At 40.3% G+C, this 72,089-nt stretch overlaps 1 protein-coding gene and 1 long non-coding RNA gene across 4 annotated transcripts; one reads left to right on the plus strand and one right to left on the minus strand.

Annotated features, from left to right (window-relative positions):
* Positions 1 to 8,032: 8,032 nt before the first annotated feature.
* Positions 8,033 to 23,308, minus strand: LOC136159961 (uncharacterized). Its single transcript, XR_010661544.1, has 6 exons — positions 23,162 to 23,308; positions 17,224 to 17,278; positions 16,146 to 16,208; positions 14,845 to 14,866; positions 10,565 to 10,622; positions 8,033 to 8,474 (listed from the first exon to the last, which is right to left on the minus strand). It is a non-coding gene; the product is annotated as an uncharacterized lncRNA (long non-coding RNA).
* Positions 23,309 to 23,480: 172 nt separating this feature from the next.
* On the plus strand, positions 23,481 to 55,645 carry FAS (Fas cell surface death receptor). 3 transcript variants are annotated; one of them, XM_065922861.1, is made up of 9 exons: positions 23,485 to 23,653; positions 37,715 to 37,877; positions 45,308 to 45,445; positions 46,707 to 46,815; positions 49,668 to 49,723; positions 49,878 to 49,967; positions 51,737 to 51,798; positions 52,941 to 52,965; positions 53,681 to 55,645. In XM_065922861.1, exons 1-9 carry the CDS (start codon positions 23,624 to 23,626, stop codon positions 53,998 to 54,000), a joined length of 993 nt encoding a protein of 330 aa, XP_065778933.1. In that variant the 5' UTR covers positions 23,485 to 23,623; the 3' UTR covers positions 54,001 to 55,645. The 3 variants fall into 3 exon arrangements, with proteins under 3 accessions (XP_065778934.1, XP_065778933.1, XP_065778935.1); XM_065922863.1 differs by having other exon boundaries at positions 49,893 to 49,967; XM_065922862.1 differs by lacking the exon at positions 52,941 to 52,965 and having other exon boundaries at positions 23,481 to 23,653; positions 51,737 to 51,802; positions 53,660 to 55,645.
* Positions 55,646 to 72,089: the final 16,444 nt, after the last annotated feature.

The following is a 72,089-nucleotide window of genomic DNA, read 5'->3' on the forward strand; positions in this document are numbered from 1 at the left end:
TAATTTCAGGCAGATGAACTCCCGCTTCTTTAAAACCTGATTGGAATTTGAGATAGCTGGATCAGACTGAAATTCTCACTGTTATGAAAAGTTTCACAAAGCAGGAGAAAACATATGGGCTTTGAAATCAAGTTGGATTCAAAGGCTAGTTTTTTTCCAACAACCTAATTTGAGTCATTGGGCAAATCATCTAACATCTGAGCATCTCAGTTTTCTCATGTGTAAAATGGGAATGTTGTAATATTGTTATAAGGACTGACGGGAGAACACAGTGGAATACTGAATTCTGGCGATTTTCAATAGAATGTTCCTCAGCAGTGTTCCATTCATGCATGCATTTGATTACAAGCTACGTTGCCTGAACCCAAACTGCAAAGACAGCACATCCTCCTACCCTTCAAACAAACAAAAAGAAGCCTAAGAACCCTTGCTTCTTAAACTTTCCAAGATGAAAGATGAATATATAATGTAGAACAAACGGTTTCATAACTTTCTTGCCATGGGCAGTGTCTTGTTAAGGCCGGTAAAAGACAAGCAGGATGAATCTCTGTGAATTACTTCAACTAGTCCAGAAGCCATGAGGCTTCACATCCCTGAACCCAGTTTTTTCTCTTTTTCTGGTAATATATCTGATTGCCTTATGCATTTATCCTTTTTCTCTTATTGAAGTATAGTTGATGTACAATATTATATAAGTTACAGGTGTACAACACAGTGGTTCACAATTTTTAAAGATTATACCCTTAACCCATCTTATTCATCACTAAATTAAAAATAGGATGATGGTTGATAAGCCTTCCCTCAAACGCCTACCTTGGGTCTCTACTAGGAATAAATATAAATATAAATTTGAGCTTTTTGAATGAATATCAAGATTTTGTTGGTATTATTATCATCCTGCAAGCTTACATTTCCTCCAGAATTTAAGCTATAGCATCCAAATAACAACTGCTTTTTTGCTATAGCTTATAACAATAATTGAGATTTTTCCAGTTGTGACCTGCAAGTGTGGCATGATTTTAGCATTCCTTTAGAAGTAAAGCATTCAATTCAGTGGGGTTGTATATATAATTATTTATGTACAATTTATATGTTGTATGTGAAATCTGTATGTCTTTGCAAACTTCTAACTCAGATTTGTTAGATTTAGCAACTCTCATTCATCCAGAATATCTGACTAATCACAATATTTAATTATGTTTCCATGTGATCACATCTATGCATTAATAAACTTCCTTATTATGCAGCAATTTTCTTACATGTAATAGAGATGGTTACATATATAATCATCCTGACAGGCAGAGGAACCCAGGGAGTCTACATGCAGGGTCTTTGGTCACCTTGGGTTTAAAATTCATCAAGAACAATCAAACATGTTTGTTTTGCTGAACCCATGACAACGAGGACTTTATCCAAAAACCAGCTGTAGATGCTGGTAACACGGGCACTCCACTGACCTGAAAGAATGCGAGCAGGGTTTGTGTCTTGCGCACATATTTGTCGACAGAGTACTTTTTTGGTAGAGAGGAACAGAAAATTCTGGCTTCTTCAGAGAGCTGGATGCAAGCAACCCTTCCTCCAAAAGTAGTCAAAATACCACTGGGGAGAACCTTGACTTTATAAGGGAAGGCAGCTTCTGAGTCACAGAAAGTCTTTTCCTGCTTAATTCTCTCTCACTGGCTGGCCTGGAATGAGGCTCTGCTAAAAATGTTTCAGGCAACTGTTGATTTAGGAATTTCTGTCCTCTTTTCTAGTAACAGACTGTGTATGTGTTGTGGAAATTCTACAGATCCCTACACCTCACTCACCCCTTTTAAAGTCTTGATCTTGGAAAGTAGACATGGATGGAAGATTTCTCAGGCTTAAAGAAGGATAAGTTTCTGTCTGTCAGAACTTTATATAGGTCTGGCATTTGGGGGTAAAACACTACATTAAAAAAGCTTTTTTCTCAGATGACATACAGATGGAAAATGTGTCTGGGTAGAAGATTCTTCTGAATAAGAAGAAACATTCCAGAAAATGGAAAGATTTAGGGGTTTGGAACATTATCATCTGTGTTGCATTGGGGGTTTTTTCCCTCACATTGAATGGTACTCAAGACAATTTCATACATAGAGTCTTGATTATTGAACCAATAAGTATAATCTTAAGTGATGGGAGTAGGGGAAGTTGGAGCACATTGTCTCCATAAAATTAAAATGAATTTTCCAATACCCTGTTTGTTTTGCCACTTCTCTTATCTCCCAAAAAACTTTCTTGACTTTAGTGTCAATATTCCATCTTAAAAAAAAAAAAAACTGCTTTATAAGATACAAACATTTCCACATTCTGGTGTGTTTGGGGCATCGACTGTGCCTAAGCCTATGCTGTAACCTGAGCTGTCACTCTGCCTCGGTATGCCTTTGATATCTCTATCTGAAAGGAAACAACCCACCCAGAATGGCAGATTGTCTGTCACACAAAGGAGACTTTCAGAGCCTTCAGCTTCATCTCTCGTCATCCTTTTATGGATGCTTTATTTCCATTCAGATTTTTCAGATCTGAGATGGTCAACTTCTTGGAAGCCTTCCCTGACCACCACACTCCCTCCCAATTAGATATTATGTTCTTTGAGAACACCCAACCTTCTTCTCATAGTACTTATCGGTGTCTGTGATAGCGTATGATTATTTTGTGATACCCACCTTTCTCATTGGACCTGGGTAGGGACCTGACTCTTCACACAGTATGTCTGGTGTCTTTTAAAAGACATGGGCAAAGCAAGTGCTCAGTAAGGGTCTCTCATGTGGATGTGTGCAAAGGACCAACTCCACCTGGGCCTTGATGATGGACGGTCGTCGTTGTTCAGTTTCTGTGTTGGGTCTGACTCTTTGAGACCCCATGGACTGCACAGTAGGCTTCCCTGTCCTTCACTGTCTCCTGGAGTTTGCTCACATTCATGTCCATTGAGTTGGTGATGCTATCTAACCAGTGACGATGAGGGAATGCCTCTAATCCTTCAAGAAGCAGGCACTCCTTGCAAAATATGCTGATAGCGAACTATACTGGTAATGAAAGGAAGATGAATTTAGATGCAATTTTAGTGAGAGAAAAGTGTTTTCAATATTCAGGCAATCCATAAATCCCTTACATTTAGTGTTAGAATGCAGGATATGCCGCTTAAGAAAAAATTTTTACCTTTGTGTACGTGGAGCTCACCAGTTCTTCCTCCACTCACAGGCAAAGTCATCACTCCATTCAAGCAGATCTATTTGTCCAAGAAGCATTTCTCCAACCTCCACCTCTTAACTCCACTCTCCAGAAACATGCTGGAATCCTAGCAAAGTCACGTTGACCAGACTCTCCTCTCCTCTGAGTTCCCTTCTAACCCAGCAAATTGCCAAGTGTTCTCCAACTTCCATCACCACTTAAAAAAAAAAAAAAGTTTAAAAATAATCTTTTGGCTCTGCCACAAGGCATGTGGGATCTTAGTTCCCTGACTAGGGGTTGAACCTGTGTCCCCTGCTTTGGCAGTGAAGAATCTTAACCATTAGCCTACCTGACAAGTCCTCCATCACCACTTTTATTCCAAAGTTTCCTTGGAGCTCAGGTCCCTGCTCCTGAGAAAGGGAACTTAGTTAGGAATTCAGGGACCATCTGAATAGAGCTGGTTCTAACTAAAAACAACTCAGCCCAGCAGTGAGTCCTAGAGGGTAGAAAGGACACACACTAGAATATTAATATTGCGTTGGATAGTCCTAAAATTAGTTTGCACAGCTCTAGAATTTTCCACTTGATATTTATGAATCCAAAAATCAGACAAATAGATATGTCTGAATGTGTCTGACATTGGGATTTTACCATCAAAAGACAATAAAATGTAATGACAAACTTTGTCCTTGGCTTACTCTTATCCATTAAAGGGATAAATAGTAGACATCTTCCTAAGTGATTAAGCCTGATCTTTAAGCACTTCTCATACAATTAGGAATGGGGCAGGAAAAGGTTTTTAGAACACCTAGGCTGTCACCCTGCTTATTTAACTTATATGCAGAGTACATCATGTAAAATGCTGGGCTGGATGAAGCACAAGCTGGAATCAAGATTACCAGGAGAAATATCAATAACCTCAGATATGCAGATGACACCACCTTTATTGCAGAAAGTGAAGAGAAACTGAAGAGCCTTTTGATGAAAGTGAAAGAGGAGAGTGAAAAAGCTGGCTTAAAACTCAACATTCAAAAAATGACGATCATGGCATCTGGCCCCATCACTTAATGGCAAATAGATGGGGAAACAATGGAAACGATGACAGACTTTATTTTGGGGGGCTCCAAAATCACTGTAGATGGTGACTGCAGCCATGAAATTAAAAGATGCTTGCTCCTTGGAAGAAAAGTTATGACCAACCTAGGCAGCTTATTAAAAAGCAGAGACATTACCTTGCCAACAAAGGTCTGTCTAGTCAAAGCTATGGTTTTTCCTGTAGTCACGTATGGATGTGAGAGTTGGATTGTAAAGAAAGCGGAGTGCCGAAGAATTGATGCTTTCTAACTATGGTGTTGGAGAAGACTCTTGAGAGTCCCTTGAATTGCAAGGAAATCAAACCAGTCAATCCTAAAGGAAATCAGTCCTGAATATTCACTGGAAGGACTGAGGCTAAAGCTGAAGCTCCTATACTTTGGCCACCTGATGTGAAGCGCTGACTCAGAAAAGACACTGATGCTGGGAAAGGTTGAAGGCAGGAGGAGAAGGGAACAACAGAGGATGAGATGGTTGGATGGCGGCAATAACCTGATGGACATGAGTTTGAGCAAGCTCCGGGCGTTGGTGATGGACAGGAAAGCCTGGCGTGCTGCACTCCATGGGGTCACAAAGATTCGGACATGACTGAGCGACCGAACAACAACAAAGTTGGAGAAGGCAGGTGTTTTTCCTATTTTCACTTTACCTAGAGTTTAAAACTTCAACTGCTTAAATGAATATCTCACTTCCAAGTGTATAAAATAACAGATGATACATTTGTTTTTTATCCTCAATTGTTAATATGATGAAACAAGTACAGTTAAGGACAACTACAAACACAAAATGGGCAAACCCCATGTAGTATGTTTTGTAAAAGGTATCAACGTCATGGAGACACAGGATTCTGTCTCAATCATTGTCAACATGGCCCCTGAATTTTTTTGTTAGTATGTGAGTGTTTGGGTAAATAGAATAAGTAAGAATGAATGGAAGTTATATTTCCTTAAATCACATCTGCTAAATGGTAAGACCCAAATTTCATTACTTGACTCTTTCATTTCAGACCATTGGGTTTTGTTTATTTATTTTCTGATGGGTTTATCAGAATTAGAAGCAATAGTGCTAATAGGACCTTTGTATAATGAAGATAGGATCTTCAGCATGTAGTGGCTTAACAATTTGTGCAATACTGCTCTTGTTAACCTTGCTGCATATTTTTTCCCTAGAAATAGCCAAGAATAAGTGTTTGGAGGGTAGTACTCTGATGATGAGATCTGTCGCTTAAATAGTTCCTTATTTATTCTAGCCAGATTTACAGTTCCTGGAGAACTAGGAGGCTGTTGTTCAGTGGAACTACTTATTGATTATACATTTCTAGTGAAATGAAACAAAGTCATCAACTGCTAACAAGAGGAGAGGAGCTTAAATTCAGTCATTGGCTGACCTTCAGGCAGCAGGAAAATAAGGGACTATTATTATTTTTAGTAGTGATTGATATTTTTCTCTTTCTCCTTTCCTGACTTCTTTTGTGCTATGTAAATATTTTCTAAGCATCATTTTAATGTATCTATTTTCTTTTTGGGCCTCCGTGGTGACTCAGATGGTAAAGAATCTGCCCACAATGCAGGAGACCTGGGTTAAATCCCTGGGTCAGGAAGATCCCCTGGAGACGGGAATGGCTACCCACTCCAGTAATCTTGCCTGGAGAATTCCATGGACAGAGGCGCCTAACAGGCTACAGTCCATGGCACCACAGATTTGGACACGACTGAGTGACTAAGACTTCACTTCATTTCTTTTCAGTTATATCTTCTTGTACTATTTTTAAGCAGTTGCTCTAGAGACTACAATGTGCCTCCTTAAATAGTCACAATCCACATAGAGTTAATACTGTTTCACTTCATGGAAAGAGTTGAAACCTTATAAGTGCATAAGTACTTTTATTCTCTCTTCCTGTTACAAGGCCTATTATAAATCCCATACAATCATATAATTTTTGCTTTAATATACTCTGCTTTATTTCTATTTGAGCATATGCACTGTCAAAGTGAGCACCTCATTTAACTTTTGATCTATTTCTAGACTGTCTCCAATATGTATTTGAACTGAGAGTCCTAAAAGCAATTTTGTAGTGTTTCATGTGTTTTAGATGACTGATCCAAAGATTGTGTTTCTCTGTACATGTGTTTGTAAGGGCTGAACTTTTGAAAAGAGCCATTGCAGGAGACTAAAGAAGAATGAACCCATATGGTGTTTGTTGTTGTTTTATTTTAAAATCCAACTTAGTAAGTCCTTGGTCTTTCCAAAAATAAATTTTAACTTCTAAATTTCATTTTTCTATTTTTGCTTTGCTTCTCTTCCACTGACCATCCCCCTTCTTTCCTCTGTGTGACCCATGGAGTCAGAAACTCCTTATTTGGATAATTTCAGGTACAACTTTGGAGACAAACTCCAGGAAGTGGACCCTGGAAATGTGGTCTGACCTTTATGGGGTCCCACCCTTAGGGACCTCGAGGTTATCATCCCCATATGAACTGCAGCTTTAAGACAGACAGGAAGTGAAATGTCTTGATGGAGAGAGGGAGGTGCAGTCCCAGAGATTACCCCTTTCTAAAGAAAAATGTGCTTCATCCTGATTCATCATCCATCAAGTATTCATGGATGTAAGACGATGTGCCTGCAGGCCCCGTTTAGAGTGCAGAGTACCCCCAAAGCTCTTTAACGGGCCACTCTTTCTTCAGATACAAAGTGCTTAAAATGAACTGACCTCCAGTGGCTCTCATTCAATTATAGATATTCAGATAAAACCTCTATTCATTTTTGCAACTGAACCAAAGTCACCAGGCAATCTGGTGTTTGTCAGGCCAAATTCAAACAAGTATATATACATGTACCTGCATAATTACCTGTGTGTTTTGCATAATTACATAAGCATGTACCTTCAGAGCTACAAAGTTTATTAAATTTTACAGCTGGGCCTAAGACAGGCATTAAGGTGAATTGTAAATGTAACCTGATTTAAGCCATATTTAACTTGGCTTGAATCTTCAGCAAAGAAACGAGGCTTTTAAGACACTGATTTAAGAAACCAACAGCAAACAGAAAACTCTTCTTGGTGTTTTTCACCTAATAGGTGTCCAAAGAATTTGTACTTGAAATTGGATGATTCATGTATTAAAAGAGAGATTGAGGCTAAAGCTCCACTCAATTAATTTGAAAATATGGAAAAAGCAATTGCCAAAGCATGTAATTTATTAATTGTTGGTGGTCTCCAAACTTCATCTTTAAAGTGGGGGGGGAATGATACAGTTATTCTTACAGTGAATGAAATAATGCACATTGCTTAGTGCAGTGTCTAGCATGTAATAGGTGCTCAGGGCCTTTCACTATTATCATGGATTGTATTAGCATCACATTAAATTGCCAACTGAAGTCAAAGTGAAACAGTGTTTTAAGTCATTGATTAAAAAGAAAAGAAGACTTTCAAGCAGGAGCAATGATACTGCTTCTATGTTTTCTAAATCTCTGAACATGTGGGTATTTTAAGGCTCCTGAAGACTGCCGAATTTATAAAAAGAAAGATGATAAACTGGAGACAGAGAGGACCCCCGCAGGTCAGCATCTGCGCTTCAGTGAGGCACTAGCCCCGTGGGTATTTTGTGCATGCTTAGTCACATCCAGCTCCTTGTGACCCCATGGACTGCAGCCCACCAGGCTCCTCTGTCCATGGGTTCTCCAGGCAAGAATACTGGAGTTGGTTGCTGTTTCCTACTCTAAGAGATCTTCCTGACCCAGGGATCAAACCCTCATCTCCTGTGTCTCCTGCATTGCAGGCAAGGCAGATTCTTTAACCCACTGAGCCATCAGGGAAGTCTAACCCCATGGAGGGAAAACAATTGAAAAAAAGATAAATTTGGGATTTTTTTTTTAAGGAAACGGAAAACACCGAAAGTGTTTTGTTTGTTCCAGAGTAGACATAACAAAAGTTTTCCTGTCATTCCTAGTTTCCCAAAGCTCTAAGGCAAGAATCTCAGGTGGAAAGGCAAGAAAAATATGGAAAGCAGATGCAAAGGGCGAGAACAGGGCCTTAGGAAAATAAATCCGTGGGTTCTGGGCTCACTTAAGTGGGGTCACACGTGCTTTCCACCTGAACTGTAAACTCCAAAGGGTAGGAAAGTTTCTTCAATTTTGTTCACTGCTGCATCTCCAGGACACAACCAGTGCCGACCACACAGTGCGCTCTGAATATTCTGGAACAAAAGCAAGGAGAGAAAGTGAAAGATACTACAGAGTTAAGGTAGTAAAAACCTGTCTTCTCTCCTTAGATTTGGGGAACGTAGCAGTATTAGTGTATATGTATAGTGTGTATGTGGGCTGCCCAGGAGGCACTAGTAGTAAAGATCCCTCCTGCCAATGGAGGCTAGACATAAGAGATGTGAGTTCGATCCCTGGGTCAGGAAAATCCCTTGAAGGAGGGCATGGCAACCCACTCCAGTATTCTCATCTGGAGAATCCCATGGACAGAAAAGCCTGGCAGGTGATGGTCCATAGGGTCGCAAAGAGTAGGACACGACCAAAGCAACTTAGTACACATGCACAGATAATGTGTAGTTAGTAGTAGTTGTAGAGTACTCACATGTAGTACTAATACATGTGACTACTACACAATAATACAAAGTATGTAGTACAATACTATAGTGTGATGCCAGAGCACTACACAGTTGTAATTCAGGGAATTTAATTTAGAACCAGCATTTGTGACATCATTTGATTCTTCTTTAAATTCTCAAATTAATTGCTGCCAAAATCTGAGATCCTTCTCAAGCTTGATTCTTATGACCTTTGTAGATTAGGACTCTATTATAGATTATTGATATTGTCATGGATTATTATTATTAATTTTATGATGTTAATAGATGGTATATAATTGATATATTAATTAACTGTATTAATATTATCACAAAAGCAGAGTAAAGATGATAGGAAAGTATTTATTCTCAAACAGGTTGATAGGGTTGACAATATACTGGTTTATTTTGATAGTCATGCAAAAGACAAGTACATTGATTACTTTCAAGTAACCGTTCCATTGTACTGATCGTGAAGGAGGAAACAGATAGAGCTGGACTCCATCTTAGGCCAGGCTACGAACATTAGGCTACCCACATGGTCACCCTCCCAATGGACTCTTAACTTTGTGCCTGGTGTCTATAGACGTGGCATACCAATGGAAAACCAGACCCCCCGGATAAAAGAGCCTCAGGACTTGTACTTGGACTCTCTGTTGCCTAAAAGAATATGCTAATTATCTCTGTAACAGAACAAAGTGGTAGATTCCATTATGTTTATTGGGACATGACCACAGGCCTATTGATAAATACCCACTGTTTATCTAATCCTGTGACACATGAATCATGGGTTAACTTTGATCGAATCTTTTATCTTGTCCAGACTAGTTTCAAGGAATTTGGGGAAGTGGGTTTGAGCAAGTACACTTAGGGTATATAAGGTTTTCACAAAAACTGGTCGGGGTCCTTGTCTAAGAGGAGACTCTGCCTTGGGCCCACCGGTGTAATAAACTGCACTCCACTATCTGCATTGTCCTTCTGAGTGAGTTTGTTTCCCAGAATGCGTGGCTACAACAATCTAATTAAAGATTTCGGTTCTCAAAGTCTGTAATTTTATAGCTAAAAAACACTTCCTCTTCAGTGATTTGAAAACAACTAGCTGTAACAAATGCTGAATTCATTACAATTCAGTGACAATTAAAATATTCTTATTTTAAAATGTATGTAATTTTAAATTAATATAATTGTGTTCTCTTGACACTTTAAAATGTATATCTATAATTAAGGAATTATGTTCAGAAGAAAATGTTGAATAGAATTCTTTGAAAATGTTTCATTAAATAATGCAAAACATAAATGCTCAGGCACTTGGGAAGAGTTGAGGTTTGAAAATTAAATAATCATTTATTTTATCAAACATTATTAGTCCCTCTTAAAGGCTTAAATCAATACCAATGTTTGTAGAAGATGTTGACATTGTTTGAGATGCTTGACTCTGGTTTAGAGAGTTTTGCCTACACCCCCCAGTTTCCTTTGAAGAAGCAGCAAAATATTTTACTCTGGATCCCAAGGGAGAAACTTATTCCTGGCCCCTTCAGCATTAAGTGAATTAATATTTTTGAGGACTGAATTATTAAGAGGCTAAAAGAAGTCTCTATCTCCATTTCATAGAAATAGGTGAAGCTGAGAAAACATAACTGTCAGTACACTTGCCAGAACTCTACAAATCTGCACAAGCCTGTTTTCTGCATACACTGAGAACTTCTGCATACCTTCTCTGACCTGTCAGCAAGTGGAAGGAGAGGGAAAAGACCGTTCTAATGGAATCAACTGCAACAGAAGGAAGAAATGAAAGCCATGAGGCGTGTGCTGACAGCTGATCTAGTCATCAGTCCTTTCACACTAAGGCTCCAGCTCACCCTACTGCCAAGGAACGAGAAGTCTCAAGGTGTTCGGGGACCACTCTGGGAAGGGACTTTTATTAAAGTGGATCTTCTCTCCCACTAGGGCATCCTTGGTGGCTTGGATGGTAAAGAATCTGCCTACAGTGCAGGACACCAGGGCTTGATCTTCGGGTTGGGAAGATCCCCTGGAGGAGGAAATGGCAACCCACTCGAGTATTCTTGCCTGGAGAATTCCATGGACAGAGGAGCCTGGTGAGCTACAGTTCATGGGGTCACAAAGAGCCGGACATGACTGAGTGACTAACACTTCCACTTTTTCTCTCCCACTAACACATGGTAAATTGGGCCACCCCTGGCAGCAGCAGCTTCTCCATAGTCTTCTATGCTCCCTGAAACTAGAAGCAACCTTTCCTCCATTTGGATCTCTTGGTAATTTTGCCTTTCTTACACTAATAATAACACTATTAGGAACTAACACTCATCAGGAAATGACTATGTATCAGATTCTGTGTAACACATCCTTTCCATGAATTACCTATACCTTCATAAGAAGCATAGAAGGTACATTCTGTTAACAGTTTTTTACAGATCAAACTAAAAGTTCAGAGAAACTAAGTAACTGCTTCATGCCCACCTACTTAATGGTTGTGGAGCCACAATTGGACTCCCGGAATCCATGCTATGACCCCATAGATTATACTGACTGCCTAGGTCCTCTAGGGGACAGGACCCATACGCTATCCATCTCTACATCCTAAGTCTTCCTTTTCTCCTGCTGCTGCAAAGATAGAGACTTGCCCAAATGTCAATACATAGTTTTGGAATTAAAACCCAGAAGTGAATTGGTCTTTGGTTTCACTCTGGGCAGGAGAACAGGCTGGCTTGTTGTGATTTCCTCATTAAGGGACATGAAGAGGTCACATAGCAATGTGAGTTAATTGAGAACAGAATTGAAGGTAGAAAGGTTTTCTCCCTATACCTTCAGAATTATAAACCACGTGAAGGGCAAACCATGGTTGATTGTCAGGGTAACCTAGAAAGTTCCTCTTCTCCCTCACCCTGTTTAATAAACCAAATCTATTTTCACTTGGCCACCCCATTGAATACACCCAGAATTCTACCATCTTCCATAAGACAACAGTAGAGAAAGATCTTTAATACAAGTCAGCCTTTGAAAGTAGTTAGCATGGGAAAATGTGGTTTCTATGGACAAAAGGCTCAGCCCTGAGAACGTGATGGCACGTGACTATCTCCCAGAACAGAACTGAGGACACAGTATTTTCCCTGTCCTAATGTACATCTACACTACTCCAGTGGTCCTTATGTCTCCTCTGCTTAATGGAGAAAAAGTAGGATGACCAGAGGTGGAGTAAAGAGGAGGATAAAATGTGCATCCAAAAAATGGGCACTGGTGAGGGGGAAAAAAAAATGCTATTTTATGTTTAGGAACATGGTCCACTGTCTAAACCCCTGGAAAACAGAGAAAAACAAACACAATTCAAGTGATAGATTCTTTAGCTGTTATTAAGTCAGTTCTAATGGGCTGCACTGGTGTGTGTGCAGGGGGAGGGGTGCAGAGAGAGGGAGATGAGAGCTGAGAATAAAGGGAAGAAAAAAAAATGGGGTCAGTGAGTTTCCAGGCTCTGCAGCAGGGAGGTTTGGCAGCTCTGGCTCCTAAGGAAGCCAGGCCTTGTGATTCATCACAGACCAGATTCCTGCTGACTTCAAAGAGAGATGTCCAGGAGGAGAAGATGCCAGCATCCAGGAGGGAGGCAAATCTGGCCAAGTAATTGTCATGACCCCTGAAAACGTACGCTACTCAGCTAGAGATGATACTAAACTCTGGTTTGTGTAGTAGTCATCACCCTAGCAAAGAATGGGAAAGAGAACTTAATGGTCTCAAGCTGAGGCATCTCTCTTCCTCTCTGTCCCTCTGCTTTTCTTTTGTGGATGATGACATTGTTGTTTATCTTAACATGTCTCAAAGTCCTGAACTGTGGGGAAGGACAGCATGGATATAATTCTTTTGAATTATATCCCAGTCCCTGGGATTCTCCAGGCAAGAACACTGGAGTGGGTTGCCATTGCCTTCTCCAATGCATGAAAGTGAAAAGTGAAAGTGAAGTCGCTCAGTTGTGTCCGACTCTTAGCGACCACATGGACTGCAGCCTACCAGGCTCCTCCGTCCATGGGATTTTCCAGGCAAGAGGACTGGAGTGGGGTGCCATTGCCTTTTCCGGTGAATCTGTAGAGAAACAGCTAAAGCCATTTCCAGTGTCTGCATCTTCACCACATACCTCCTCAAATGGTAGAAAGTGCCTAGGAGACTTTGAGGGTAGACCCTGACAATATGGAATAGTAAAAGTTACACTTCCTGCTTTTAAGGAGCTTCCAGTCTAATTACGGACATTAACAGACAGAAGAAGCAAAACACAGCTGCAGTCTGCGGGTTCTGAGCACGGCCAGATGGGCCCAAAGACTAATTGTGGGCTTGTTTCCACTTGAAATTTGACTTTTTTTTTTTGTTCACTGCTTTCAATTTCCTCACCTTTGTGGTCTGGATGAAAATCAAAGAGTTCAATTTTAGACAAATGAACAGTTTGAGGTGATAAGTAGAAAATGAGAAGGAATTAAAATAGTGCAGTGGGAAGGTAAACCTTAGTGGGAGAAAGAGGGGGAGATCTGAAAGTCATCTGGAAAGAGGGGATGGTCAAAGCTTTAGGGCATCTTTGAGAAAGTGAGGGGAAGAAATGCTGAGGAGAGTAGCAGGAGGTCAAGCATAACCAGGGTGAAGATGGCAGGGAAGGAGGACCAGAAGAAAGGTGTCTGGTGAACCGAAGGAGATAAGTGTTTCTCAGGCAAGGGGAGTCAGGGTTGACAATTACAATCATTCTGTAAAATCTGTTAAGGTAGGGACCACACCTGTTCAACTCACTGTTATTCCCAGGACTTAGTACAAGCCCATGCCACAAAGCAGATACTCATAGATAGTCATCTAATTAAGGAGATTGTTGGGATCCAGACTTAAGTTCAAAGCCTCCATTCAAACACAGGAGTAAAGGATGCCCTTCTCTCAAGTAACTTGTTTTCTGATTTAGTAATGAATCTGGTGCTAAATGAAGTCAAGTCCATTTTTAAGGCAAAGGTGAATCAGGGTGGGGGAGAGTTCCATGTTGATATAGATTTATCCGAAATGTGGTTTTGTTTTGTTTTGTTTTTTAAAGATGATTTTCACAGATTCCAAATATGAAACTCAGTATCATTCACTCTTCAAAAGTGGTGAGAAAGTTCTATGTTCTGAAAGGTCACAGTGGGTAAAGAAAGTCAGGGAAGGCTAGAGTTTTAAATTCTGCCTTCTGTGAGAAGCAGGATTTGGTGGGTCAAAGTGGAGAAACTTTCACTTTCACAGTGCAGTTAACTCTTGACTAAAGGTTAGTAATGTGTCAATCATTGGGCTGAGAGAGGAAACACTTTTTCTGAAGAAATTGGCCAATGCTTTATCCTTTGTCATTGTGGTCTATGAACTTTCGCTATATTCACAACATGAAAAGTAGATAGGAAACTGTTTTGAACGAGGGTTAGATTGGTATCTAAAGAAAAGAAAGAAAAATGAAGAGATGCAATCCTAGGGCGTGGGAAAGCCCCAAGGGAGGTAAGGAAGGGACATTTCCCAATTCCCATCCAATGTCACCATTGTTAGTAAGACCACAAAGAAGGAGACGGATGGGTGTGGCAGACATGAGGTTACAGGAGAAGGGGACTATGAGAAAGGTCAGGTGAGGTGGGGAAAAGACTAGGGAAAAGTTATGCCAGGTATTTCAGACTCTTCCAGAAAGAGCTCTGGAGCCAGAGAATATACATCCTAGTCTATGCTCTGGTATATGAAAAGGCTTCAGATTGGTGCTGTATCAAAAGAAAGCAAAAGACAAACTCTCATTCACTAAAAAAGGTAGGAAACATCAAGGTATTGGGCAAAGACAGAGCACAGACTTTAGAGTCAGACAAACCTGAGTTCAGTGGACATGAATTTGAGCAAACTCCAGGAGATAGTGGAGGACAGGGAAGCTTAGCATGTTGCAATCCAAGTGATCACAGAGTCAGACATGACTTAGCAATTGAACAACAACAGACTTGAGTTCCTTACTTACCTCAGGAACTTGATCAAGGTACCTGTTTATGTGAATAAGAGAAGTTAGTCTTTCCTCATAGATGGTAGGAGAATTAAATGAGATAATATATGTAAAAGGATCTAATGCATAGTGAATGCTCAACCTAGTAATCTATGCTGGTTCAGGAAGAAGGCAGCACATGGTTAAATAAAAGAAACAATTGTTTGGTTCACATCCCAGCCCTATAATTTACTTCCTGTGTGACTACAGCAAGATTTTTAACCACTTGGGGCCTCACATTATTGCATCTATATAATGGGTATAAGAAGATCTATCTCTCAGGATTTTCATGGGCATTAAATGACATGATATTTATAGCCATTAGCATAGTACCTGGCTTATATTAAATGCTCTAAATAAATGTGTTAGATACTATCATTGAAAGATAATCAAAAGCTGTACATGCACTAAGTCTAACATAAAAAAATTTCTACATGAGAGATCCACTGTGGGTTATTTATTTATTTATTTATTTATTTTGGAGAAGGGGAAAGTAAGACATAAAAGGCAGAGTATGTGCACAGAACTGTAAGATACATGTCCCCACGACAGAAATAAAGGAGGCAGAGATTCACTGAGGGGGGAATTCATGGACATTTATGGTCACGTTATTCTGATTGGCTGAGGGGATCAGCAGGCTTCTGGCCAGTTTTCTTTCCGTTCACGGAAATAAAAGTTCAGTGTGTTTGAAAATGAACTAAGTTTATTCCCCCTTATTTTTCTTGATAGGAAGGATTTATTTATGTAGTCAGAGAAGGCTTGTTTCTGCTAAGTGAAAATTTGGTCTAGGGAGTATAATAATAAGCTAAATGGAAACTGGATAAAAATATGTTTATTATGACATTATTTAATTTGTTGATATCCCTACATTCCCTACCTAATACCATGAAAGAAATTCTCAAATAATAATACAGTTGGTCAAACTGTTAAAAGTGGGGTCAGCTTGTCTGTATCTGTCTGAGCTGGATCAATGGCTAGTTTCTCTGAGCTGGTTACCTTGACAACCCAACAACTCCTCTCTAGATGTGCCATCCACATCAGGGGTGTGCATAAGAGAAATGCAGAATCTCATGCTTCTCTTCAGACCTACTGCATCAAACTCTGAATTTCAATAAAATCACCAGGCGATTTATCTCTAATATTAAGATTTGGAAAGCACTGAGAGTGTGGAGTTATGTCCACATAATCTTAATCATTACAGTCAACACTTCAATCCAATTAACATGGACAAGAGTTATGATAATTAGGAGTGAGTGGATATAAACAGCAACATTTCTTACTTGATAGATTTCGCTCAGTGCAATGAAGAGTTCCCTTAGCTCATGAAATCTTAGGAAATAAACCTGAAATTTAAGAAAATAAAATGATGAAAGTATGACAGTAATCAACCAGAAACCATGTGCTCAACAGAACAACAAAACAATCAGGTTCTGTACTTCCTTAGAGTAGATTCAGCCTGGACTTTAGAACTTCACCTTAGCCACTTTATAACCAGATGACTTTGGGTAAGTTGCTGCAACAAGTTTCTTATATCTGAAACAAGATGCTAACGGAACCTACTTCATGGACCTACAGGGTCTACTTTAAGTTACGAGGCTTAAATGAGTTAGTATGAATGCAAAGAACACACAAATGTCTGTGTCAAGATTAGTTATTATTAAGCATTAGACGTTTTAATATTATTAGATATTATTATGAATAATGCCTTAGTTTTGTTGGATTTCACAGTTCCCTTCTCTTTAAACAATTTTTCCCAACATATTTCCATGGTTTAAATAAAAATAAATTGGAAGAACAATCTTAGAGTATTGATAAGCCCCTTGGATGACTTGGAATTTCCAAGGCTTCACAGCCAGGTGAGTGGAAGATGCCTGCTTTGGGTCTGTGCTCAGTCCCAGCCTCTCCGAACCCCAGCAGACTCATAACCACTACAACACAGGAGTCTTCTAAAGAACCATCCTTCCCAGAGGGGAGTGTGTGTATAGGAGGAGAGGATGCTTAGAAATTTAAAACTATTTTAAATAGTTTATCTATGACATCCTCCCTTTTTGCGCATGTCTCATTACCGGTTTGAACAACTTGATCATAATCATCGAGGCACACACAGAGCAAGTTACTAAGATCTTTGTTCTTCGTCAATACCCATCTGATAGACTTGAACCAGCACATGAACTATGGATATGGCACAAACTGGGCATGTAATTTGCATTTGGTTCTTAATGAAACCTTTGGGCCAGTCTAAGTAGTCAAGTCACATATGAAGAGATCTGATCAGACCCAACAACAGATGATCATGGGATCAAAAAATCTGAGCCAATGATTTCTTTTTAGTTCTTTTCCAGAAGGTTTAAAATATACCTTCCTTTGTGGAGAAGCCAAGATGAGGGGCTGCAGGCCACGCTTATGCTCCAACCTAGTGAAGAAGGAAAAGCAGTACAGGTAAGTAAAAGGACGCTGATGGTAATAACTGTGGGACCAGTCTGTATATGTTGTCATCCATTAAAAGGTGCTAGCAATCCAAGAGGTTTTGAGAGGACATTTGCACACCGCGAAAGTTAAAATAAAGTTGCAAAATTCAAGACTGGCTCCCAAGTAAAGCATTATGCTGAAAGTGCTTAGGTTTACCAGATGAGAAAACCGAGGCTGAAAGAGGTTAAAACTTCTCACAGCTGGTGAAGGAACTCATTTAAATCCATGGGCCTATCGTCCTCACTCTTCTGTATTAGTTGACGAAGGCCATCTTCTACAGAAAACCATCTACGTCCTTCTCTTCCTGTGCTCTGTGCTCTAAATTAGTCTACAGTTCCCCTACTGTCTCTTTTCTAATACCTTACTCCGCATTCTATCTCTAGCTTTACAAGACTCTCTGTAACCCTCCTTTATCTCTCATCCGTCATCTCCCTTGAGCTCTCACTTAGCCTGTTCTAATGGGAAAGGCTTGGGCCTTTCCCAGGGTTTCCCCCAAATCTCATCCCTCCAGCATTAGGTGGGGCTTAAGAGGCAACAACTGCCCTGGACTCCATACTGCTCTGACATCTCTTGATGTTGATATTATTACCCAGGTTTGCTGGTCTTTTTTCTGGTGGTCATTTTAGAGGCAGAGAGGAAGGCTAAAACAGAAAGACTTTCATGCCTTATGTCAGCCTTTTCAGTACCCTTACCACTGGTGGTTTGGGAAACATTTTTAGTGGTATGAGGGCAACTATTTTGTTTCAATAGTTATTTTTACAGATACCTTCTATCTTTGGTAATGAATGCTGACTTTCCATTTACGGTTATAATGTAATGCTCTTTTTTTTTCTATTTCTATAACACCTATTTTTTAATTTATTTTTTAATTGGAGTATAATTGCTCTACAATTTTGTGTTAGTTTCTTCTGTACAACAGCGTGAATCAGTTCTGTGTACACATAAACCCCACTTTCTTGAGAGTTCCTCCCACCCACCCCCATCCCACCCCTCTTGGGAGTGCCCAACTAAGCTCCATGTGCTATACAGTAACTTCCCAGTAGCTATTTTACACATGGTAGTATATATATGTCAATTCCCATCTCCTAATTCATTACACACACATACACACCCTCGCTGTGTCCAGAAGTTCATTCTCTACATCGTCCTTGTACAGAGAGACGTAAGTCAGAAAGAGAAAAACAAATACCATGTATTGACACATACATATGGAAGGTAGAAAAATTGGTACTGATGAATCTATCTGCAGGGCAGGAATACAATGTAACATGTTATTTTAAAAATAAATTGCTTAAGAAACAATGCAAGTTGACTTTATATATATATATTCGTTAAATGAAAGTACAAGTGGACCACAGAAATAGCAAAAGGTAGACTGAGGTTGAAGAAATATTGCCTCAAGATAAGCCTTAAATCTCATATGCCCCAGATTAGCTCTTCTTGAAAAGTGGCCCCTATCTTTGCATGTGTGGTGCAAAGAACACCTTGGGTGGGCCCACTTCTGGTGTGCGGATTCATAGAAAATCTGTGCCTTCAGGGCACTCAGGGAAGGAGTGTTCAATTGGATTACAAAACCAGGACCTACAGAAGAACTGTTTTCTGCAACCACTTGCTGCTCAGAGCGCACTCTGCATCTTACCCACTACCGTCTTTAGGTCGTCCCTGTTGGCTCAGTGATGAAGAATCCATCTGCCAATGCAGGAGATGAGAGTTAAATCCCTGGGTCGGGAAGGTCCCCTGGAGAAAGAAATGGCATCCCACTCCAGTATTCCTGCCTAGGAAATCCCATGGACAGAGGAACCTGGTGGACTCTAGTTCATGGGGTCACCAAGAGTCAGATACAACTTAGCAACTGAGCATGCACACCGGGAACTAAGATCCCACATGCTTTAGGTTCACTGAGCCTGCATGCCGCAACTACTAAGCGTTCTCTGCAGTCCGTGTGCCACAACTGGAGAAGCCTGCGTGCCGCAACAAAGATCCTGTGGGCTGCAACTGAAGACCTGACTCTATCAAATCAGTCAATAAATATTAAACAAATAAATGCTCTTTAATCCATTGTCTTTTTCAAGTTCTTGCTCAAGAGGTAGGCTGATATGTCAGGTTTCAAGGCAGAAGACATTGGGAGATTGAGGGACTTGCTCCATATCCCAGTGGCCAAGCTTTCCAGCCTCTGCCGGTCAGGCTCCAAGTATTTGCCTCGGGCTGGACCTTCAGGCCACGATCACACTAATACCGGAAGTAGCACAGGAAAGCAGTTGTAAACTACTAAACTTGTCTTTCTTTCCACCTGAACTGTGACCCCAATTAGCAACCCGTCCTGTGAACACACCTCATTTAGGAAGAGCAATGATAAAGTAGTATTTATTGAAAGTGCTAGGTACTTTGTATACATCGTGTCTTTAATCCTGGAAGAGTGTTCTCATATAGATGAAAATGCCTAGATAATCAGTTCACAGATTCTCTCTCTTCTTTCCTCTATTTCCCAAGAACCCAAATATATTTTTATTTGAATGAATCGAAACCTTGTTCAAGTTGCTTCATCGTTTGGCTGATGTGGTATCTGGCACCCTCTAGTGACAGAAAGATTCTTTGGTAGAAGTGATGTTCCTAGATCTTCAGCCATCTCTACAGGCTTGTTTAAGACCATGTCCTTACTGAAACTGTAACAGTCTATTTGTAACAACTAATTTTGATAACAGAGAATTTCTTATACCAATTATAAGCTCCGATGACCTACTTGTTAAGGCTCTTTTTAGCTGTAAGACTGTGGCTTAAACAAATGTTGAGACTATTGAGAAGGGTAACTGTGGGTAGTCTAACTTTCGATTTCAGGACTAAGTCGATTCCGGACTCAGGCGACACTATCAGGCTTGGGCCTTCGGTGTGGTTTGTTCTCATCATGGGTTGACTCTGCCTTCAGCTCTGGCAGGAGCAACCTCATCAGTTCTGTACCGCAAATATTTCCACTTCAAATACAGTGGAAAAAAGACAAAGAAGAGCGTGTGTCCCACTGTTTCCTGGAAAGCTCACAACAGAATGTGATGTGCTGGTTGCATTAACCAAGTAGGGCTCTTTGTCCTCCTCTCCTTTACGTACACACACAGATGCTAGGATCGGTGTCACTGCTGCTCTAATGATTAATCTTATGTGTCACCTTGACTAGGCCACAGGATCCAAAGACTTGGTACTTCTCTAGGTGTTTCTAGGTGTGTTTCTTAGATGGGATTGATATTTAAACCAGGAGACTTTGAGTAAAACAGTTGCCCTTCATAGTATGGGTGGGCCTTGTCCTATCAGTTGAAGGCCCTAAGAAAAGAACTGACCTCTCTTAAAAGACAGGGAATTATGCCAGCAGATGGCCTTTGCAATTCTCCCTTGGGTCTCCAGCCTGCTAACCTATCTGGCACATTTTGGAGTTGTCAGCCTACATAATCACATAAAACAATCCCTTACAACACATCTTTCTCTCTCTCTCTGTTTATATATAGGTCTATGTAAAAATAGATAGATAGATATAGTTATATAAATCTTGGTATCTATGGCTAATCTGTATGTATCCTACTGGCTTTGTTTTTCTAGAGAACCCTGACTAATGCAACCACTTCAATAGCTAAGAAGACAGAAGAGGAACAAAGGCAACTTGGAAGATGTTGTTACCAGGAAGAAGGGGAGAAGATGCAGAATAAACAATCATGAATGTGCACTACAGATGGGGGCTATTAAAATCAATTTGCTGCCATTTAGTAAGAGAAATTTTGTTGACAAAAATTTTAAAACATTAGGGGATAAGAAACAAAAAGTCTTGGTGGTAAAAGGGTATTGGGGGTTTTCTTCCTCTCAGCTTTTTAAAATAAGTAGACATATGTTTAAATGTTATTCAGAATGAAAAGTTCAACGGCAAGGATTTCTTTAGAGTAAAGCAGCAGGCTTTAACTTACACGGTATGGATTGAGTAAAATCAGGATGGTTGTCCAAAGTGTCTCCCACATCTGGTGGAGTGCCCGAAACTCTATTAATAAAATTGTATTTCTTTGCCCTTGAAGGCCTGTAAAAATGTGTTATTAAAATAAACTATTAAAGATGTCTGAACTGTTTCTTCCAGAACACCAGCATTCATCAGGTGTTCATTCAGTAGGCATTCTTCAAAGAACTCCATAAAGAAGACAAAGAAGGCCGGGGAGCAGTATAGATCACAGTTCCATCTTAGACAATCAGAATGCATATTAGCATATTGAGGGCTCAGAGAACTCTTAGATTAGGAGACCTGTTTAAATTAACCCAGAATTTTCTAAAATCATTTGATCATGTAACACGTCTCTTCCCACAAAGTACCTATTACTATTTCATTAAACTTGATGGTTAGGTGTGTGTGTGGAGTGGGGGAGATTTGAGGGGAGTTAGAAAGAGCAATGACTCAGGAGCAAGAATATTTAAGTTTAATTCCTGGATCTACTATTTACTAATTAAACTGTCAATGTTGTTTAAACTTTTATGGTTACAATTCTTTATAAAGCAAATATAATAATTAGCCACCTCACTGGGCTAAAGTGGCAAATATTAGGTATGGAAGAACCATTTGTGAAATGGTTGTTTCACAACCATTTGTGAAAGTTGTTGACTTATGATTCACTCTCAAGAGATGTTGATTTTGTCAACTGTCTCGCTCTCCTCCGTTCCTTCCTCCCTCCTTTCTTGCCTTTCTTCTTATGATTTTTTTATTTCAATAAACTTCTAATTTCAGAATAGTTTTAAACTTACAGAAAAGTTGCAAAGATAATACAGAGTCTCCATGTGCCAGCCCCTCTACACCCCTCCCCCAACCTCCACCATTCACTTCTTTTTGTGTCTGTTTTGGGTTGGGAACTGTAGGAGCAGGACTGGTCAGCTAGGATCTTCTTCACGGCACTAACAATCTGCTGGGCAGTGAAGCAGGAGGCAGATAAATCCACACCTGTAAGACAGGGCCATGAGTGCAGAGCAGAAAACAAGCAGAGTGAAAGCAGTTAGGAGGAAAGCATTCAGCTCCTAACCTTGAGTTGGGAGCCAGGAAGATCTCCCAGACGAAAATGTCTCGAAAATGTCTTCAGAGAGGGATCCGGATGGATGAGGGATGAGCCAGGCAAAGGGGGAGAAAGGAGAGTGTTCCTAACGGGATACAGCCAAAGGGCACATGGACAACACAGCGCAGGTGCAGAGCTTAGTGGAGGATGCCAGAGGAATACTGACCCTTTCACCGGTTCCCAGCTTACCACCTAATTCAGAATCACGCTCATGAAGGATGTCATTATACAAACCTTCTGTAAAACTGTTGCAAAACTGGCTAACCGGAATGATCAACTTTTCCAAAACAATAGTGACTTCGAGCTGTTAACCAAAGCACTAAAGTATACTTTTTTTTTTTTTACTATAAAGAAAATTGGCCAGGAAATAATGAGTAACAAAGGAGGGGAAGTAATTGTAAGCTTTTAATCATATAGCAGGAGTTGTGTGATTTGTCTTAGGAGTTAGCTTTGTACTCCTCGTGAGAATAAAATATAAAGGGTCCTCCCTCTTCGGAATCCCCACAGCACAACATCTGAACCTCTGCCTTGGAGAACTGCCACTTACAGACACTCGTCCGGGGTTCCTGTGAGCCTCTAACGTCGACACCACGGCACACGGAGCCGAGCCAAGGCTGGGTCTGCTCTGCGAATCCCAGCAGTCAGCCGAGGCTCCTGCTCCGAGCAAGACGTGTGCGCTCCGCACTTCAGTCCTCCCCAGCCTCCCCAGCTGAAACTGCAGAAGAGTTTAGAAAGGTCATGGGGCCCATTCTCAGGATCCTCACCTGAACCCGAGCCTGCCAGTCGATCGCGGAAACGCTCCCAACGGGGAATGCCCGCTTGTGCAACAAACGCTGGCTCTTTCCCCGCTCCCCGTTCAACACCCCGGCCCTCACCCCACCCCCCACTCCAGGCTCCGGGTTGCAGAATCAAAGGCGCCCTCCCCTACCCGGGCGTTCCCCAGCTAAGCTTCCTCCTCCAACCCCCACCCCCTGGCTCCGGGGACGTTTCTTTTGGTCTCTTCAAATGAGCCACCAACAGGTGTTCAGACACGCTGCTGGAGAAAGAGGAAAGCGTCCCGAGAGTAACAGTGCGTGAGCCCCCGAGGCGGGCCCGGGAGGGGCGCACTCTTCCAGGCCGGCTGGAGCGCGGGGTGGGGCCAGTCGGGGCTCACTTCTCACCGGGTGCGTAACTCGCCCTGGTGCCGGTTGGAAAGGCTCCTTCACTTCGGCGATTGCTCCACAGCCATGTCCGGGATCTGGGTTCTCTTGTCACTGGTGAGTCGCCTCTGCTCGGCCACTGGGCTGGCGCGGGACGCGCTGTGGGGGCGGCCGGGGGGGTGCGCGCGTGGGCGGCGGACTTGGCCGGCTACCTCCGCATGACTGCGAGGATTTCTCTTGAGGGCGAGGTCTCAGCAAACCAGGCTACTCGTTTTTCCTGGGGCTGGATGCGAAGCTGCGAGCCCGCGAGGCAGGCGGAACATCCCTGGGAACGCGGTTTGCGGCGCCGAGGGGGCCGGCGCCGGGGGGTTTGGGGGTCGCTGCAGGGAGAGCCCCGTCTGAGGCCGGAAAGGGTCTTTTGGACAAGCCCTTGCAAGTCTCGCTAAGGCTGTGCTGTGAACATACGCGCCCCGGGGCGGCGAGAACTTGCACTCTCGAAATTGATAATAAGTTTTTCCAACACTTCCCAACTTTAGGGAATAAATCAGCCTCGAAGCAGTGGTTACACCAGAGGCTTTGGACCGCACCGATTCTTTCTTGAAAACGTTATCTTGGGGCTGAATGCGCCTTAAAGAGACTTGTTTACCTTTTTACCGCTACACAGAAAAAGAAACTGTTTTGTTTCCCTTCCGGGAATCCCTCTCCTTGAGAGTGTGAGTCACTATCTCAGGTTTGCCCTCCCCCCCCCCCCTTCCGTTTTTTTTTATTTTTATTTTTAAATCTTTCATTGTTTGCTGGACGGGAGGCAACCCTGGCCCCGTCGCTCAGGCGGTGGTACCTGCTGCCACCGCGCACGCGCTGAGCAGCCTGTACTTGGCCTGGAAGCCTAAGCCGCATCCACCTCTTTTGGAGAGTCCCTACCTCAGATATCCTGGCTGGGTGATGGCTGATCGAAGACCCTGGCCTCAAGGGGTTCGTGTGGGTTCCGAACTCTCTGAACACCAGCGGATTCTTATTTGCTGTGCCTCATCGATGTGCCAGGCAGTGTGATAGGAATGTTTATGAGTATGATCTCAGTCATTTCTCGCAGCAGCTGCGCAGTATCTCCATCTTACATATGGCAAAATGGGGTTCAGACAGCTTACGTAAGTCGAGTCCAAACAGTAAGAGGCAGGACTGAATTTAAATCCAATTTAGATCCCATTCCAAAGCCTGGGGGGTGGGGATGGGGGTATCGACCACACCTATGTCCAGAGGACACCAAGAGTTAAAAAAAAAAAGTCGATGTCTGGAACCGTCTTATGGTTGGAAAAAAAATTCTTCCTGGTCCTTTTGGAAGTAATGTACAATATTTGGGCTCCTTTAGAAATTTTCTTTGAGAAAATTTGAGATTCAAAGTTGGGAAACTATTTATACAACCTCAGATCACATTCTTCCTTACCATGAACCACTGCCTTATTGCAGTCTTGGTTGCTTTGACAATCTTGGAACAACAATTCTAACAAGTATAGCAAAATTATCAAAGCCCAGAGCTACACTTTACTTTTATAGTAATACTATAGCGTCTCTACCAGGGGTACCTGTTTAAAGCACCAAGGAAACTGCTTTTCTGAAAGAATGCACACGTATTCATACACACATATGTGCAAATACAGACTTACATTTATTTGTATATGCATATTATAATATCTATGATATATATTAAGCATTCATTTATTATTGTTATATGATATAGAGCCTCAGAAGTGAATGTTTATTGAATAAAATGTGTTAATACAGATGTGTAGAAAGAAAAAAATCAGATATAACTGTATCACCTAGATAGTCCTGTTTACACTTTGTAGTATATCCTCTATTTCCCTTTTCTTGGGTTTAGTTACACAGAATCCTGCCCTGCCCCCATCAGGGGCCCAGCATCATGCCTCTGTTCTTAAAGAAGTTTCCACACTGTTCTGTCACCTTGTGTGTCTCCAGAAAATGCTTGCTTTTATGACTTAGCACTTAGTGGGGCTTACTTACTAGTTGCAAATAAATTAAACCAATTAAACCGAGGCGTGAGTGCTAACTACATGGAACACAGAAACAAATTTAGTTCAGCCATGTCAGTGGACTGCAAGTGGATGGGAGGGAGCGGCCAGGCTTTCTTTTTTCCTCTTTCTTTCTCTAGTCCTCTCATCTCTAGTGTGATCTGTCATCAGCAAATAGCCCATCCTTTACCTCTTTGCTTCTCTTTCCATCTTTCTTCCCTCTTGAAGTTAGTTTTCTCTCTCTTAGTTTCTGGTCGTCTTTCGGATACAGAAGTAAAGGCACAGTTACTTTAGAAATTTGTGTGAGAAATAGCTGTGAGCAATGCTGTTGCTGCTTTTAATAGCACATAGTTCTGATAGCTTTTGTTTTGTACTATTTAGGTCTATGGTTAGGCAATTACTAGATAGCCATTTTCCTGTCCTTTATTTCTTGGAGTTTTCAAAATTATAGGCAAGGGGAAGGAGAGGGCAGCTGAAAAAGAAACCGGTGTATTTAAAGTAATCATATAGGAGAGCTTTGAGAAGAAAATAAAGGACAGTTGTTTAATTTGTAATTTAATAATTTTTCCATAAACCAGGCTAAGAAGCAAGAAATAGGTTGTGGTGTGTTTCTATTTATTGTTGTTTTTAGTAGGTTTTCCTTATCTCAAGGTAGACTTGAAAATTCTTTTGAATAAAATAATATTATGAAATTTAATTTAAAACATTAACAACCAGGAGGTAAAAACACACATTGATAAAAGATGGCAAGATTGGGAGGCAAAAATGAAATTGATATATGAAGATCCTCAGGACCTTCACTGCTAGCTTCAATTAGATGAATGAAAACTCTTTTATTGTCCAGCTCCATAATACAATTACCACCCTTAGTGGCAAAACTAGAGTTTAATTTAGCAAAGCAGTTTTTACTCTTGCATTGAGTTTATAGAAGGAGAAAAGTGAGATAGAGGCAAAGAGGACTCAAGATTTTGATGTTGTCTCTAAGTAAGTTTCTTTGGAACACTAAACAAGTAATTTACTTCTAAATAGTTCCTAAGAGTGGACGTGTCCGCATTTCAAAGGAACCTCTCTGAAGGCTACTAGCACTATACCACAACTGCTAAGGAGTAACCACTTTCTAAGAGATGATCAAAAACCTGAATAAGGAAATCCCCCACTTGAAAACCCCTAATGAGTTAAGTGCCTTTTGGTAAATTATCTTGGGTTCCAAAAGTCCCTTAAATGAGCACATGTTTTGTAATAGGTACTAAAGACTTACTGACTTATGATGAAAAGTAACAATATAAAGGTAATAACATGTATATAGCTTGTTACCAAAAAATTATTTGCAGAATCACTGTAAGTACCTTAATGGACAGTAGTGTATTCTTTTTGCTATGTGCTTGTATCTATTTACAAAAGTGGGAAAACAACATTTAACTACTTAATAAGTTCTTTCATTTCCTGGAAGACCTTTGCTTTGAAATGAAATAGATAAAATGAATAAATAAAAATGAAATAAAGTAGTGTATCTTTTGTTTTGTATGTAATTGGATTCCTAACACTAATTGAGTATCTTCCATTCAGTCTTAATCAGGAACAAATAATTCAAATGTACTTGCCTACTTTTATTTTCTTTGATGTGAGAGTATGAGTAGTAAGACCCAAATTAGAAAGTTGATCACTGTAAGACTGTTAACTTCACCTTCCTCAGAAGGAAACGGGCTGGTTCTCCTCTTTGATCACAGTTCCCTTCTTGATTTGGAATGAGCTTTTGTGCAACTGAGCCATCCCCATCTAGGGACCAGTTAGAAACAGCAGCCATTGCTCTACTGGACAGCTGGCTAGAGACCCACTAAGTGGGGGGGTGATAGTAACTTTTGTATGAAATTATGCATTTTGATTAAGGCTACTCTTAGAAATTAGCAGTCTGACTACAAACTCGTTCGGCGGATGTACTCAGCCCAGCAAAGCAAGCAAACCTGCTAGATGTAGGTATTGTTAAGCTGTGAACTGGGATGAACTTGGGAAATTAGAATAAACTTTTTTTGGAGTCATTAATGTCAGGCTGTCCTATAGTCGAGTGATGCTGCATTGTAGATTTAGTCTCCTCTGTGTTCTGGGACACCATAAAAATGTAACCTGTGAGAATTGTCAATATTTTTGATTTCTGAGATCAGAGATCTTGGGAAAAAGAGAGAGAGATAGAAAGAGAGAGAAAATGTAATCAGAACATGTGGCATAAGGTTCCCACCCCTTGCTGAGGTTTGAGCTTTGGTTTTTAGCCATCTTCACAAAAGGATCTTTGTACCTCGTAGACTGTTTTTTCATATGAATGTCTGTCTTAGGCGTGATTTCAAAAATTGGGCTTACATTGCCCCAGACTGTGTTTTTATTTTTTAATATTTATTTATTTGGCTGCACTGGGTCTTAGCTGCAGCATGCAAGATCTTTAGTTGGAGCATGTGGGATATACTTCCCTGACCAAGAATCGAACTGAGGATCCAATCCAGGCCCCTTGCATTGGGAGCATGGAGTCTTAGCCACTGGACCATGAGGGAAGTCCCCACCCCAGACTGCATTGTGTCTATGCTGCACTGTCTTGACACATACAGAATATATATAGGCAGGTATATATTTTTAATATTAGTTGACCCATTTAAATGTTGGAGGATGTTGGTTTCTCTTGAAAAAATGAAAGGTCTGGACCCACATGCCCCCTGGTCCCCACCCTCCTGGATCAGGAGGCTGCCCCTTGGGTCCAGGTGTACCTCTCCACTTTGACAGCCCTGCCTACGCTTTGTTGTCTGTTCCGCCTGGATGCTTTATTCCTGTGACCCCTCTGGGCACTTGAGATTTCTTGGGCTCTAGTTTAGGACTTGGTAATCCTCCCATTTCCTCCACCAAAGATGACTTATCTTCCTTTCAGGCTTATTTTTAGAAGGGTCATTATTTCTCCGTGAAAAGTCAAATTCTGATTGGCAAGTGCAGAGCACAGAGGCTGTTGGTCTGTAATACTCTTCTCACATGTCAATGTACTCATCTGCTAACCTCAGATTTCGCTTCCTCCAGCCCTGAAGACCTTCCCAGGTCTTCAGCTGGGAGGAGCAGCAAAATAACCAGGGTTATTAGGTACTAAATAACAAGGTTGAGCATCACCATGAGGAGGCCCCATTCTCAGAGATCCTGATTCTGTAGGTCTGTGTTAGTACTGAAGCATTTCTGATTTTTAATGTATCACTGTGTATGTGTGTGCTGTGTGTATGTGTCTAGCTCTTTGTGACCCCGTGGACTGTAACCCACCAGGCTCCTCTTTCCTTGGTATTTCAGGCAAGAATACTGAAGTGGGTTGCCATATCCTTCTACAGGGGATCTTCCTGACCCAGGGATCGAACCCGCATCTCTGTGTCTCCTGCATTTCAGGTGGATTCTTTACCCGCTGAGCCGTTGGAGAAACCATCACTACATGATTCTAATATTTTTCAGGGTTTTGAGAACAGTTTTTCTAACTCTAGCGCAAAACCCCAAATCTAATCCCAAATAGAATTCTCTAGGTTTCCTCATTCTATTTTATTTACGACTTGATTCAGTCAGGAGTCTAACCAATCACTTAATCTACTGACTTTACTATCTCTCTCCTGGTCTTCTCAGAAACCAGTCTTAAGAATGAAGACTTTACTGGAACAAGATTACCCTGTGTGTTTTTATTTACACACAAAAAATAAGAACAAATGAAATCTTCACTTGTCTCTTTAATACTGAAAATTTTTTCTGTGTTTAGAAAATTTAGAAAACTTGTTTTTATTTCAGTTTTCCAATAATGCACCTACTACAAAATACCATCACTATTAATATTATCTCACTTTCTATACAAATATATTAGAGATGCATTGAACAATCAGAAATGGTGGACTATTAATGGTTTTTTAGAAGTTCTTTTTCCTAAAGTGTTGATAAGTAACTAAAAGTCTGAAAAGGGAATGACCAGTACTCATCTGTTGTTATAGTTATGTCCTGGACAGTAGGGGACAGTGAGATTTCAACTTCATAGTGGAGGTCTGTAAGACTGGGAAGTTCAGGTTCTTACTGGCCCCTGAGGATTCCAGTTCTGAAGACCATTTTCAGTCTCTAGTCTGTTCAGCACAGTGATGGTTGAAGATGGGAAATCCTAATACTCAGCTGCAAGGGATTCCCAAATGTGGGTGCACCACGGACCTCCCTCAAATCCAGACTCTGAGGGAATCAAGAGGTGGTGGTGTGGGCCGATAGGCACTCATTTCCTGTGGCTGCCGTAACAAAGCACCGCAGACTGGGTGGCTTAAACAACAGAAATGCATTTTCTCTCAGTTCTGGAGGCTAGACGTCCGAGATCAAGGTGTCGACAAGTTTGGCTCCTTCTGAAGACCCCGAGGTACCGATCTGTTCCATGCTTCCCTCCTTGGCTTGTGCATGGCCTTCTCCCTGTGTCCTCATATCCTCTTCCCCTTGTCTCTGCGCCCACATTTCTTCCTCTGAGAGGGACCAGTCATATTGGATTAGGGTGCACCAAATGACCTCATTTTAATTTCCTCTTTAAAGACCCTATCTCTAAATATGGTGACATTCTGGGTTACTTGGGATTAAGACTTCAACAGAAGAATTTGGAGGTGAGGGAGAGACAACTCAGCCCATAAGAGTCTGACTCTCTTGATCCAGCTGTGTGACATGGACCAGTCCCCCGACCGCCAGTTTGGGGCAGAGCTTCTTCTGACAGATGAAGGGCCTGGGTTGGTCATCTCTAAAACTCTTCCTCATGATTACTGGAGAGCTTGTAGTCAGTCTGAAGTATGTGCTCAGTATGAAAAATTCTCACTGACCATTCTGAGCATCTGTCTTCTTACGCTTGTCATTTGAAGGACTGTCATTTTTCACCTTCTGACACCTTTTTTTTCTCCTCTGCTTTTAAAAATTCTTTTCCTGTTGTTTTGAACTTCACTGAGAACAGAAAAAAAGATGATTTTTTTTTTTAAACTTCCTTTTCAAACCCTGGCTCATCTCTTAGGGCTAATTGCCACACTGATTCTTTGAAGTAACCCTAATGGGATTCTCAATTTTTTCCAGTAGTTTGTATAATTCAGTCACTGTGAGGCTACTCTATTTTTAATTGCCATGTTATATCTTGAGTGTTTACAATTCCTGGGAAAGCATGGTGAGCTTGTCAAAGGGGAGTGATACGCCTCAAGGGTGGAAATCGATTTCTGGATCTGGCCCTTCCTTTGTTTCTTCTATGTAGTAACCAAGTTGGCTATGAAAAGTGATCTATCATATGATGCAATTAATTAATATAAAGTCAACTGTCATCTGATACAAGGGATAAACTCTCATGTCAGCCTGTTTTTGAGAGTTTCAAAGGGAGCAAATGCAAAGATCAGTGGTAGGCTAGGAGGATTCCTGGTTCCTAGCTATTCATTGCAAATCCCTGCCCCCACAAGGGACTCACAGTGCCTTTGATGGCAGTGCTCAGAAACTCAGCACCCAGATGGGAGGAAGGGAAACCCAAACTCCCCTTCAAGACGCAGATCAGGGCTAGGAAGTTTCCCCTTCCCTGCCAGCCAGAACCCCAGCCTGGATAGCCCTGTCACAGTTTTCCCAGACTAGAGGGCTTGGGATGGACTTCTGGTTTTCAGAAGGTTCCTGCTAACTTCCTCCACCCTCAACATGCATTTGCTTTGAAGGTTCATTGTAAAATTAACACTCAGGCATCTTGCCCACAATTGTCTGAAAACAAATTGCATTGTTTGCATGCCTAAATGGAGAAAGCAATTAGGAAACTGATTTATAAACCAGAACTAGAGTCCAGATTTGCACCAGAGGTGCTGAGTCTTCTCTTAGCCCATCCTAACAGGGGTTATCCAATGAGTCATTTCACATACTCTGTTCAGCTTCCTCAGCTATAAAATAAGAAAGTAATAATTCCTCATGTGTAGGTTTATTGTGGCGACCATGAGGTGATATATATGAATGAACTTTGTAAAACCCCAGGCAAATGTCAAGGGAGAATAGGTAAATGACTCTAGGGTTTGGTTTCCTGACAACACTTTCATGAATGATTCAGAAGGACTCTATCCATTCCTCCTAATGACATTTTGGTCATAATATTCTCCTCACTTGGGATGCTAGATATGAATTGCCACTTCATTGTCAGAACTCTCAATATTCTGAATTTAATAGACTAATATTTTTATGTGCCATTTCTCAAAATGAATTTCACCAGGTTTTAGGCTTTATGCTGTTAACGCATTTACTAGGCATGCTAAATAACAAATCTTACCTTTCTTCATCATTTCATAAGAAATTTTGTGATTTGCAGAAAATATTAAAATCTTGTAGATAATGAAAGACTCAAGGAGATCCATTTTTTAAATCTATGTAGAAGTTGAGCAAATGGCTACATGGTCCCTTTCTGCTCTGATGTTTCAGGATTCTACAGGATTGCATTATCTGTGGTTATGATTGGCTCTATCACCCCACTACACTATGTCTTTATTAGTCAACATGTTAATTACCTGTGTGGTTCAGGAGACATTGATCTTTATCTCTGTTAATAGCTAACTGCTAATAATATTTTTGCTGAGGACCTCAGGTATGTCCCCATTTGGGTTAAGCCAAGTTCCTCTGTGTGTGACTGGCCTGGAAAGCCCTTTCAGCTAATCATCTACTTGCAACGAGTCAGTTTTCTTATTCAGTGGCCTTCACAGACAAGTCTTCCTAAACGAGCACTGCCTCACACCTCAAATTCTCCATGCCCCCAAGCTTGCCTTATTCCTTTAAATAGTCTTACCCCTCCTGGTTATGTCACCTGTTTCTTTGTTTCTTCATCATTTCCCTCCATGTGATGCCTAATATTATTTGTCTACATGACTGGACCATGGCACCCAGATATTTGTTCCAACAGTACTCTGGATAATTCTGTGATGGCTTTGTTTGTTTGCTTTGTATGAGTTGAACATTTAAAGTGCTAAACTGAGTAAATTTGGTACCTTCTGCAATGTGTGTGAGTCTCATTCAATCAGTTGAAGGCCTTAGTAGAACACAGACTGAGACCCCTTAAGGTAGAAAGAATTCTGCCAGACTGCCTTTGAACTTCAGCTGCTACTCCCCTCTGCCTCTCCAACATACTGACCTACCCCATCAGCAGAATCTGGACTTGCCAAGCCCTTACAGTTGTGTGAGCCAATTCCTGAAAATCAATCAGTCTCTGTCTCTTCATACACACACACTCTCTCTCACACTCACTACTGGGCCTGTTTCTCTTGAGAAGCCTGACCAATACATTTCACGTACATAGAAACGCTAAAGAGCTCAGAGAAGGCAATGGACTCCTCTCCAGTACTCTTGCTGGAAAATCCCATGGACGGAGGAGCCTGCTGGGCTGCAGTCCATGGGGTCGCTGGAAGTCTGGACACAACTGAGCGATTTCACTTTCATGCATTGGAGGAGGAAATGGCAACCCACTCCAGTGTTCTTGCCTGGAGAATCCCAGGGACGGGGGAGCCTGGTGGGCTGCCATCTATGGGGTCGCACAGAGTTGGACACGACTGAAGCGACTTAGCAGCAGCAGCAGCAGCTATAAGAGCTGAGTCTTCATCTGTATACTGCTATGTTCCCAGAGTCTGTCTGGCACAGGGCAGGCACTCAACTGGAGAAGGAAATGGCAGCCCTCTCCAGTATTTTTGCCTGGAAAATCCCATATATGGACAGAGGATCCTGGTAGGCTATAGTCCATGGAGTCACAAACAATCGAACATGGCTGAGTGACTAAACAGCAACAAAGGTACTCAGCAAAGTATTTGCTCATTTAAATAATTGATTAATGTATCAGCTAATATTATTGCCAGCAGAATCTGAAACTGAGGTCCTTTTGACTTTTTAACATTTGTTACGATGGTTAATTTTATTCCTTTTCTCCCCATTTGGTTATCATTTTCCTTAGTTTATCTGCTTTTCAAATCTTTAACTAATTTTCTAGCCTTTTCAGCTTTTTTGAAAAACAATTTTTGAGCATTCTGATCATTTAGTTCTTTGTGGGTTTCCTGCCTCATCACAATTAAAAACACCCCAGTTTCTGCTAGGAAAGTTTGGGTTAAATCTTTGCATACTGCAAACTTGAACTAATTTAAAAACTTAAAAAAATGCAAGCTGTGTGGAAACTGCTTACATCGTATCATGTAACAGTTAGAATATGCTCTTCAGACCCATCTTTCTTTTTTTAATCCTTGACATAATTGTTTGATACTGAAGTAAGCAGGAAATGTTTCCAGAAATTGAACTCTCTGAAGCTGGTGTGATCAAATATGAGGTGAGTTTGGTGGTGCCGGTGTTTGCTTCAGGGCCAATGTGAATGTCTTTCACTGGTCTACTCCAAGATTCATATTTCTCAATTTCTGAATGCATTTAGACTTTTGATTTCCAGTCAAAAACTTCAAAACTAAAGCGAAATATATTAGCAAGGACATTTCTTTCAGACAGTTCCACAAAGTTGAGTATATGCATAGTGTTTTTAGAAATAACACTAATATAACAATTCATAAATGTAAAATGTGCTGCTCCTCTGAGCACTTGATCATTTAAACCAGGAATTGTGGACCTGCTCATAATATTGTCACATGATTATTGAATGAAATTAGCATACCAAGGACGATGGGCCCTATAGCTTTTGGGTACACACACACACACACACACACTACTGTGCATCAACTTTGAACACCTTTGAGCTGTCAGTTTTGACTAGTCCAATTTTGACTCAAATCTCTTTGAGTTTAAATCTGTGGCATTTTCTTCAGTTTCTGGTGAGAAGCCAGAATTGAAAGAGGAGAGCAAGTAGTATCTCACTGTTAACTCCCGCTTTCCAGGCCTTGAGGTGGCTGATAACAGAAAGAAATTGCTCTACTCAGTTTGGTTGCTTAGATTCAGTTTTCCGTTATCTGTTATAGAAGGGGTTTACTGATTTCTTCTGGCTACAGAGATTTGTACATTTGTGCAAGAATTTTCATGTGCTGGCATTGTCTGGAATGTTACATGGTTAGTATATTTAATTCCTGACTGTCACATAGAGCAAAGTTTGTGACAGAATGAGGATCCTAAAACATGAGTGATTTTCATTTGAAAGCCCTTCCCATCTTAACAGTGAATGCTTTGGTGTGGTTTCAATCACATTATTTCCTAAAGTGTCCAATTCAGTTACTGTTCATTAGCTATTGATTCTATGATTTAGAAGAGGAACTAATATTAACAGGATGATCTTCTGTAGAGAAGGTAAGAATTGGGGAACTGTCATCTTGAAAAGAGACATTAATACTGATAAATATCTTTAGTTCAGAGATGCTTTAGAAAAAGACCATAGGTTCAAATGTGTTTTAAAAAGTAAAAGTCAGGCAAGTAGAATGTTTAAAAACTTCCCAAATGATTAATACATTACAAATAACATGTCCCTGTGCAAGTCTGCTTTTGGAAACTCAACGTTCATTTTCGATTATAATCAGTGTTACACAGCTCTCTATTCACAGAACCTGGCACAGAGTATGTGCTAAAGAAATGTCTGTTGGGTTGAAAAGGCAGTGGTTTGATGGTGAGGCCAGCACACTGAGGCATAATTCCTCTGATCTGTTTACCAGCTCCAGTTATTCTTTAAATAGAATCGTTGACATAGAAAAAGTAAGCTACATTTTACGGTGAGTTGGGTGTAGCAAGAAAAACACTGTAATATGAGTAAGGTGACTTAGACAAGTCCTAGCTCTCTGCTTGTTGCTCATGAGTGACCCTGGATAAGTCAGGTATTTTCTTGATATTCTGGTGTGATTTTTCCTCCTGGAGTCTGGATGTTAGTAATGGATTTTTGTTTTTTTAATTTATTTTTACAATATTTTTCTTCCTTTCTTTCTTTGACTGGGCTGGGTCTTAGTTGCAGCATGTGAATCTTTGTTGCTGCACACAGATTCTCTCTCTAGTTATAGCACGTGGGCTCCAGAGCTTGTGGGCTTCTGTAGTTGTGGCATGTGGGCTTCGTTGCCCCATGGCATGTGGGATCTTAGTTTCTCCAACCAGGGATCGAATTCATGTCCTCTGCATTGCAAGGTGGGTTCTTAAGCACTGGACTACCAGGGAGGTCCCTGGAAATGCATTTTTAAATCAGCCATCCCAGAAGGAAAAGATGGCAACACAACTCCTTCATCCTTCCTTCCTTGGAGGTCCCATGGTATCTTGTGACTTAGAGGGAAATGCAGGCTTTGGTGACAAAGGTGGAATGGCTAAAAGGGAAGATTTGAGGACTCCTGTGACAGTGATTTATGTACAATGTTTAGTTCCCTTAACCCAGGAGATGCCATGAAGTAGAAAAACTAATGTATGCCATGAAAAATGTGAAAAATGACCTTGAGGGAAAAAACCCTCAGAACTAGTAGTTTAAAAAATTTTGATGCTTGGCAATGAATTTACATATTCCACATAGAATGAAAGATTATTTAAATTTATGTTTAGAGAGACAAACAATAAATGTTTAGAAAACCTGAGAAAGGAATCAAACAGACATTAACCCCAAATGTTTCTATACATTTTAGGAGCTCATTTTTCTGAGGAACTCAAGCCTACAACTGACTAAGATAAATCTGACACAGTGTCCCTTATGGGTTTTGTCTCCCAAACAGAGGAACCAGTATTAAAAGAAGTTCATTTTTCCTGAGTAAAAGTGAAAAAAATCCTGTGGCATTTATTGTGAAAGCCACCAGGCTCTTCTGTCCATGATTGTCCAGGCAAGAATACTGGAGTGGGTTGCCATTTCCTTCGCCAGCAGATCTTCCCCACCCAGGGATTGAACTTGAGTCTTATGCACTGTTGGTGGATTATTCACTGTCTGAGCCATCTATTAGTGCTGGTTAACCAGGAAGGATTTCATCAGCGCTGAAGATTCTGTCACTATATATAAAAAGGAAGAAATAGAACATGCTATAAGCTAAGTACCAGGTTTGGGAGAAATTACCATTTTTATCCTCACAGCCCTTCAAAACAGAAAGTACTGTTGTCCCTTACAGATCAGGACACTGAGGATCACTGAGGTTATCTAACTTGCCCAAAGTCAATGTCGACAGAAGAGCTAGGATTCAAACCACAACTGTATTTAAATTTCATGTTTTTTCCCAGTCTGCTATGTTGTCCCTTGCTGGAACTTTATGATAATGCAACAATAATAAATAATAATAATATTGCTTGCCAGACACCTATTTGTGGTGTGTCTGGAATTGTGCTAAGAGCTTTTTTTTTTTTTTAATTTTATTTTATTAGTTGGAGGCTAATTACTTCACAACATTTCAGTGGGTTTTGTCATACATTGACATGAATCAGCCATAGAGTTACACGTATTCCCCGTCCCGATCCCCCCTCCCACCTCCCTCTCCACCCGACTCCTCTGGGTCCTCCCAGTGCACCAGGTCCGAGCACTTGTCTCATGCATCTCACCTGGGCTAGTGATCTGTTTCATCATAGATAATATACATGCTGTTCTTTTGAAACATCCCACCCTCACCTTCTCCCACAGAGTTCAAAAGTCTGTTCTGTACTTCTGTGTCTCTTTTTCTGTTTTGCATATAGGGTTATCGTTACCATCTTTCTAAATTCCATATATATGTGTTAGTATGCTGTAATGATCTTTATCTTTCTGGCTTACTTCACTCTGTATAATGGGCTCCAGTTTCATCCATCTCATTAAAACTGATTCAAATGAATTCTTTTTAACGGCTGAGTAATATTCTGTGCTAAGAGCTTTAAACGCATTATTTTATTTATCACACCAAACCTGTGAAGAAGAGATTATTTCCACCTTACAGATAACAGAACAGAGACTTGGAAAAATTAAGTGACTTTTCCCTCAATCATGTGGCTGGTAAGTGGGAGCCATGACTTTTGAACCCAGAGCTACCATCTGTGATGCTGTTTTCCTGGGGTGGTTTGGAGAACCTGAGGTTTGGATTGTTAGGCAGTTGACCTGCTCCTTTTTTGGAGATGGGTCAGTGGAAAGATGGAGCCTATGTCGATCTGTGTGCAGCAAATAAACACAGCCATTTGGGGTGAGTTAACACCTTTTTACCAAGTTGCTTAGTTCAAAAGTCAGTAGAATTCTCTTCATGCTTTTCTTTTACAGGTATTTATCTCTGTTGCTGGACCATTGTCTAAAGGTGAAAAGGCCCACGTGGCTGGTATCGACTCTGAAGTGCTGAAATTGACCAAGAATATCACTGAAGTGAGTTCCTGCCCAGAAGGCCTCCATCGTGAGCACCAGTTTTGTTGTCTGCCTTGTCCGCCTGGTATGTTATACACACGCAAACAAAAAAATCCAGTAATCAGAGTGAAAATTAGGGTGAGGAGTAGCATGCAGTAATACTGAAGAGTGTTTTTACAGCATTTAGTTCTCCTGCATTATGGCATGACTGAGAAGTAAAAAAACTATGACATTATTTTCCCAAGACTAGCTTAACTTTTACATTTATTTACTTTTTAATTGAAGGATAATTGCTTTACAGAATTTTGTTGTTTTCTGCCAAACATCAACATGAATCAGCCATAGGTGTACATATGTCCCCTCCCTCTTAAATCTCCTCCCCATCCCACCCTTCTAGCTTGTCACAGAGCCCCTGTTTGAGTTCCTTGAGATACACAGCAAATTCCTGTTGGCTATCTATTTTATATGGTAATGTAAGTTTCCATGTTACTGTCTCCCTACATCTCAGCTTCTCCTCCCCTCTCCCCATGTCCATAAATCTATTCTCTATGTCTGTTTCTCCATTGCTGTCTTGCTAATCAATTCATCAGTACCATCTTTCTAGATTCCATATATATGCATTAGTATATGATATTTATCTTTCTCTTTTTGACTTACTTCACTCTGTATAATAGGCTCTAGGTTCATCCACCTCATTAGAACTGACTCAAATGTGTTCCTTTTTATGGCTGAGTAATATTTCATTGTGTATATGTACCACAACTTCTTAATTCACTCATCTGTTGATGGACATCTAGGTTGCTTCCATGTTCTAGCTATCGTAAATAGTGCTGCAGTGAATGTTGGGGTACATGTGTCTTTTTCAATTTTGGTTTCCTCAGGGTATATGCCTAGGAGTGGGACTGCTGGGTCATATGGTGGTTTTATTCCTCCAAGACTAGCTTATTTTATCTTTGTCACACTAGTTTGATGTGAGCATGAGTAAATATAATTTGTAAATGACATGTACCTCAGAAGTGAGAGGATTTATTTGTTTAGCTCCATTTTTCAATACCCAAAAAAGACTAATTTGTGGATATTAAAACTGACCACATCAGAACTGGTTAGAATGTATCATAATAATTGTGGAGCTCTAAAAGCAAGAAACTTCTACTCTTAAGAGATATGTCTCAACACTTCCCTTCAATCAGAAAGTCTCTAAGAAAAATGTTTGTCTTAGCACTGAAGCCTGCAAAATACATTTGCATTTTGCAACCGAATAACTAGATGAGCTAGAAAAGCAACGGATAAAAACCAACCATTTTTTAAAATCAGTATTTTTGAAATGAAAACCCAATTTCAGATCGGAAATACTCTGAACACTAGCAAATTAAAAGCTAAGCGAAATGCAGTTGTGCAGACTTTTATTTTCAACATGGAGTAGAGTTGACTACTATGTTATACAGATAAGCATTTCCCAGCTGCATCATGAAGGAAGACAGGAAGTTAAAGGAAACCAGCACATGGGCATATGCAATAGATTAATAGAACCATAAAGAATGGTAGTAGGTTTCATGTTTGGCTTTCCAGGCCTCCAGTACTTAAGCTGCTAAACAGATGTGGGCCCAGTTTATGAAAAGATTCTAACCGTCTTACTTGGCCTTCTCTCCAGGGTTTAACAACCCTTATGGAAAATCTGCCATAATCCAACCCATTTATATTTAAGCCTATTTATATTTAGTCTTCCCCAAATGAGAATAAAGAATGGCTTCCTAGCTTTTTGTAATCTGCTGGTAAAGAATCCGCCTGCAATGCGGGATACCTGGGTTTGATCCCTAGTTTGGAAAGATGCCCTGAAAAGGAGAAGGAAATGGCAACCCACTCCAGTACTCTTGCCTGGAAAATTCCATGGACAGAGGAGCCTGGTAGGCTACAGTCCATGGGGTCGCAAAGAGTTGGACACGACTGAGCGACTTCATGCTCACTCACAAACACCATCTACTTGTCTTATGAATTGAGATCTTTATTCATATTTTTAAACCCTAAAATGCAAATTAAAATGAAGATAATATGCTTTGCATATCAAGCTGTTAAGGACTTTTGTTTGCTTGCTTTTTTTGTTTTGCTTTGTTTTATTTTCATTCTCAAAGTGATCTCAGTCCTAGTGAGTTTGCTTATGAGATAAGCAAACTCGCCTACGTCACTCTTGGAATGTAAATTGTTAAAACATTTTAAGAAAGAAATTCTGATATGTGGGTCAAAAATTTGAAAATCTACTGATACTATAATAGATTTGTAGAAAAATGTCTTATGAAAAGTTAAAAAATAAAAGAAATATATGCACAACATTTCACTGTGATACCCAATGATGTGAGATTAAGTAAATTTCAAAGTATTCAAAGATTGGAAGACTATGTATCAATCAAAATCATGTCTTCTGATATATTTCTGATATAAACTTCAATGTATATAAATTTCCTTAAGAGATTTCTAATTGATCTGTTGGCTGGATTAACTGATTCTCTCTGCTCCATCTCTAAAACATCCTGGATGGTGTTCAATATGTACTAAAAATCTTCCCACTTCTATTCCTTTTTGAAAAAAAATTTAAGCTTATCAATATCCAAATTGTTTCCAAAAATGTTTGCAATAGTAGTATATAATTTAACATTACATAAATCAGTAAACAAATACACAGAAAAAACATTTAATTTCTATGAAAATTATTTTTAATGCTTTGGAGAACTTCAGTACAGTCGAGTTACTAAAAAAATTATTAATGAATTAGGTGGAGGCAAAATACATGGGAAAAATAATGAAACTATGAAAGCCTTTCATACAGATTATTGAAGTCTTTTTCTTTCCACCAAAAAGAAAGGAAGAAGGAGAAAGAAAAAAGAAATTGTAAGTGATACATTTTGAATGTGACTTAAGTGAGAAAGAAGCTGGAATTCTAATAACTTGTTTTTATATCACAAGAGAGGCAAATAATTATACAGGTATACTTTATAAACTGAATTATATGTAGTAATTTTTCTGTGATCCCCTATGTGAATTGACACTTTTTAAAAAAGTCCTTATCACATCACCATATCCAATAAGAAGGATTCTATGGTACACTGCATACATTGCAGATATATGTTTACATATTTACTTATATACACACATAGGTATGTATTTACTCACATGTATATATATGTGTGTATTTATATGTGTAGGAATGCACCAAAATAATATCTCAGAGTGGTTGATGTATAGGTACTTTTTACACTTTTCTAAAATTTATACAGTGAGCATATGTAGTAGTATACTCAGAAACAAATATATTTTAAAATATTATTTTCAAGAAAACAAATCCTTTTTTAATATTGATAAATTTAGGTTTTATACATTGGAAGAAAGAAAGAACTTATGATATTATATCCCTGTCATGCCATAAGCATTCTGCAAGGTAATTCATTAAAGAGGTCAGTCCATTTAGAAAGCAGTATAATTCTACTGGCAAGCAATTAAAGTTGTACTTTGACTTGGTTTTCTTAAACATACAGCTGCAATGATATAGAACCCTGATACCCTGTATTTAAATTTGGTTCTGAGTTTCCACAATTTGTTTATTTTTTTCTATTGACATATCATTGCCTTTGTTTACTAAAGTATTGTATATGTTTAAATTTCATGACTTGTTTATGTATTGAGTAGTATTTTATTTTATCAAAAGGAATGCTGTGAAAAAAATTATTAAGAAAGTCATGTTCCTAGGAAAGATGGTGTACATAATTTTTGTTGTTCATGCGAATAGGGCAGATTAAACTTTAAAGTGCATACCAGCTATCTTCAGCAAACATCCTGGAAGATATTACTGGACACTTTACTAACATCCCATTGGCCAGAATTTAGTTACATGGCCATGCAAAGGAGGCTGGGAGATGTAGTCTTGACTCAGGACAGCCATGTCTCCTAGTAAATACTCTCTTCTTATGAGAGAAGGAAAAATGGATATTAGGTGAATCAGGGATCTCTGCAACATTGATTGATCTTTTACAAAGTTCAAATTAAGAAAAATGTAAAGTCATTGTAATGTGTTGAACAGTGTAGTAATCACCATTTGCAGTTAGGTTTTTGGCACCTATAGTGGGCATACCAAGTAAATAGTTCCCCAGTAAAGCGATCCCAGGAAGGCAAACAAGGAAGCTTCGACTTCAGAGAGCGAGTTATGGGATAGTGTTAAAAAGGAAAAGGAAAGCAAGTGAAGACTCATGCTCTGGTACACACATTCTCCAGTGCAGCAGATAAACCACTGGGACTGTGAGATGAAGACAGAGAAATAGGACAGATCCCCTGACCTGTTTTATCAGAGCCCCTGAAAAGTTTTGTCATATTAATAGTTTGTAATATGATAGCTGACATCTTTACCAAGCAGATATTAAATTGTGTTTCATAGTTTAAGTTCAGGCATCAAAAACAGTGCTTTCAAATCCTCCATCTGACATTTACAGGATGATCAGCGTATTCAGGTTTGCCCAAGACTTCCCCAATTTTAGCACTGAAAGTCTCACATCCTGGGCAAACAGGGATGATTGGTCCTTCTAGCTATTTACAAGCTTCATGTCCTTGGGCAAGATACTTGATTTCTTTGAGTCTGGTTCTTTAACTGTAAAATGAAAGTGGTAATAGTTCTGACCTTTTGTGATTATTGTGAACAGTAAATGGAATGTGTTAATAGTGTGTAGCAGAGTGCTTGGCTCAATAAGTGTTAATATTATTATTTATTGTTACCATTGTAAGAATTATAACAGGTTCATGTACATTTGAATGGTTCATTTGAATGGATCTGATGAGTTCATATACATTTTACCTGCATTCTTCTGAATAGAACTACATGCTATATTGGAATAAGTGAAACTGAGAATTTGTGATGGTCCTATAACATATTGCTCATGAATGACAATGAGCTACTGTAACTGAGGAATTTTCTTTTAAAATTTAACATAAATCTCAAATGTTCCTTCTCTCACTTTCTCTGTATACTGATCCACTAATCTTTTGTTGTTGCTGCCATGGAATCTGAAATGAGAATATTTTCTGAACAGTTATGTAAAGTAACTGTCTGAAATGTTACAATAAATTAGAGTAGCACTGTCATATATACATCCTGGTTCTGGGCCCTAGCTTGAAAGAGCTGAAATCACCTAGTGGAATTTTAAGTCGACAGACAAGCCAGCAACTGAGACAATCCCACCTGTACTTAAAATGGCTCCTCTGTTCTCATCTAGAGCCTGTCTACTCCAAGTATGGTTTATAAGCCAGCAAAATCCGCATCACCCAAAAGTTTGTTAGAAATGTAGAATGTCAGGCCCTGCCCCAGACCTACTCAATCGGACCAATGCCAAAGCCCTCACTTAGAGATTCTGATTTAATTGCTCTGAGATAGGACCTGAGTGAGAGAGTGACTGAAAGTCGCTCAGTGGCATCCAACTCTTTGCCGCCCCATGGACTGTAGCCTGCCAGGCTCCTCTGTCCATGGGATTCTCCAGGCGATAATACTGGAGTGGGTTGCCATTTTCTCCACCAGGGGATCTTCCTGAGCCTGGGATTGAACCTGTGTCTCTTACATCTCCTGCACTGGGAGGTGGATCCTTATGTATACATAAAGCTTTGTTATATAGAAGAAACTAACACAACATTGTAAAGCAATTATACTCCAAAAATAAATTTTTTAAAAAACGAAGAAAAAGACAAATAACGCTATGAAGTTATTAAGGAAGTCATATACCTGAGAAAAACAGAATAAATTATTTTTGCTGTTCACGTGAGGGGGGCAGATTTGATTTTGCCTATTTTTTTTTATTTAGTGATATCAAATTTAGTCACTACTTAGGCTTTTCTCTTAAACTTCCCTTTATATTTCTCTTTCATCTTTCTCTGTTCCCTTGCTGTTCCCCTTATATTTTCTCTTCTTTCACTATTCCTTTGCTATAACCTAGCTTCCCCCATAGCAATTATCACCACTTGCCATCTGTATTTATTTGTGCACGGCCTGCTTCTACCTTGAAAATGTGAAGTCTTTGGAGACCAAGGACTTGTCTTCCAAGGGTATCTCCAGCTCCTAGAAAGTGCCTGGCACACAATAGGTACTAATAAACACTTCTTAAGGAAATGAACTTTCCAGAAGACAGTGTTGTTTGAAAAAGAAAGTGAAAGTCACTCAGTTGTGTCCAACTCTGCGTCCCCATGAACTATACAGTCCCTGGAATTCTCCAGGCCAGAATACTGGAGTGGGTAGCCTTTCCCTTCTCCAGGGGATCTTCCCAACCCAGGAATCAAACCAGGGTCTCCCACATTGCAGGCAAACCAGGGTCTCCCGCATTGCAGGCAGATTCTTTACCAACTGAGCTATCCGGGAAGGCCATTGTTGTATAATACTTACTAATAGCAATCCAATGATTCATTTTATTTTTAAAGTAAATGAAAGCAAACATGAATATGATTTAAAATGTTGTGTATTAAGATAGCAAACCTGGTAATAAAGTTCATTCCTACACATCATAACAAACTATGTCACTTAGTGGCAAAGGAATAGAAAGAAAGAGGAGTGAAAAGGAAACTGTGAGCACTTACTGGGCAGGTCCCTTGCAGTTCTTCTAGCTGTGCAAGTGAAGTGTGATTATCTCCATCACATGCATGAAGAAATTCGGTTCAGAGAGATTAAGCAGCTTGTTAGAGATATTATTGCTGTTAAAAATTTAACCAGTCTTTAGAACTTCAAATGTTCTTTTCCTGAAACAATACTATTCTTGCCAGGATTTGTGGACTTTGGAAAGTCAAATGAGAAGTCAGAGCAAGGAGAATTGGGTCATCTCAGTGGCCAGTGTCAGTCATCTCTTAATAAGAATATATACTTAGCAACCTTCTTCCCTCCTCCCCCCAAAGCTGCTAAAGGCATCTCTTCCAGTGCTTTTGGTCATTCTGACCTCTTTTTCATATGTTCCTATTGCTAATCATCCTATAGATGTAGGCATAGGAACTTCTCTGGTGGGCCAGTGGTTAGAAATCTGCCAATGCAAGGGATGTGAGTTCGATCCCTGGTCCAGGAATATTCCACATGCTGTTGGGCAGCTAAGCCCATGTGCCACAACTACTGAAGCCTGAGTGCCCTAGAGCCTGTGCTTTACCATAAGAGAAGCCACTGCAGTGAGAGGCCTGCACACCACAACTTGAGAGTAGCACCTCCTCGCTGCAACTAGGGAAAGCCCGCGTGCAGCAGCGAAGATCCAGCACAGCCAAAAATCAATCAATCAATAAAAATTTTTTTAAAATGCAGTAGGCATAGCTCTCAGTAACTCTTCTAGCTTTTGTCTTGGGAGAAATTCTGTGTCTTGATATGATTTTTCAACAACCTTCTCCACTACTATATTTATATTTCATTAGCTTAGCCCTTCCACTCCTGTTTCAGCAGTGTTTTATTATCATCCCTGCAGACTTCCCTTGCTGTTGCATGACCACCTAAACACTTGCTCCATTTTTTCCCATGGGCAGGCAAACGGAAAACCAGTGATTGCAAACACGATGGAGGTATACCAGAATGTGTGTTCTGCTCAGAGGGCAACGAGTACACAGACACGAGCCATCATTCTGACAAATGCATAAGATGTAGCGCCTGTGATGAAGAACACGGTAAGTGTCTTAAAAAAACATTCCAAAGGGACAAGTCATGGTACTGCATGTAGCACCATGTATAATACAGTCAGAAACTGGGACCTACGCTGCTGCTATGTCAGCATACAGGAGGGAGAGGGTGGGGCTGATGGGGATGAAGCAGGATCAGGTACTGAGTGAATGGCTGGTCTAGACATTTATGGGTCAAGTCTAGGCAGTTCTTCCAGATGTAAGAGAATGACTAAATGTAAGCATGGTGAACAGCTCTAATCAGAATTACAGAGACTTTCCTGCTTTGATTTGTGCTTGTAAAATGGCTTTTGTTCTTAGCCAGAAAGAGCTCAGAAGCCTGCAGATACAAGGACAGGGAAACCCAAGAGGTGGGTGGACTGCTCCCTCTTTCTCTGAGGATCTGGCTTGTCTGATAATTACTGTCGAGGACCTGAATTTTCATGGATATTCCAGTCTATCTTGAGGGTTCAGATTAAAATAAAGAAGTACTCCCAGCTTTGTTAGACATCAAGAACTCTCTGGATATAAAGCTTTTCTTGTCCCTGTCCAGTCTCTAAAGCAATGTTTCTCAACCCTGACTGTATAGTAGAATCAAACAGGAAGCTATGAAAACTGCCAACATTTAGATCCAATTTCAAGGGCTTCCTAGTGGCTCAGATGGTAAAGAGTTTGCCTGCAGTGCAGGAAACTCAGGTTCGATCCCTGGGCTGGGAAGATTCCCTGGAGCAAAGAATGGCTACCCACTACAGTATTGTTGCCTGGAGAATTCCTTGGACAGAGGAGCCTGGCAAGTTACAGTCCATGGGATCACAAAGAGTTGGACACCACTGAGTGACTTTCACTCACTCTCTCACTCAGGTCCCATCTCAGAGTAATTAAATCAGAATCTCTAAGTGAGGGTTTTGGCATTGGTCTGATTGAGTAGGTCTGGGGCAGGGCCTGACATTCTGCATTGCTAACAAGCTACTGTGTGATGCTGATGTTACTGATCTATAAGCCATCTTGGAGTAACCAGGCTCTAGATGAGAACAGGTGAGCCATTTTAAGTACAGGTGGGATTGTCTAGGTTGCTGGATTGTCTGTCTGCTTAAAACACTGCTAGATGATTTCAGCTCTTTCAACCTGGGGTTGTCTATTTGGCATTTAAACGCTAGTTATGTTACTAAAGGTTTGATAGTTTGACTGCTGATGTCAGCGCTGGATCTCAAAAACCCATGCTGCTTCTGCCCATCCTTTTCATTGTTCATTCATCAAATTGGTTTTCTAGGGCTAGAAGTGGAACAAAACTGTACCCGGACCCAGAATACCAAGTGTAGATGCAAATCAAACTTTTTTTGTAACAGTTCTCCGTGCGAACACTGCAACCCTTGTACCACGTAAGTTTTAGTCTTTCTCTGGTTAAAACAGTAGGCATATCTTGAGAGAAAATGATCTCCTGAAAGGGAAGCAACACTGGCTGAGAGTGAAGAATTTGGGTTTTAATCTTGCTTTGCCTCCAAGAAACTAGATAACCAATTTTTCCCCCAAACATCCTGTGTCTAAATATTTATTGAACACCTCCTGCGTACTTGATTCTGTGCTGGCTGCTCAAGCCATTGATGTATGCAGACACATGCCTGGTCTTGAAGATCTAAGGCTAGAGGCAGAGAGTGTCAAGGAAGATGATGGTTATTATGTTCAGACCATATGGTAAGACTTGTGCTTCAGATTTTGAGTTATATAGGAAAACCGTTCAACTCTGGGGGATGGGTAAAGATATGACACATGGCTTGAGTCTTGAAAAAAGGAAGGAAAGACACTTACCTGGTATATACAGATAGAAAGGACATTTCAGGCAGGGGAACAGCAGCTGCAACAAGGCAAATGGAAGCTCTGGAGAACAAAGGACTTGGCTGGAGTTTAGGAAAGACTGAGAAGGAACCAGGTCAGATCATGAAGGACCTGTCTTTCATGCTAAAGTGCTTGATTTTAACCCAAAGATAGTACACCTGATTGTAGGTTTCACTTTTCTTCCGATTAATCAGGTGATTTTGAACAGATCACTTAACCTCTCTGCCCTTTGATTTCCACACTCATTTTGTTGTTGTTCAGTCGCTAAGTCATGTCCAACTGTTTGCGACCCCATGGACTGCAGCATGCCAGGCTTCCCTGTCCTTTACTATCGCCCAGAGTTTGTTCAAACTCATGTCCATTGAATTGATGATACCATCCAACCATCTCATCCTCTGTCACCCTTTTCTCCTCCTGCCCTCAGTGTTTCCCACCATCAGGGTCTTTTCCAGTGAGTTGGCTGTTTGCATCAGATGGCCAAACTATTAGAGCTTCATTTTCAGTATCAGTCCTTCCAATGAATATTCAGGGTTGATTTCCTTTAGGATTGACTGGTTTGATCTCTTTGCTGTCCAAGGGACTCCCAAGAGTCTTATCTAGCACCAGAGCTCAAAAGCATCAATTCTTTGGTACTCATCCTTCTTTATGGTCCAACTCTCAAATCCATACATAACTAATGGAAAAACCATAGCTTTGACTATATGGTCCTTTGTCAGCAAAGTATTGTCTCTGCTTTTTAATACATTGTCTAGTTTTGTCATAGCTTTTCTTCCAAGGAGCAAGTGTCTTAATTTCATGGCTGCAGTCACCATCCACAATGATTTTGTGGCCCAAGAAAATAAAGTCTGTCACTTTCCATTTTTTTCCCCATCTATTTGCCATGAAGTGATGGGACTGGATGCCATGATCATAGTTTTTTTAATGTGGATACAAATAATACTCACTTGTCTTATCAACATCTTTTCTGTGACAATCAGATTGGGTAATATGTGCTGTAAAAATTTGTCAAAGCTCGCCTAGTTAGAGAATGGGCAGAGCCAGGTTATAATTCAGATAATTTGTCAGTATTTGGCTGTCTGAAGAAAATCCTACAGGGACTTCTTGAGTGCCCTAATTACTAGTTGATATAAAAAAGGAGGCCTTTAGGGGCTAGCTAGGTAGACTCCATAAGCAGCAGCCTGGACAGTGGGCTATTGTCTGAGCATTTTATTGCTCCATGACTGTTTTGAAATTGCTTTTGGCAATTTATGATTTTAAGTTTATTAGCTAATTAAACTTTATTTTTATGTCTATTCTTCTTTCTCACATGTTGATATTTTAATGCCTTTTTTTTTTTCCCTCAAGGTATTTTTAACCCATAGTCATTCTTTAGGATATTTTTCATCCAAACACCCAAATTATGTTACGAATTTGCACCAAGTAGATGCTAAAAGAAACTAAGATCGTGTCATCCGATCTCATTAGGCATGCATGCTTAGTCGCTCAGTCACGTCTGTGTCTTTGCGACCTCATGGACTGTAGCCCGCCAGACTTCTCTGTCCATGGGTTTCTCCAGGCAAAAACACTGGAGTGGGTTGCCATTTCCTTCTCCAATCTGGTCCTATCACTTCATGGAAAATAGATGGGGAAAAAATGGAAACAGTGACAGACTTTATTTTCTTGGACTCCAAAAATCACTGTGGATGGTGACTGCAGTCATGAAATTAAAAGACACTTGCTCCTTGGAAGAAAAGCTATGACAAACCTAGACAGTATTTTAAAAAACAGAGACATTACTTTGCTGACAAAGGACCATATAGTCAAAGCTATGGTTTTTCCATTAGTCATGTATGGATGTGAGAGTTGGACCATAAAGAAGGCTGGGTGCCGAAGAATTGATGCTTTCGAACTGTGGTGTTGGAGAAGACTCTTGAGAGCCACTTGGACAGCAGGGAGATCAAACCAGTCAGTTCTAAAGGAAATCAACCTTGAATATTCATTGGAAGGACTGATGCTGAAGCTGAAGCTCCGATACTTCGACTGCCTGATGTGAAGAGCCAACTCATTGCAAAGGACCCTGATGCTGGGAAAGATTGATTGCAGGAGGAGACAGGGATGACAGAGGATTAGATGGTTGGTTGGCCTCACCAAATCAATGGACATGAGTTTGAGCAAACTCTGGGAGATGGTGAAGGACAGGGAAGCCTAGCGTGCTGCAGTCTATGGGGTCACAAAGAGTTGTACACGACCGAGTGACTGTACAACAACAACAGAAAGCTAATCTAGAAACATTTGAGGGAATATGTTTGCCCGAGATGCAAAAATGGATAAAATGTCCCGGGATTTACAGTATGTTATTGAAAATGATCAAGGAATCAATCCATCAGACTTTTTGAATTCCCTCTATATTTTTTTCTAGGTGTGAACATGGAATCATTGAGAAATGCTCACCAACTAGCAACACCAAATGCAAAGGTTATTATTTCTTTTTATGATTATACTCTCCTTTCTCCCAAACTCACTGTAAAATATGAAGAAAAGGCAATCCGTTTTGATTCTATGAGTACTTTGTTTTCATCTTATTTTTTTATAATCTTAAAAAGTATATACTTTCATATGCCATGTACAATATTCCTATCTACAGGATCCAGATCTCACTCAAACAGTTTATGGGCCCTGCTGATCCTCCTCATCCCAATAGTTCTAATAATATACAAAGGTAAGCTCTTACTTCATTCAAATGGCAGGTTGAAGTGACTTGGGAAATCATTGTTCACAAGAATTCCCTTCTGTCTTTTACTTGTAAGAAAGCTCCTACCAGGTAGCAACTCTGGTATAGAGTTAAATTCCTACTTCTAAATGCACCCCCGAGAGCTGATAAGAATAGATGATATTATCCTTCAGCTACTATTTTTGAGCAATCATTCTGGGGCACAGATTGGGTATTCCCATCCTCCCATGAACAAGGGTATTTCCATTTAGACAGCAGCCAAGTTGGGCAAGAATTGGAAGTAGTCCTTCACTCAACATTGAGATAATCCCCTGCATAAAGAGAACTCCAAGAGCAAAGGGATTGCAGCAGACACTTGAGAAATTCATCTCTCTCTGTGCCTCTTCTCCCTTGTCCAGACCCCATGTTTTTTAATTATTTAACTACTTTAACCTTAAAGACTGTGGCATACCTTTTATGCAAGAGTTACTTAGTGAAATCATCAGGTAAACCAAAATTTGGAATACTTGTAATTGTACTCTGGGCTTTTCAGGTGGCTCAGTGGTAAAGAATTTGTTTGCCAATGCAGAAAACACAGGTTCGATCCCTGGGTCAGGAAGATTGCCTGGAGAAGGCAATGGCAACCCGCTCCAGTATTCTTGCCTGGGAAACCCCATAGACAGAGGAGCCTGGTGGGCTACAGTCCATGGGGTCACAAAAGAGTCGGACACAACTTAGCTACTAAAGCAACAGCAATAATTATTCTAGAAAACTCCCATTAGATCATTCATACAACACATAGCAGAGCCAACTTTCAATAGCACTGATACATCCAATTTTTCTTTTCTATTGGAAGAAACCACTGTTTCTCCAGGTCAACTGAAGATAAAAAAATTATCTTGCCTTGAGAGGTTTTTTAGCTGAAAATATAAACTCAATGTTTAAACACTTTAAATGCCACTTCATGGCAAACCGATGTCAACTTTCTGTAACCTATGGCTTCTCTGCCCTGCTGTAGCCATGTTACCCAGCTTCAAGTCAGTGAGAAGGAGTGGTGATGGCCACACAATAAGGCAAAAGCCAGCTTCAGGCTAGGCCAGTGTGTGGTAACTGGATGGCTCCATTAAGATGTGGCATATCAGGACATTCCAGATGGTCCAGTGGTTAAGATTTCATCTTCCAGTGCATGGGACATGGGATGTAGGTTTGATCCCTGGTTGGGGAGCTAAGAGCCTACATGCCTTATGGCCAGAAAACCAAAAGGTAAAATGGAAGCAATATTGTAACAAATTCAGTGTGTGTGTTAGTTGCTCAGTCCTGTCCCAGCTCTTTGTGACCCTAATGGACCATAGCTTGCTGGGCTCTTCTGTCCATGGAATTCTCCAGGCAAGAATACTGGAGTGGGTTGCCATTCTCTTCTCCAGGGGATCTTCCTGACCCAGGGATTGAACCCAGTCTCCCACATTGCAGGCGTGTTCTTTACCATCTGAGCCACCAGGGAAGCCTTAACGAACCCAATAAAAGACTTTAAAAATGGTCCACATTAAAAAAATATTTTAAAAAATTTTAAAGATGTGGCATATCTCTGTACCACTTGAATCAGTGGGATGGAATTTTCAAAATCAGGACAAATCTGCCTCTTCTGGTGCTTGGTTGCTGTAAATTTTAGTGAATGAATTTCTCCTTTCTTCTGATGCTTCTGTTAGTATGAGACTGTTCTCTCTTGCTTCCTACAAGGCTGAGACCTGAGTCTGATAGATATTTCTTGGATCTTTCAGTGGTGAAAAGTCGACACAGGAATAAAAAGAATGATTATCGCAACTCTGAAGTCTCAAATGATGTAAGTGTTGACTAGAAAAATAAGTCATTCAGCTTTTTACTTGTTACTTTTTAAAAATTAATTAATTTATTTTAATTGGAGGCTAATTACAATATTGTGGTGGTTTTTGCCATACATTGACATGAACCAGCCATGGGTGTACATGTGTCCCCCTACTTGTTACTTTTTAAAAAGCAAACCTTTATGGTGCTTGTGTGTGCATGGATTAGAGGGGCATCAAAAATGAATTAAGATATGGTGCCCAGTTTATAAGAAACTTCTATACAAATAACATACAAATAAGTTCTTATTAATAAGTTCTCACTTACACAAAGGGAACTGACAAAAGGATATGGCCAAGCTTCCATGTTCCATGTTGGTATTATTCATGAACAGAAATGCAGAGAGATATCCTTTACCAGAGCATGGATGCAACATGCCCAAGCAAAGAGATTACTCTGAAAGCCCACACTAAAGGTCCAACTCAGCTCTCTCCAGTCACTTGTTATATTATGTGTCACCATATCTTTTTCCAACATGGAATCAAAGCATGTCACATCTCTAAAAAAAGGAGTTCCCTGGTGGCCTAGGGGCTTTCAGTGCCATAGCCTGGGTTCAGTCCCTATCAGGGAACTGAGATCCTGCAGGCCGTGCTCAAAGGAGAAAAAAAAAAACAGCCAAAGGCACACTGGGGAGAGTAACCAGCTCACCTGATGAATATTGATTTTTCTCATTTGGGGCCAGTGGATTTAGGGTTCTTTAAATCAATATAGTACAAAATCATTTCAACTTAAACTACATTCTTGTGTCAAAAATTCAAATAGTTACAGTAAAGAAAATGTTAGAATGATGTGTACTATGTTTATTTTCATGTGTCTATACAAAGAATGATCTCAGCACATTTCACAAATTCCTTAGGTTTCTTGCTTCTGTAAAAAATGAATCACTATTCCCTTCATTTCTGGTTAGGCTGGAATGTTTCAGAATAAAAATTTGAATGGTGAAAAAACCCTCCTTAGTCATTTAGTCTAATTTTATACATCAAGTAAGTGTACTTCCTTGAGTATTAAGGAAGAACTAGAAGATTGCATTTAGAGTATTCTAAATATATTTTTATTTCCCTATCTCCTTCCCTCTGTTTTTTTTTTTTTTTTCCTCCCCAGGAAGTGAGGCGACTGAATTTAACAGGTAAGATTTTAATCATTTTGTTTCATAGAGATGGCTTCCTTGGGAGTAACAAGCTAATTTTGCAGTTAAAATAATGTTGGGAATTTCAGTGACACATTGTGGGGTCTTGCTATTCCTTGAGGCTGCGTTTCTTCCTGCTCACTAACAAGGGTTTATTAGACAGTGTGTTTAAATGTATAACTAATACTCATTATTAAAAATAAGTCAGGTAACATAAGATGCTCTATTCTTAAAGCTTTGTTTTCCTTCACAAGCAGTTGGATATAGTATAGAACTCTGCCTAAACTCCTAGGTAATCTGAATTGTAGACTTAGTTGTATACTTACTCTTGGTGTATCCTAGTTTCAGTGAGTCAGTGATAAGATGGTCATAAACCCTTGGCCTGCCTTTTAGATTTGTGGATCATTGATCATCAGATCCAGGAGGGCGTTAGAAATGAGTTTTTCTAGCTCTCTTATTATATAGATGAGAGAAGAAGACACAGAGATGTTACGTATCGTTTCCAGGGTATAGAGCAAATTACTGGGGACGTAGGAGGAGCTGGGATAAGAACTCAAGGTTGTTCCTGTTTTGATTTTTCCCCAGTTGGCTCTTTAGATCTCTAGGACTTACCCATATTCAGAAGTACTGTAAGAAGAGAAATAACTATGGTTTTTCAGAAGTGGGAATTTTGTTTAGAAAAACAAATTTTCAGAGACTCTTCTTTATTTTTCAGATGTTGACTTGGGTAAATATATCCCTACTATTGCTGAACTAATGAAAATAACTCAAGTTAAAGAATTTGTTCGGAAGAATGGTATAGAGGAAGCCAAAATAGATGATATCATGCATGACAATCTCCATGAAACAGCTGAACAGAAGGTCCAACTGCTCCGCAGTTGGTATCAAAGTCATGGGAAGAAAAATGCATATTGCACCTTGACTAAAAATCTCCCAAAAACTCTTGCAGAGAAAATTTGTGACATAGTCACAAAGGACATTACTAATGAACGTGAAAATGCAAACTTGCAAAATGAAAATGAAAACTTGGTTTAAAGTGAAAAACAACTAACTCAGTTCTGAGAATATACGAAATGTTCTAAATATGTTCAAATAAGTTCTGAGTAGCTATAGATATTGCTTGGCTTAGCTTTTTACTGGGTGTGTTTTCTTTTTTCATTTATTAGATTTGTAGAGCTAATATATTTGCTCAAAGCTATTTGTAGAGCTAATAGCTTTGAGCATTTCATGATTCTGCCTTCAAGGATTTTTAAAGTCTAGTTGGGTAGATGAACGCTGGTGAGAGTAAATACCCATGTTTATCTTCTTGCCTATTAAGTGTGTAAAAAAGCATGTATTCAAAGATTGACATCATGTTCAAGTGTGTAACATATGATTCTGTCAGTGTGAATGTAATTAATGTATGTGAACACAAATGCCTATCCACAGGTTGACCCCATTCCACGAATTAGATGTCATCATTATTGCCATGTGACAATCAACTGCCTCTAAATTACCTCCCCAGCTCTACTGATAATTCTAGAGATTTTTCCATATTTACAAATTTTGTTTACACCTTTGAGAGGAGTATATTCAGGGAAAACTTGCACATATCCTCTGAATATAAAATTTAATAAGGTTCTACCTCAAAGATCTTTGCACAGATTATTGACCTTTCATAGTGAACTATTTCCATTTTGGATTCACATAGGAAATGCAGACTCAATTATAATGCTTGAATATTTTATATTTGTCACTGTAGATCAAATAACCTACTTCTTTCTCAGGTGTCAAACATTTTGATCAGGAAAGAATTACTAGATCACTGTCATCTCTCTGTTTTCATCTTGATGTGCATCTAGGTAGACTGAACCCCCAGACTTGAAAGGACTTCCTAAGAAACACTGAATGGTTGATGAAAAACTGGGGCTGCCCTTAGAAACATCTAGCTTGGTTTGAAGAGACCAGCTGCTCTTATGGAAGGTAGCTTTGTGGCATATCATGAACCCATGTCTATCACCAAAGCTGATGAGATAGATTCTTATTTTGTCCCATCCCCCACAAAGTGCTCAGGAACTTGCCATGTGTTCTCTGTTGATATAAAGGCAGCTTATACACAGCAGAAGTGAAATCATACTGCTGCTGCTGCTGCTAAGTCGCTTCAGTCGTGTCCGACTCTGTGCGACCCCATAGACGGCAGCCCACCAGGCTCCCCCGTCCCTGGGATTCTCCAGGCGAGAACACTGGAGTGGGTTGCCATTTCCTTCTCCAAGGCATGAAAGTGAAAACTGAAAGTGAAGTCACTCAGTTGTGTCCAACTTAGCGACCCCATGGACCGCAGCGCAGCAGGCTCCTCCGTCCATGGGATTTTCCAGCCAAGAGTACTGGAGAAGGGTGCCACTGCCTTCTCCAGAAATCATTTTAAGTGTTAAGAATTGCCTGTTTTCTGTAGCTTCTTAGACAAGCCCCTCTCCCCACTATCACTTCCTTGCTTTTACATTTAAACACTTTTGAAAGTTTGTATTAACTGTGAATGTTAATAAATACTATTTATATTTATATAGTTGTAAATGGAAGACAGTTATAAGCTGAAGCAGATGCTCAGAACTACCTAAAGAGCGTCCATTGATGGAAGATGTTTTTCCCTTATGTTTGGAAATAGAAAATATAAACAAAAATATTTTATTAAAATCATATTTTTAGTATTTCAGGTTATCTCTTTTTTGTTGGGACTTTGCTTTTTATTTTCCCTTTTTCTATTTATTACTAACTGTAACCTGTTCAGTAATCTTTCATCCATTCTCCGATCTCTCAGGAGGTATCTTCTTTTTAAAGGCTTTTAGTGGTTAAATCATTTCCTCTGTAGGCTTCTACTCTAAAGCATATATCTCCTAAACAACACATAATTACTTATTATGTGAGGACTTACCATGACAGGATTATATATTAGGCACTAGAAGTGTTGTATACTGACACATGTAAATGAAATCTAGCAAAATGGTACAGATGAACGTATTTGCAGAGCAGGAATAGAGATGCAGACTAGAGAACAGACATGTAGACATAGGCAGGGAAAGGAGGGTGGGACAAATTGGGAGAGGAGCATTGATACATATACAGTGCATGCATGCTGCGTCACTTCCATCACGTCCAACTCTGCAACCCTGTGGACTGTCGCCTTCCAGGCTCCTCTGTCCATGAATTCTCCAGGCAAGAATACTAGAGTGAGTTGCCATTTCCTCCTCCAGGGTATCTTCCCAACCCAGGGAGCGAAGCTGCACCTTTTATGTCTCTTGCATTGACAGGCGGGTTCCTTACCACTAGCACTACCTGGGAATCCCATATTCCAGTACCATGTGTAAATAGATGGCTAGTGGGAACCTGCTGTATAGCACAGGTGGCTCAGCTGAGTGCTCTGAGATGACCTAGAGGGGTGGGAGGGAGGCTCATGAGGGAGGGGATACATGTGTATGTATAACTGATTTACTTTGTTGTATAGCAGAAACCAACACAACATTGTAAAACAATTACATTTCAATAATAAAATTTCTTAACAATATGTATAACTGGACATATATAAGAAAAAGAAAAAAGTAATTAGTTCAAAGGATTGGTTTTATTGGTAAGAAAGCTAAATGGGGATTTTGAAATATTCCTTCCTGTGTACTTTTTATATCTGGCTCCATAATGACCACTGGACTATCTCTCTTTTTTAAAATTTAATTTTAACAGTACATTTTGCTTAGCCCATTATTTCCCAAATGTTATCATTTCAACATGTAAGCAATATAAAAACCATTAATGAGATCATTTGCATTCTTTTTTGTTTTCCTAGTAAAGCCTTCAAAATCTGGTTTGTATTTTAGTTACAGTTTTAAGCACATCTCAGTTTGAACTGGCTGCATTTCAAAGATTCAACAGCTGGTGGCTAGTGGCTATGGTACTGATAGTTCAGGTCTCTTTATTAGGGCAGGTGTGCAAATTTAACTCTAAGGCTGGTTTAGGCCTACTACTAAAGTCCAGTACTTTCACCATCTTTTCAAGGGGTTCTCTTCACTCTGGTTGGTTGGAGTGTCATCTCCCACCCTCATGTCACCGCTGGGAATTGTTCTGCCTACAGCACCCATAGCTGTTCTTTGCTGGCTCTCAGAGTCTGATCTCTGCACATGCACATAGTAACAGCCCAAAGATTTCAAAGAATCTCTGTACAGATTTCTGGAACTTTTTTTCTGTGTAACTTCCTTCTTTTCAGTACTCTGTTCTGAGAAGTCTGGCAGTCTCAGCCTCCTAAATGCTACCCTCTGCCCCTCAACTTGTAAGAAGACTATTCTCTGCTTAGAGTTCCTCCTGTACCAGGGTCTGAAAAGAGTTTGTGGGCAGAAGGTCTGACTAATCATAGGGGTCACCTCATTAGTTTCTCTCCTCTAAGGGACAATCTGCAATCTCTATTATCTGGTTTTCTAGTTCTAGACAACAGTGGGGCAAGATGATACTAGTTGGTCTTCATGGCCAGAAGCAGAGGTCCTACTGACACATCTCAGTTTATTGTTCTTCACTTTATTGAATTTTGCAGACATTGTGATTTTTACCAACAGGTTTTGTGGCAACCCTACATCGAGCAAGACTATTGGCGTCATATTTTTCTAACAGCATTTGCTCACTTCGTGCTCATTTTGGTAATTCTTGCAGTATCAGTATCTTGGACTTTCTCATGATGATTATATTTATTATGGTGATCTGTGATTGGAATCAAATCCCATACCCACCAGAGATGCACAGAGGGCTCAAACAAACCGTGTGTGCACCAGGACCCAGAGACCCCACAGAGACTGAGATAGAACTGGGTTTGAGTTTATACCTCCTGCAGAGGTGCGGGTCAGCAGTGGGCTTTGCAGGGGCAGGAGCTCTGGGTGCAGCAGACCTGGGTGTGGCATAAGCCCTCTTAGAGGAGGTCGCCAATATCCCCACCATAGAGCCGCCAGAACTTACACAGGACTGGGGAAACAGACTCTTGGAGGGCACCAACAGAAACTTGTGTGCCCCAGGACCCAGGAGACAGGAGCAGTGACCCCACAAGAGACTGACCCAGACTTGCCCGTGAGTGTCCAGGAGTCTCTGGCAGAGGCGTGGGTCAGCAGTGGCCTGCTGCAGAGTTGGGGGCACGGAGTGTAGCAGTGTGTGCATGGGACCTTCTGAAGGAGGGCGCCATTATCTTCATTACTTCCACCATAGTTTGGCCTCAGGTCAAATAACAGGGAGGGAACACAGCCCCGCCCTTCAACAAAAAATTGGATTAAAGATTTACTGAGCGTGGCCCCGCCCATCAGAGCAAGATCTGGTTTCCCCCTCAGTCAGTCTGTCCCATCAGGAAGCTTCCATAAGCCACTTACCCTTTTCCATCAAAAGGCAGACAGACTGAAAACCACAATCCAGGAAAACTAACCAATCTAATCACATGGATCACAGCCTTGTCTAACTCAATGAAACTATGAGCAACGCCATGTAGGGCACCCAAGATGGATGGGTCATGGTGGAGAGTTCTGACAAAATGTGGTCCGCTGGAGAAGGGAATGGCAAACCACTTCAGTATTCTTGCCTTGAGAACCCCATGAACAGTATGAAAAGGCAAAAAGATAGGACACTGAAAGATGGACTCCCCAGGTTGGTAGGTGCCCAATATGCTACTGGAGATCAGTGGAGAAATAACTCCAAAAAGAATGAAGAGATGGAGCCAAAGCAAAATCAACACGGAGCTGTGGATGTGACTGGTGATGGAAGTAAAGTTCGATGCTGTAAAGAACAATATTGCATAGGAACCTGGAATGTTAGGTCCATGAGTCAAGGCAAATTGGAAGTGGTCAAGCAGGAAATGGCAAGAGTGAACGTCGACATTTTAGGAATCAGTGAACTAAAATGGACTGGAATGGGTGAATTTAACTCAGAGGACCGTTATATCTGCTACTGTGGGCAAGAATCCCTTGGAAGAAACGGAGTAGCCATCATAGTCAACAAAAAGTCCAAAATGCAGTACTTGGATGCAATCACAAAAACGACAGAATGATCTTTGTTCGCTCCCAAGGCAAACCATTCAATATCACAGTAATCCAAGGCTATGCCCTGATAGTAATGCTGAAGAAGTTGAAGTTGAATGGTTCTATGAAGACTTACAAGACCTTCTAGAACTAACACCCAAAAAAGATGTCCTTTTCATTATAGGGGACTGGAATGCAAAAGTAGGAAGTCAAGAGATACCTGGAGTAACACGCAAATTTGGTCTTGGAGTACAGAATGAAGCAGGGCAAAGGCTAATAGAGCTTTGCCAAGAGAACGCACTGGTCGTAGCAAGCGCCCTTTTCCAACAACAAAAGAGAAGACTCTACACATGGACATCACCAGATGATCACTACTGAAATCAGATTGATTATGCTCTTTGCAGCCAAAGATGGAAAAGCTCTATACAGTCAGCAAAATCAAGACCAGGAGCTGATTGTATTTCAGATCATGAACTCTTTATTGCCAAATTCAGACTTAAATTGAAGAAAGTAGGGCAAACCACTAAACCATTCAGGTATGACCTAAATCAAATCCCTTATGACTATACAGTGGAAGTGAGAAGTAGATTCAAGGGATTAGATCTTATAGACAGAGTGCCTGAAGAGCTATGGACAGAGGTTCATGATGTTATACAGGAGGCAGTGATCAAGACCATCCCCAGAAAAAAGAAATGCAAACAGGCAAATGGTCATCAGAGGAGGCTTTACAAGCAGCTATGAAAAGAAAAGAAGAGAAAAGTGAAGGAGAAAAGAAAAGATATACCCATTTGAATGCAGAGTTCCAAAGAATAGCAAGGAGAGATAAGAAAGCCTTCCTTGGTGATAAATGCAAGGAAATAGAGAAAAACAATAAAATGGGAAAGACTAGAGATCTCTTCAAGAAAATGAGAGATACCAAGGGAACTTTTCATGCAAAGATGAGCACAGAAATGGTATGGGCCTAACAGAAGCAGAAGATATTAAGAAGAGGTGGCAGGAATACACAGAAGCACTGTACAAAAAAGATCTTCACGACCCAGATAATCACAGTGGTGTGATCACTCACCTACAGCCAGACATCCTGGAAGGCAAAGTCAGGTGGAAGCATCACTGTGAACAAAGCTAGTGGAGGTGATGGGATTCCAGTGGAGGTATTTAAAATCCTAAAAGATGATGATGGAAAAGTGCTGCACTCAATATGCCAGCAAATTTGAAAAACACATAAGTGGCCACAGGACTGGAAAAGGACAGTTTTCATTACAATCCCAAAGAAAGGCAATGCCAAAGAATGCTCAGACTACCACACAATTGCACTCATCTCACATGCAAGCAAAGTAATGCTCAAGATTCTCCAAACCAGGTTTCAACAGTACATGAACTGTGAACTTCCAGATGTTCAAGCTGGACTTAGAAAAGGCAGAGGAACCAGAGATTAAATTGCCAACATCTATTGGATCATCGAAAATGCAAGAGAGTTCCAGAAAAACATCTACTTCTGCTTTATTGACTACACCAAAGCCTTTGACTGTGTGGATCACAATTAACACAATGGAATATAATGGAAAATTCTGAAAGAGATGGGAATACCAGACCACCTGATCTGCCTCTTGAGAAATCTGTATGCAGGTCAGGAAGCAACAGTTAGAACTGGACATGGAACAGCAGACTGGTTTCAAATAGGGAAAGGAGTATGTCAAGGCTGTATATTGTCATCCTGTTTAACTCATATGCAGAGTACATCATGAGAAAGGCTGGACTGGATGAAGCACAAGCTGGAATCAAGATTGCCAGGAGACTATCAATAACCTCAGTTATGCAGATGACACCTCATGACAGAAAGTGAAGAAGAACCAAAGAGCCTCTTGATGAAAGTGAAAGAGGAAAGTGAAAAAGTTGGCTTAAAACTCAACATTCAGAAAACTAAGATCACAACAGCTGGTCCCATCACTTCATGGCAAATAGATGGGAAAACAGTGACAGACTTTATTCTTTTGAGTTCCAAAATCACTACAGATGGTGACCACAGCCATGAAATTAAAAGACACTTGCACCTTGGAAGAAAAGTTATGACCAACCTAGACAGCTTATTAAAAAGCAGAAACATTACTTTGCCAACAAAGGTCTGTCTAGTCAAGACTATGCTTTTTCCAGTAGTCATATATGGATGTGAGAGTTGGACTATAAAGAAAGCTGAGCACCGAAGAATTGATGCTTTTGAACTGTGGTGTTGGAGAAGACTTTTGAGAGTTCCTTGGACTGCAAGGAGATCCAACCAATCTATCCTAAAGGAAATCAGTTCTGAATATTCATTGGAAGGACTGATGCTGAAGCTGAAGTTCCAATACTTTGGCCACCTGATGCGAAGAACTGACTCATTTGAAAAGATCCTGTAAATCCATGGCTGATTCATGTCAATGTACGACAAAAACCACTACAATACTGTAAAGTAATTAGCCTCCAACTAATAAAAATAAATGGGAAAAAAAATCCCGATGCTGGCAAAGATTGAAGGCGGGAGGAGAAAGGGACGACAGGGGATGAGATGGTTGAATGGCATCACCAACTCAATAGACATGAGTTTGAGTAAACTCCAGGACTTGATGGACAGGGAGGCCTGGCATGCTGCAGGGGTTGCAAAGAGTCGGACACAACTGAGTGACTGAACTGAACTGAAATGTGATCGGTAATCTCTGATGTTGTGAAGAGTAAAAGTGAAAGTGTTAATCACTCAGTCATGTCCAACTCTTTGCGACACCATGGACTGTAAAGCCTGCCAGGCTTTTCTGTCCATGGAATTTTCCAGGCAAGCATACTATAGTGTGTTGCCATTCCCTTCACCAGGGATCTTCCTGACTCAGGGATTAAACTTGGGTCTCCTGCATTGCAGGTCTTCCCTAATAGCTCAGTCAGTAAAGAATCTGCCTGCATTGCAGGAGACTTGGGTTCAATTCCTGGGTTGGGAAGATCCTCTGGAGAAGGAAATGGCAACCCACTCCAGCATTCTTGCCTGGAGGATCCCGTGGGAAAAGGAGCCTAGCAGGCTACAGTCCATGGGTTTGCAAAAGTCAGACATGACTTAGCAACTAAACCACTACCACTCCTGCATTGCAAGCAGATTCTTTACCGTCTGAGCCATCTACTGCCTGTATGTATATATACACACACTTTTTAGCAAAAAAATGTTTTAAAATTAGTGTCTGTAAATTTTTTTAGACATAATGCTAATGCACACTAAATAGACTAAAGTGTAGTATAAACATAGCTTTTACATGCACTGGGTGATCCCATAATTTGTGCGACTTGCCTTTTTTTTGCAATATTTGCTTTATTGCAGTAATCTAAAACAGAGTCCACAATATCTCTGAGGAATGCTTTGTACTTCGCAAGGTGAACTTGAGTCATAGAACACCCTGTACATGCTCTGGTGAGCTCCAGTCAAACAATTTCAGGTTCCTTTGGGAGGACGAGGGAAGTTGAGAAGGTCTTGGACTTGGTGGCATGGCTCTTTCCCTCATAGTTTCACTTGAGTGTGACTGTTCCTAATAGTTACAACCATGTTCCAGAGTCTGAGGTGGCCCTTGGTTCAAGATCACCCTTACTGTGGTGAACATGGTCTGGTCCTCTTGGTGGTAGACATCATGGGGAAGAGTATCACTTGTGAGCTGGAGGGAAAAGGTTATTTATAGAAGGAGGTCATAGATCACACAGTGAGACTTGCTTACACAAACAGCTTGGTCTTCCTCATTGGCTTGCACATGGAGCTCCCCTAACTCTGATTTGATCAGAAATTTTTAGCTATCGAATCAGTTCCTGCACAGCTGTCTAGATACGTTATAGAATCAATACAATTAAAAATTTTTTCCACACTCGCTCCTGAATGGTATTTTATCTGAGTACAGAATTTTATGTTAGGATACTTGCAATTTTCCCTCATCTCTTTGAAAATGTTAATGTTGTTTTCTTACATTTATTGCTGCTGAGGGAATGTCTACTGTTGGTCTAAATATCATTCCTTCAGAGATAACATTTATTTTTTAACTCTGATAAGTTTTAAAGTTTCCCCTACCTTTTCCTTGATGTTCTGCTATTTCACTATAATGAGCTTCAATGAAGATTTAGTTTTACTTAACCTATGTAATAAGTGCAAAATTTTTATCAGAAAGATAGGGCTGTACTTTGTGTCCTGTCTGGAAAATTCTCAGCTATTTTCTCTTTCATAAGAGTTTCTTTTGAAACTCTTAGTATTATCCAGTGAAGTTTCTTGAGTATCTAACTTTTATTTTTTTATTTTTAATATATTTGTCTCTAAATGTTGCATTTTGGGGAAATTCCTCATCATTCTCTTTAAATTAACTATTTTTTTCTTACTAATCAGGTTGGAGTATTCTATCCACTTAGGTATATATTTTATTCTCTGCATTTTTCTTTCTTAACATTTCTAAGTGCTTCTTTCACATTTTCTCTTGTACTTACCTCATTTATACTTGATTTTCATTGATGATGTATTAGAGTTTAATAGATTTTATTCCATCATCTATCTCCTTATAGAGAAGAAGATCTTATAGTTATTTTTAAGTCTTTTTTAGAATTGCTTTGTTAAACTTTAACTGAAGCAATTTCATACTGATTTTGAAGCAAGGCAGAATTTTCTTCTTGTATTTTTGAGCTCTGTAGATTCATCTTGAATAACAGATTCCCCCCTCCCCCTTCCCATTTCTCTGCAGTCTCATCTGTCTAGTGGTTTTGTGGCTTCTTTTACTAGGGCTTCCAGAGTCCTCAGTTCTGAGACTGGATTTATAGATGTGTTATGCAACTCACAGTCCTTGGTGACATTAGAGCTGTCACATATTCAGTCAGACAGAGGAGCCTGGTATAAGCAGTTCATGAGGTCACAAAGAGCCGGACACAGCCTAGCGACTGAACAACAACAATATCCAGTCATGCGTCTAGCGGCAGCTTGGCTCAGCTCCATGTCACGTGGCTGTTGTACCTAGGACTTCCTAGCTCTCAGACTCCAGAACTTCATATAAGCCATAGACCCAGGCCATGTTTGGCAGAAATTCTGTTTAGCTTTCTTTCACCAGTCAGAAAGCTCTGCCTCATTCCCCGATTTTAAGAAGAAAGGCTGGCCCTTGTCCTCTGCCTTAAGTGGGGCATGTTTATTGTTGACTAAACCCATGAACAAACCCTGCTTTCCTTCCAGGCACTGATCTCACAAGGCTTTGGCTTGTGTCCAGGTCATTAATTATCTTGCAATTGTTTTCCATTCTTCTAGGAAGGGTTTCTTATTCTTTAGCCTGGCTGTGCCTTTTCATTTTCCTTTTAAAGTGTGTTATGAATCACTGCTATTTGTTCAGATTGGGAGGGGGTGGCCCTCCAGAAGCGCGGTTACAATTCTAGATTAACCCTAAGGCCCCAATTTTGTCATTAGGTGATCAGAAACAATGCTTTGTTTTACATTTTTAAGCTACAACTAACACTCGAGTTGCTTTCAGTTTCACAGAGTCCTTTGATAAGAACAGAAGAACAGGGACTGTAGGATTTCCCAAGTGGACCTGAGTTTTATTATTGTGATACATCTAGAGACCTACAGATCTGGGATTAAATATTTATTTTCTCCATAAGGGTAGAAATGCATATTTTAATGTCTTTGAGACTTAGTTTCCCCATCTATAAAATGGGAAAATTGTTTCAATATTTTGGAGTTTTATGACGAATAAATAAAACATGTATGAAGTATATGCCATGGTACCTGACTCTATACCTTGGCAGATAGCAATAAAAAAATCCAACTGAGATGTGTAAGCAAAATGTAAATTGACTGGCATATTTTACTAGCAATTCAGAGATAGGGTGAGTTTAAGCACTAAACTATTCTAGTGCCTCCAGTCATGGTTTCCTATGATTCTCTTGGATTTACCATCTTCATATGGATCTACTTGTCAGACTGATAGCGACAAGCTGCTTGGACCTATCTGTGTATCACAACATCCAGGAAGGACAACAGTTATGTAGAGGGGCAAGACGTGCTGGTTGGCTAAATCCATGGAGCTCAATCTTGAGCCTGGGGTAGGGTCAGGTTTCCCCGAGTTGCCAAAGATATAGTTGGGAGGAGGACCCTTGCTAAGAGGGTAAAAGGGGGGTTCTCAGTAGGAGTGCTAGGATGTTTTGGGTACCCAACTCAAACTGACAATAGAAAAATATAGTATCAGGTTGGCCAAAAATTTCATTTGGGTTTTTCACAAAATGCTATGAACTTTTTGGCCAACCCAATACATTACAGGACAGGCAGTCCAAAGGCATGGCTCAGCGATACCATGAAGACTGCTTGGACCAGCTCACAAGCATTAATTGTTTAATACTCAGGAACTTTGTAAGCCAACTGTTAAATTGTTGGCAGCTTTGTATTACTGTGGTGGGAGTAATTACTTTGCTTTTCAAGTAGAAGAGATCAATCTACTATGAAACCCAGTGAATGTCAGGAGACTTGCAAGTTTTGCTTAAAAGTCCTACATTTAATTTCTAGCCACCATTCCAAGCATCTGTCTGGTAACGCTTACACTGATAAAGATAGGACCAAGCTAAAGAGTGGGACACGTCTGAGGGACTAAGCAGAGCAGAGAGAAGGTCTATCTTCTCTTCCATGAGCAAGTTTGAAGGGGACTTTCCTGGTGGTCCAGTGGTTAAGAGTCTGTGCTCCCAATGAGGGGAGCCCAGGTTCAACCCCTGGTCAGGGAATTAGATCCCACATGCCACAATTAAGAGCTTGCATGCTGCAATGAAGAGTGAAGATCCCACATGCCACAACTCAAGACCTGGCACAGTCAAATAAATGAATAAAGTAGTGTTAAAAAAATGTTTGCAGAGAGGAGTTAGCTTTCTGACACAAACAGTAATCCTTTTTTTAAAAAATTTTTAATGGGGGGGGGGGGGAGGGACTAATCTAGTGGTAACATTAGCCACCTTGTGAGACATCTCCAGTCATCAACCATCAGCTCCTACTGGAGCCACAAACCCAGAAGCACAGAGACTGGGTGCCACCAGTGGCCACCGAACCAAGAAAGCAGAGCCTTTCCTTTCCTTCCTGCTCACCTCATTTTCTCAGCTTTCTCCTCTTCCCCTTCTTCTCTAGCAACAACTTGAAATCACCTCTCTCTTTCCCTTCCCTCTTCCCCATCCTTGTTCTTCTTTCCCTCCATCCCATGCTTTTGCTGTATTCTTTCCCTTCATCTTCTCTCACTTTCACATTGGATTCATCAGGAAAGTTGTGTAACCATAGCAAAAAATATTTTTAATTAAAAACAAAGCCTAAGAATCTAGAGATTCAGGATATGTTGGCCCCAGAAAACATTTTCATCAATGTACCTTGGATCTGCTGTGTGTACGGCACTCATAATCTTGTGGGGTCTGTCCTCCTAGACGAATAAGCTAACTTCAGCTACGAGGGAAAGAAATCTCAACTGCAAAATTAAAGACCAAACGACCGGTCCACTGGTCCTTCAAATGCATCTATGGTGAGTGAGGATGGCTCAGAACATATCCATCGATGAAAGGAGCATCAGGGTCAGCAAGAGAAAGTGATCAGTAAAATAACAAGGTCACACTTTGCTTTCAGGTGGCCAGAAGATGGCAGTATCTCTCCTGGTACTAACTGCCCTGCTTGTGTCAAAGGCACGCCTCCAGAAACAAAGCAGTCATTTTGTGTTTTCATTCATTTTTTTAAAAGTTTTTCCTAGTACAGGCGCCGCACAGAATGGAGTAGTAGGTCAAGGACTCAACCTGAAATCAGATAAATCCAAGTTCAGGTTCTAGTTCTGCCACTAACTAACTTACAATCTTGAATTTAACATCTCCAAGTTTCCTTTTCCTTGCCCTTCTTATGATGGAGAAGAACAAGACGAAAATACATGGGCAAGTGTAATAAATTATAATGCACTATGGAACAGCTTCTTAACCATTAATGTGCATAGAATCACCTGAGGAAATTCTTTAAGTGCATATTCCCCACGTCTTTCTCCCAGAGATGTTCAGTAAATCCAGGGCTGTGCCTGGGAAGGTGCATATTACCAAGCATCCTTGATAAATATTCATGATGCTGAAGGCTCTTGGACCACAATTTAAGAAACTGCGTTATGCAAATATATACCAATAGAAAGAGAGATTAAGGCACAGAAGTTATTAACTTCCTTTGTAATAGCACTAATTATTTTCTATTTTAAATAAAAATTTTATGAAATCCCCTTTACTCATGGGTTAATTAAATCAGAGAATTGTATTTTGTTCATCCTTTGGTGTTCACAGCAAATATTTGGAAATATTTACTGTGTAGTAATCAGATCTGGAGGAGGGGGGGAAGATCCCCTCGAGGAGGGCATGACGACCCACTCCAGTATTCTTGCCTGGAGAATTCCATGGACAAATGGGCCTGGCAGGCTACAGTTCATAGGGTCGCAAAGAGTCAGACATGACTGAAGCGACTTAGCACAGATGCAGTCAGATCTAGGATAGTCTATAGAGCATCCTTGAAGGTTTTACCTCATTTATGGGTATATTTGGGTAACAGGACTTGGCCGACTCAACAGAGTCATCTTGAGCTCTGCCTCTGGACTCCCATGGGCTTCTCTTTGCTTACAAATAAGTGATCCAGTGCCTTCTGATAGTGGCTTCACCCTCCAGAAAGAGGTAGATGTGTGGGAAGTTTAGCAATGAAGTTTCAGGAGTCTCCTTAAGTTCTCTGTCACTGTGGCTATCACAGACCTCCAGGACTTTGCGACCAGTACTGGCAGGATTTTCACAATATCAAAGCAAGATTTGGCCCCCCTACTCTTTAGAGGGTGCTCCTCCACTTGGTTGTTGCCCCAGCAGAGAAGGTCCAGTTCAAAGCGTGCACAAACGCTATGCAGTCTGGCCCCTGGGGAGCGGGGCTAGGGTAGAATAGCTCCATGTGACAACCCCAGAACCTGAACATGAGTATTTCTACTCTTATTTTAGGCATCAGGAGACAACGAAGCTTCCCAAAGGGGCTACAGAAACTTGCTTTGCTGGGACTATGTTCAGACTTCACACTAATATGGCAAGGAAGGTGCTTAATGGAATCACAGAAATTTTAGTCTTTGAGAAAATTCTTGTTGAACTATTCTTTTTGAGCCAGGCACCATTTGAAACCTGTCACTAAAATGTTAATAAAATATCCAAAGACTACTATTTGTGGAGCTAAGATTCTAGCAGCAGGAGACACATTACATAATAAATGGACTTGATTGCAGTTGATCTTTGTAAATACCATTTGTTGAATTGGTGGAAACCTGAATCAGTAAATGAGAGGTGATCTCAATGCAGCACTTCCTTTTTTTATTTTGGTAGTTTTATTTATGCACCTCTTGCTCTTAGCAGTTGCTTAGAAAAAAAGATTGAATACAGAAATGTGAGGATCATGGAAGAACTGTAAATCTGATTTAAATGTAGTATAGCAAATAAAAAAATGTGATACTGTCTTTGCTTGACCTAAAATGTGACTCATTAATGCAGCACCTTTTGCACCCCATCCTGCCAAGTCCTTCTTTTGCAAAGCACACTCTGTCCTTGGGCATTTTCCTGACTCCACTACTTTTTCTAGGGATGACCTATGCCTCACACCTTAGTCATCTTTTCACTGAGAAAGGATTTTCTTAAGAACATCGAATTTGGAAAGTCCCTTTCTGCACCCCTCTTTTTTTGTTTTCAACTGAGATGAAATTCACATAAGATTATCCACTTGAAAGTGTACAGTTCAGTGGCATTTAGTATATTCACAAAGTTGTGCAATCGCCATCTCTCTCTAGTTCCAAAACATTTCCATCACTCCTAAAGAAAACTCTCTATCCATGAAGGGGTCATTTCTCCCCCTCCCCCACTCCAGCTCCTGGAAACCACCAATTTGCTTTCTGTCTCTAAGGGTTTAACTCTTCTGGACATTTCATATAAATGAAATCACATAATATGTGGTCTTTTGTGTCTGCTTTCTTTCATGGAACTGTATGTCTAAGAATATTCAAGTGAAGCAGCAGATTTTAATTCTGCAGTGAAAAAAGGAAATGCAATACCTGCTAGTTCTTATCTGATAATTATAATCAGATTCTGATTGCTTTAGCTTCAGGTGACACATACAATGCTTATCAGATTTATATTTCCTAGGGCAAGTTTTCTTTGGATAAAGATACAGAATAACACCTGAAACTAACACAACATTGTAAATCAACTATACTCCAATAAAAATTAAAAAAAAAAAAAAGATCCAGAACACACGTGACAACAATAATAGCTTTGATAGGTCTTTGCGTAGTCTTTCCTCAGTTTCTGCCCTTACTGTCAATAAAAGCAAGCATTTCAATAGAGGTTTAGTGAGATTGTTTCCTGCAAGATGTGAGACTGGAGGGTCTCAGATGTGGAGAGATTTGAGGTAGTCTTACTTTTATCATTTATGGAGAAATATTTCTGGTTCTGAGTATTCATTGAAAGGATTAATGCTGAAGCTGAAGCTCCAGCACTTTGACCACCTGATGCAAAGAATTGACTCATTGGAAAAGACCCTGATCCTAGGAAAGATTGAAGTCAGGAGGAGAAGGGGACGACAGAGGACAAGATGGCTGGATGGCATCACTGACTCGATGGCCATGAGTTTGAGCAAACTCTGGGAGTTAGCAATGGACAGGGAGGCCTGGTGTGCTGCAGTCCATGGGGTTGCGAAGAGTCAGACATGACTGAGCCACTGAACTGACTGATTGACTGATTACTGGTTCACTCAAGAATCCTTTTAAATTTTAATTCCATCAATGCATTTTATTTCCAGACTTTGAGGTAGGTATTATTACCCCCGTTTTAAGGATGAAGAAACCAAGGCTTTAAGAAGATAAAGCCTTATACATTTTTATACATCTTTCAGCTGACAACTCAGACTGAGTTTTTACATTCTACAGAAAGTTCTAAAATAATGGGCAGTGTCATTTGCAGGAACTCTTAGTCATACCTACATCTCACTGGTAGCCTAATGAACTTTCATTGAAAACCAACATGGGTCTGACAGGAGATTTAGAGTTAGATGAAGAGGTGCCTGCCCTCACCTAGAGAAGACTGTCTCAGCTGACACTCAATAAAGATGACCAGACCAGGCTCAAACATTGCCAGGTATCCTTTATGCCTCATACTGCTTCTCAAAAGCTCTGTGTATGTGTACGTGAATTTCCTATTCTGTTTTTTTTTAATTGGAGGATAATTGCTTTACAGTGTTATGTTGGCATCTGCCACAAACAAGGTGAATCAGCCATAAATAAACAGGCAAACAACCAAATATATATATATCCCTCCTTCTTGAGCATCCCTGCCTCCTCCCATACCCTGCTTCTCTTGGTCATCAACTCTATTCTGTTTCAAGTTCACAAAATGTGTCAGTTCCTAATGAGAGCTATAGTAGTAGCATTCTTGTTTCTATATGATGCTTTCAAGACTGCACTTGACAAAATGTTTGAAAAGGAAGCTAACTGACTTTACAACACACACATAGACCTTTAATGTTAAACTTTGTTAATTCAATAAACATATGTTGAATATTTATACAACAATATACTTAGCACTCAGTTATATGCTGGGGATATAGCAATGAATGAGATAAACATTGTTCTTACCTCACTAGTAAGAACTTATTTCATAGTGGAAATATATAGCAGAAAACATCTCCAGTAATTAACTAAATAATTTCTTCTCTAATAAGGAATATCAAGAAAAAGTACAGGTGCTATGAACTGGTTTAACAGAGGAAACTATTCTAGACTGGGATGAAGGTAGAAGACTAGGGAAGAGCTTCTCAAGGACATGATATCAAACTGTATTCGTCTATATCTAAATGTATCTTTAATGGATATGAACAGATATTCATGAAAAATTAAAACATAATTATCTCCAAGTAGTGAGCATTGGAATTATGTAGAATTATTCCTTTCAACACACACACACACATACATGAAATGAGTTATTTTTAAGGCATTTCCTATGTAAAGTACATACACATTTATTGAAAGTTAGATTTAAATACAATCAAATGAAAAACAGATAATCTCTACTGGTTTTGTATCCTTGACTCTGTGATTTTTACTAAATAAGGAGTTATTTGATATCCATAGAGGCACTTAGGAACTCTCAGATGTTTTGTTTTTCCAAGAACTGGATTGCAAAATACCTATTACAAACTCAAACAATGACGGTGTCTGCTGGACCCTAATGAAAGCCATTGCACGAGGCTAGTCTTTCTGTAACACCAGGCAGAGAACCTCCTTTGTGATGTGCTCGCTCAGGTCAGAGCACCTTTGCTGGATGAGTATGTCAAGGAGGCTCCTGGGCAGTTTGCATGCTGTCTTGAGGCAAAGGCAAGCCAACCATGTAAAAGCACATTCTGAGTGTACTGAGGCTGCATCCTCTTACTCCTGCGAATAACCCAGAATGTCAGGCAGGACATGACTGGGGTCATTTAACCTCTGTGGTAGTGAATGCACTTGAATCACCTTGTGGGGTAAGTTTAAAATGAGAATGTTCTCATATGCAGATTCCAATGCACAGGGCTAATAGCTGATTTCCTAACATGGTTCTCCATTAGTGAAATCCAGTGATGATCCCCTGAGAAATACGGACCTAGAGAACCTGTAGATGTGCTTCCAGGAGCCTTGAGTCCTCTAGAATTATGTATTAAATTAAGCTTGCGTGTAAATTTTTCTAGGAAACAGTCCATCCTTTTCATCAGCTTTTCTAAAATCCAGGTTGGAAATGAATGACAAATCACCTCCTTGAAGAGTATTGATTGATGTGTGCTTCTTAAGGGCTAGGTGCTCATTGGACACTTCATTTCAACAAAAGCCTGTGAACTAAGTAATTAGCAAATGATAAAACTGAATCTCAGAGAAGTTATATAGTCCCTCCACCTGCCGCTTCAACAGCCCTGAATGAATTCATCTATTTAAAGTGTACAGCTCAGGAGACTTCCTTGGTGGCTCAGTGGTAAAGAATCTGTCTGTCAATGCAGGGCACACAGGTTCCATCCCTGAGCCAGGAAGATTCCACATGAGCGACCAAGCTCATGAGCTCAAC

The sequence above is a fragment of the Muntiacus reevesi genome, chromosome 2 (assembly GCF_963930625.1).
Source record: "Muntiacus reevesi chromosome 2, mMunRee1.1, whole genome shotgun sequence".
Classification (NCBI taxonomy): domain Eukaryota; kingdom Metazoa; phylum Chordata; class Mammalia; order Artiodactyla; family Cervidae; genus Muntiacus; species Muntiacus reevesi.

What these genes read in the sequence shown, in the direction of transcription:
- FAS (XM_065922862.1), top strand. Translation starts at nt 23,624, where the DNA reads ATGTCCGGGATCTGGGTTCTCTTGTCACTG. An exon ending in CACTGCAACCCTTGTACCAC is followed by an intron (nt 46,816 to 49,667) that starts GTAAGTTTTAGT and finishes ATTTTTTTCTAG; the next exon opens with GTGTGAACATGGAATCATTG. An exon ending in TAGCAACACCAAATGCAAAG is followed by an intron (nt 49,724 to 49,877) that starts GTTATTATTTCT and finishes TGCCATGTACAA; the next exon opens with TATTCCTATCTACAGGATCC.